The 62,989-nt window shown below is 37.7% G+C and overlaps 4 protein-coding genes and 1 long non-coding RNA gene across 18 annotated transcripts; 3 read left to right on the top strand and 2 right to left on the bottom strand.

Moving 5' to 3' along the window:
- Positions 1-14,036: 14,036 nt before the first annotated feature.
- On the top strand, positions 14,037-17,160 carry LOC138897883 (uncharacterized). Its single transcript, XM_070183904.1, has 5 exons — positions 14,037-14,135; positions 14,358-14,528; positions 15,337-15,662; positions 16,320-16,508; positions 16,707-17,160. Exons 1-5 carry the CDS (start codon positions 14,037-14,039, stop codon positions 17,158-17,160), a joined length of 1,239 nt encoding a protein of 412 aa, XP_070040005.1.
- Positions 17,161-25,609: 8,449 nt separating this feature from the next.
- LOC138897882 (uncharacterized) lies at positions 25,610-28,724 on the top strand. Its single transcript, XM_070183903.1, has 4 exons — positions 25,610-26,297; positions 26,825-27,127; positions 27,783-27,925; positions 28,593-28,724. The coding sequence occupies exons 1-4, from the start codon at positions 25,610-25,612 to the stop codon at positions 28,722-28,724; spliced, it is 1,266 nt and encodes a 421-aa protein (XP_070040004.1).
- A 2,391-nt stretch (positions 28,725-31,115) lies between these two features.
- LOC138897881 (uncharacterized) lies at positions 31,116-31,829 on the bottom strand. Its single transcript, XM_070183902.1, has one exon. It carries the CDS (start codon positions 31,827-31,829, stop codon positions 31,116-31,118), a length of 714 nt encoding a protein of 237 aa, XP_070040003.1.
- Positions 31,830-44,038: 12,209 nt separating this feature from the next.
- Positions 44,039-45,023, bottom strand: LOC104088043 (uncharacterized protein At4g33100). Of its 2 annotated transcripts, none has more exons than XM_009592649.4 (3): positions 44,789-45,023; positions 44,552-44,636; positions 44,039-44,445 (listed from the first exon to the last, which is right to left on the bottom strand). In XM_009592649.4, the coding sequence occupies exons 1-3, from the start codon at positions 44,878-44,880 to the stop codon at positions 44,344-44,346; spliced, it is 279 nt and encodes a 92-aa protein (XP_009590944.1). In that variant the 5' UTR covers positions 44,881-45,023; the 3' UTR covers positions 44,039-44,343. The 2 variants fall into 2 exon arrangements, with proteins under 2 accessions (XP_009590944.1, XP_009590943.1); XM_009592648.4 differs by having other exon boundaries at positions 44,039-44,448; positions 44,789-45,016.
- A 122-nt stretch (positions 45,024-45,145) lies between these two features.
- LOC104088044 (uncharacterized) lies at positions 45,146-53,706 on the top strand. Of its 13 annotated transcripts, XR_011410498.1 has the most exons (5): positions 45,146-45,450; positions 45,616-45,648; positions 46,336-46,430; positions 47,879-48,067; positions 49,609-53,706. It is a non-coding gene; the product is annotated as an uncharacterized lncRNA (long non-coding RNA). The 13 variants fall into 13 exon arrangements; XR_011410505.1 differs by lacking the exon at positions 45,616-45,648; XR_011410503.1 differs by lacking the exon at positions 46,336-46,430.
- Positions 53,707-62,989: the final 9,283 nt, after the last annotated feature.

Here is a 62,989-nt window from a genome sequence, read left to right as displayed (position 1 = left end):
TCTAATTTGGTAAATAAACGGTTAGTCATTCTTGTGAACTCGAGGCTCGCTCTTTGACTTTATGCTTACTTAGAATCTCAAATATCATGTAATGAAGCTTTGAGTTGCCTTGCATTCACTTGAGGGCTGAAATTATGCTGAGTCGAACAGTTCATGCGTTGTGAGTGACTGAGGATTTGTATAAATTATGCATATACTTAACTTGTGATGTCTAGAACTTGCCCGGTTGGTTTCTTAATGCAACTCTCACGTTAATGATTGGGTCATGAAATGATCTTAGGCTCTCTGTGTGATTGCTAGCTAATTTTGACCAAATTGAACTCCCTGGTACATCAATTGCCCTAGTTACTCCCGTTGAGCCTTTAACCTTTTATTTGGCTATCACATTACAAACCTTTACCCTTTTGTGAAATAATTCCCTCTTTTGAACCCATCCCTGATTGAATGGTTATGAATGAGGATAAAATCCTAAGTTGGGGGTGCCAACGTTAAGTGGAAATTGTTAAGGTTGCCTAATGTGTGTAGAAGAAAAACACAAAAGCCTCAAAGTTGTATGCATGAAGATACTCAAGCTCCAAAAAAAAAGGGAGAAGAGAAATAGAGTGGAGTCTTGTGAAAACTGAAGAAATACTTTGAGGTGGTTCTATGTCGGTAAATCGAGGTCAATAAGTGCTATGTGGTAAAGAAGAAAAGTGTATGTAGAGTTTAAGGAGGGTATAGCCACTACATTCCCAAATGATCGTCCAACCCATCCCGAAGCCTACACTACAACCCGTGCTAAGTCTTTGGTGATCTACAACAACTTATTCCTGAGATAGCAGCGAGTTAAAATAAGAGAAAGCATATGGACTAATACTTGTAGCATTTAGCTTTCTTTCTGAGTGCAAGAGTGTTTGATTATATCCCCTGTACATATTTGTGAGTTGGGGATTTTCTTTGCTGTGAGCACTCATGAGTTGCAAGATCTAGCAGAAGTTAGGTTCTTGAAGTAGGATACAAGTGCACTTAGCTATGAGTAGCATTCTGTCATTTTGCTTGAGGCTCGAAGTTTACAAGTTGATTGGTCAAATTGCTAGATGATCATTATCTTCCACGAAGGGTGAATAAAAGAAGTTGCATGCTTGTTAGCTAACAGTCAGCACCATCTACAATCATTGCTGTTTTGTGATCTGTCAAAAATAGAGTAGTGTATGATATGATGCTTTTGTTTTAGCTGCTTGAGGACAAGCAAAAGTCTAAGTTGGGGGTGTTGATGAGTCGTAGATTTTTGGCACTTTTGATACAAATTACATAGATTTTAACTCGTCTTTTAAAGTATTTTTAGTTATTTCTTATCAAGTTTTGGTGTTTTGTAGTGTACCAGACTTGAAGAACCAAGAACACGGAAAAGAAGACAACCCATAGAAGGGCAGAAATGCAGTAGGTCTGCGACCGCAGAAGTGTTGTGCGAGCCGCAAACCAACCGCAGACTGAAGCAGGTGGTCCAGCTCTTGAAGAGAGAAATATGCGGTCCATTATGCGGTTGCAAAACGCTTCTGCGGACCACATAATGACCGCATAAGTGCAAATGAGATTCTGCGAGAGCCCTTTTTACGACGCAATCTGCAGTCGCATAATCAATATGCGGACCGCATAATGGATCTGCGACGGGGAACTGGGAAACTGGGCATGCAATTATGCGGCGACCTTGTAATTCTGCGGACCTCATACACGATCTGCGACCCATTCTGCCGTCGCAGATGCATTATGCAGGGGAAATTTTATCTAAATTTGACCCCGACTTTTGGCTTGTTATAAATAGATTTACTAGGATTTTTGTGGGACATCTTGTCTGAAAAAGAGGCTACTTTTAGAGCATTGAATACACCATTATTTTGGAAGCTTTTGAAGAAAGAATCTTGTATCTTTGTAAGCTTTATGACTTCATTTATTGCTTTGTTCTTGGATTCTAGTATGGGTAGTTAGTTTTAAATACTAAGGTTGTGGACCCTAAATGAGTGTAATGTTAATGGGTGTTTACCATTGAATATATATATATATATATATATATATATATATATATATATATATATATATATATATATATAATGGTCGGTTGATATTTATTCATTTTCTATGCTTCATTTATTGTTAGTGGTTGCAAACATTAACTAATTCCATTTCACTCTATCTTTACTTGGAAAAGTAGGTTAGGGTTTGGTAGAATTGAATATCAAAAACTCAACGCTTTAAACCTTGTTTAATAGAATCACCTAGGAATAAGTGGGTTCTATTTGACATAAATTGGTTATTCTTAATTGCAAATCTTTTATATTTGGGAAAATCATAAAGAGAAAATACTACCCAACTATTGGGTAGTCACTTAGAAACCATTTGCATATCAAAGGACCTTCCATTAGAAATATATCATGTTAACACCGATAGCATTACATTCCATTGATGGGGACACAACCTTGGTTTCCTTAATCAAATTAATTACATTCTTATAACAAAATAGTTTTCTCGTTAGCTCATAATTATAACACTCTCTTTTAAGCTAACGGAGTAGGATTACTACTTAAGTCAAGTTTCACACTATTCAAGTAACCTTTTCTCACCTATTTCCCGTGGGAATCGACCCCAACCTAGTTGGGTTATTATATTTGACATCAACCGTCTTACACCATTTATTTAGGTGTAATTTGAGTGTATCAGTCGACCCGGGCCCACGTCTCAGAATCGGGTAAAAGTCATAAAATATGAACACACATTGACTCACGAGCCCGGTTATGTAATTTATTTTGGAATCCGACCTCAATTTGAGGTCTAAATACCCATTTTACAAAAATCCCTAATTCTATCCAAAACCCTTAATTTCCACCATGAAAACACAAGATTTTTCGTTGAAATCTTAGGAAATGTAGTGAAAGATTGAAAGAAACTAGTTTAGAATCACTTACCAATGATTTGGAGAAGAAGGGTTCATCGCTTCTAGGGTTTCTTTTTTTGAAAATTTGAGAGAATGAACCAAAATCCCGTATAAGTCCCATTTTGATCAGTTGCGGATGTTGCATTTGCGACCTGGGGTTCGCAATTGCGAACCCCCACAAATGCGAAGAATCAATCGCAAATGCAAAGACCTTCACATCTCTGCTTCCATCGCAATTGCGATGACTTGCTCGCAATTGCGATGACTTGTTCGCAATTGCGAACATTGATCTTCCGCATTTACGACCAAATTGATCGCAAATGCGACCAAGCCTGCCCCAGTCCCACTTTGCAAATGCGAAGTATTGTTCGCAAATGCGAACTCTGGCCTCCCCGCAATTGCAGCCCCTTGATCGCAAATGCGAAGTCATGCTGACCTAGGTACTCTTCGCAAATGCGAGCCTGTCACGATTGGGGAATGTTCGCAAATGCAAACACTAATCTCGCAATTGCGAGATCAGACACCAGTCACGAGAAATTGCATAACCAGCTGAGTTTTCTAAGTCCAAACCACTTCGTAGCCTATCCAAAACTCACCCGATCCCTCGGGGTTCCAAACCAAACATACACACAAGTCTAAAAATATCATACGAACTTGCTCGCGCGATCAAATCGCCAAAATAATACCTCAAACTATGAATCGGACACCAAAATCAAATGAATTTTTTAAGAAACTTTAGAATTGCTATATTAACAACCGGACGTCCGAATCACGTCAAACCAACTCCGTTTCACACCAAATTTGACAAATAAGTCATAAATGTAGTATTGGACCTATACCGGGTTTCGGAACCAAAATACGGACCCGATATCAATAAAGTCAAATATTGGTCAAACATTTCAAAGTCATTAAGCCTTTAACTTTCAAATTTCAACAAAATGCAATAACTCGAGCTAGGGACTTCCGAATTAGACTCCGGGCATACGCCCAAGTCCCAAATCGCGATACGGACCCACCAGGACAGTTAAAACACGAATCTGGGTCTCTTTACTCAAAACATTGACCGAAGTCAACTCAAATGGATTTTAAGGAAAAACTTTCATATTTTCTCAGTTTTTAACATAAAAGCTTTTCGGAAATACACTCGGACTGTGAACGCAAATCGAGGAAAGCTAAAATGAGGTATTTAAGGCTTCAAAGCGCAGAATTAGGTTCTAAAACATAAGATGACCTATCAGGTCATCACATTCTCCACCTTTAAAACAACTGTTCGTCCTCGAACATACATAGAAAAGTACTTGGGCTGGTGAAAAGGTGGGGATATCTACTCCGCATGTCCGACTAGGACTCCCAAGTAGCTGGCTCGATGGGCTGACCTCTCCACTGCACTCGGGCTGAAGGATAACTCTCTGACCTCAACTGACGAACCTGCCATGCTAAAATAGCTACCGGCTCCTCCTCGTAAGTCAAATCCTTGTCCAACTAGACAGAGCTAAAATCTAACACATGAGATGGATCACCGTGATACTTCCGGAGCATCGAAATATGGAATACTAGATGAACTCCTGCTAGGCTGGGAGGCAAGGAAAGCTCATAAGCAACCTCCCCAACACATCGCAACACCTCAAATGGGCCGATAAACCTTGGGCTCAGCTCTACTCGAGTACCCAACTCATGCTGTATGGCCCTCCAGAACTGTGATGTAAACTGCGTACCCTGATCAGAGATGATGGATACCGGTACACCATGAAGCTTGACGATCTCACGGATATAAACTCGAGCCAGCTGCTCGGAAGAATAGGTAGTCATCACATGAAGGAAATGAGCTAAATTGGTCAACCTATCCAGAATCACCAAAACTGCATCAAATTTCCGCTGGGTCCGTGGAAGTCCAACCACGAAATCCATAGTGATCCGCTCCCATTTCCACTTCGAAATCTCTAACTTCTGAAACAACCCACCTGGCCGCTGATGCTAATACTTCACATGCTAGCAATTTAGACACCGAGCTATATACTCCATTATGTCCTTCTTCATCCTTCTCCACCAGTAATGTTGCCTCAAGTCTTGGTATATCTTCATGGCACCCGGATGAATGGAGTACCCCGAGCTGTGAGCCTCCTAGAGAATCAACTCACACAATCCATCTACATTGGGCACACATAGCCTGCCCTGTATCCTCAATGTACCATCATCCCAAATAGTGACCTCTTTAGTATCACCGTGATGAACCGTGTCCCTAAGGACAAGCAGATGGGGGTCATCATGCTGACGCTCCCTGATATAATCATAAAGAGAAGACCGAGAGACCACACAAGACAATACTTGACTTGGATCAGAAATATCCAATCTAACAAACTGGCTAGCTAAGGCCTAAACATCCAATGCCAATGGCCTCTCTGTTGCTGGTAGATATACTAAACTTCCCAAACTCTCCGCCCGACGACTCAAAGCATCGGCCACCACATTGGCCTTCCCTGGATAGTACAAAATGGTGATATCATAGTCCTTAAGTAGCTCCAACCACCTGCACTGATGCAAGTTAAAATCCTTTTGCTTGAATAGAGGCTGCAAACTCCGATGATCGGTCTAAATCTCACAAGAGACACCGTACAAATAGTGCCGCCAAATCTTCAAGGCATGAACAATAGCTGCTAACTCCAAGTCATGGACATGATAGTTATTTTCATGCACCTTCTGCTGTCTGGACGCGTAGGCGATCACCCTACCGTCCTGCATCAACACCGCACCGAGACCAATCCGCGACGCATCATAATATATAGTATAAGACCCCGAGCCTGTAGGCAATACAAATACTGGGGCTGTAGTCAATGCTGTCTTGAGCATCTGAAAGCTTTCCTCACACTCCCATGTCCACTTGAACGGAGCACCCCCTCTGGATCAGCCTGGTCATAGGTGCTGCAATAAATGAGAATCCCTCTACAAAACGACGGTAATACCCCGCCAAACCAAGAAAACTCCAGATCTCTGTAGCTGATGACGGTCTAGGTCAACTCTGCACTGCTTCCACCTTCTTCGGATCCAACTTGATCCCATCACTCGATATTACATGACCCAAGAATGCAAATGAGTCTAGCCCGAACTCACACTTTGAAAATTTTGTATATAACTTCTTTTCTCTCAAGTCTGAAGCACAGTCCTCAGGTGTTGCTCATGATCCTCCCGAGTCCGAGAGTACACCGGAATGTCGTCAATAAACATAGTGATGAATGAGTCAAGATAGGACCGGAACACACTGTGCATCAAGTGCATAAAAGCTGCTGGGGCATTGGTCAGCCCAAAAGACATCACAAGGAACTCGTAGTGACCATACTGAGTCCTGAAAGCAGTCTTCGGGATATCTGGCTCCCGAATCTTCAACTGATGATAGCCTGAACATAAGTCAATCTTGGAAAACACTCTAGTACCTTGTAACTGATCAAATAAGTCATCAATACGAGGCAATGGATACCTGTTCTTCACTGTGACTTTGTTCAACTGGCGGTAATCAATACACATCCGCATGGAACCATCATTCTTCTTCACAAATAAGACAGGAGAACCCCAAGGTGGCATACTGGGCCGAATGAAGCCCTTATCAAGCAACTCATGTAACTGCTCCTTCAACTCCTTCAACTCAGGAGGAGCCATACGATATGGAGGAATAGAGATGGGCTGAGTGCCCGGGAACAAATAAATGCCAAAGTCAATATATCTATCGGGCGGCATGCCCGGAAGATCAGCTGGAAACACATCTGGAAAATCCCTCACTACTGGGACTGACTCAACTGTAGGGGCATCAATACTGACATCTCTCACATAATCTAGATACACGTCACACCCCTTCTCAACCATTCGTTGAGATTTAAGAAATGAAATAACTCTGCTGAGAGTATACTCTAAGGTACCTCTCCACTCTAATCGCGGTAATCCTGGCATAGCCAATGTCACGGTCTTAGCGTGACAATCAAGAATAGCATAATGGGGCGACAACCAGTCCATGCCCAAGATAACATCAAAGTCTAAAATACTGAGCAATAATAAATCGGCTATGGTCTCAAAACCACTAAGAGCAATCAAACACGACTAATACACGCGGTCCACAATAAGAGAATCTCCCACAGGAGTAGACACATAAACAGGGAAACTCAAGGAATCACAAGATATGCCCAAATACGAGGTAAAATAAGAGGACACATAGGAATAAGTGGAGCCTGGATCAAATAAAACCGACGCATCTCTATGACAGACCAGAACAATACATGTAATGACAAAGTTAGAAGCAACTGCCTCTGTACGAGCCGGAAGAGCATAATACCTTGCTTGGCCTCCCCCTCTAGGGCGACCTCGACCTCCCCGACCTCCACCTCGAGCTGGCTGAGCAGGTGGGGCGGTAACTGGTGCTGAAATCATAGCCTGAGGACCCGGTGGAGCACGTGGTGGCTGAGAAGTATGTGGAGGCACACCCCTCCTAAGTTTGGGACAATCCCTCACCATATGGCGGGCGTTGCCCGACTCAAAACAAGCTCTCGGAGAGCGTGGCTGCTGTGACTGGCTCGGGCCAGGTCTGCTGAACTGACCTCTAAAAGCACCCCATGCAGGAGGTACACTAAACATTGTCGGTTCATAATAAGGCTCCTAGGGCCTCGAAGGGGCTGAATGAATGGGGCGTATCATATAACCCCTACCACGGCGAACTGCAACTGGGGCACGAGTACCACTATAAGTGCCAGACTCTAGATACCTCTTTGCCTCCCTCTCCTCTCTATCCCGAGCGAGCATGCCCTCCAATCTCTTAGTAATACTCGCAACCTGCTGGTAAGAAATATCCATCTCCAACTCCCGGTCCATGCTAAGCCTAATACTGGGATGGAGTCCCTCGATAAACTGACGAACCCTCTCTCAAACTATGGTAACCAAGGCTGGTGTATATCAGGCCAAATCACTAAAACAAACTGCATACTCTAACACAGTCATAACACCCTGGTGCAGCTGCTCAAACTTCGCGCGCCATGCATCCCTGAGGCTCTGAGGGACATACTCTCTCAAAAATATGTACAAGAATTGAGTCCATGTAAGTGAAGCTACCTCAGCCGGACTACTCAACTCATAAGCATGCCACCACTAATAAGCTGCTCCTCTAAGCTGGAATGTAGTAAAAGAACTCTACTCGACTCTACTACACCCATCGTACGGAGAATATGGTGACACTCCTCCAGAAAACCCTGGGCATCCTGTGACTCCAATCCACTGAAGGTAGGAGGGTGGTACTTCTTGTACCTCTCAAGCCTGAGTTGCTCCACCTTAGAAACTGTTTCCTTAACCTCGGGCTGAACTGGAGCTACCGGCTGCACTGGTATGATCTCTAGATCCTGGTATACCATAACTCACTGCTATGGGGTACCGACGACTGGAGTTTGTGCTCCTCCCCCGGCCTGAGATGTGGCAGGAGCAAGTAGAATCAATCTAGCCCGAGCTAAGGTGCTGAACATGCTCAGAAACTGAGATAGAGTCTCCTGGAGGGCTGGTGCAGCAACATGTACCTTCACATCTCTGTTTCCATCGCAATTGCGATGACTTGTTCGCAATTGCGAACATTGATCTTCCGCATTTGCGACCAAATTGATAGCAAATGCGACCAAGCCTACCCCATCCCCACTTCGCAAATGCGAACTCTGGCCTTCCAATAAATTTGATTGTCCCGGATAAGCAAAGTGTCGAGAATTATGTACTTAAAACGTGTTCTGAATGCTCCTATCACATTATGTTATCTTTTGGGAATGTGTTCAAGATTGATATGTATATTAAAATGCTATGTCTTTGAGTTGTGTTTCAAATAAAGGTTATGATGCCAAATTGTGTGAGAAAACTCAATATGCTTAAGACTCTTAATTGCTCATATGTGTACCTAATGTCTTGATTGGAAATATCTTATTGTTGATAACCTATAAAGATGGTTGGAAGTGAAATAAGTGAATTGGGGATACAAAGTGTAGCCAACGTGCCAAGAGTGAAAGTTATACTTGTGGCCAATGGTGCCCATGAAATGAGATGATGTGAGAAAGTTTATGAAATGAGCTTTGATTCAACTATTCTAAAATTGACTTTGAAAATGGAATTGCCTAAAAGCTTATGAACTCAAGTGATGCCCATATGTCGCTGTTTTAGCCAATGCTATGTTTAGTGAGTTCAATGTGTTTTGCATTCTTACATATTCATGAGTGAAAATTGTGTATTGTCCTTTTTGGGAAAAAGTAATTCAAGAAGAAACAATGTGTTACTTGTTTATGATTTTAACTCGTGCTTCGATTGCCAATCATTTTACTCCATTTCGCGAAAAGAAATCCATTGTGTTTAAAGTCTTCATTACTAATAAATCTAAAGTAGTGATTTTCAGAATATTGTATATGTTGATATTTAGGATGATGATCCATGAAAGAAAAGATATGAAAGTGTAGAATATGAAATATGGCCATTGTGCCATGAAAGAAGAATCATATGTATGGCCAAGAGAGCCAATAAAATAATAATATTGTAAGTGGTTGAAAGTACAGATTAAGTGATATAGGGTGTGAAAGGTTATGAGATGTACGTATTTGTACTTTTGTTTCCAATGTCTTATAAGCCCCTACGTTCTTGCGAGTACAGACTATGATGTTCCTAAATATTCTAAATGCTCTTAATGTTCTATGATCACCCATGGCAAGTACAAGTAAGTGATAATATGAACATGAAATGTGATCATTGCCTAAATGAGAATTTCGAAGCGTTGTATGTCCCAATGGTTTCAACTATAGTTGTATGCTTCTGAAATAATGTATGTAAAATGACTTCGATTGTTAAGTCGCCAAGAGTCATGAACCTAGATAATGACCTCAAGAGGTCAAGGGAGTAGATAATGAGATGTCCTTTGTTAAATGATGATGAACCTTAAGAAAAGGAATTGGGCCCATATGCCATTGAAATCGACTTATTGATTTACCATGCATGCGCTAATGTAATGAGTTGTGTTTCTCCATGATGAGCATGAACGTGAAGTATTCCAATGATAAGAGTAATTACAACGTTAAGTGTAATGACAAACTATGTTGCTTTAAGTTTATATATGGTATTGTGATTGGGAATACACCTCCACCCGCATATATTGGGGTGAGGTGGTAGGACCGCTTTGTGTAGGGATTGTGGTATTGTGGAATACATCTCCACCCGCATATATTGGGGTGAGGCGGTAGGAAAGCTTTATGTGGGGATTGTGGTATTGTGGAATACACCTCCACCCGCATATATTGGGGTGAGGCGGCATGATCGTTTTGTGTTGAGATTGTGGTATTGTGATACACCTACATCCATATATATTGGGGTGAGGTGGCAGGGCCGCTTTGTTTTGTAATTTTGGTATTGTGATACACCTCCATCCGCATATATTGGGGTGAGGCGGTAGGGCCGCTTTGTGTTGGGATTGTGGTATTGTGGAATACATCTCCACCCGCATATATTGGTGTGAGGTAGTAGGACAGCTTTGTGTAGGGATTGTGGTTGATAATCGGCTTAATGTATGCATATTTTGATATATATCGCCTCACATTTTACTCATGTCTCGACGATTTGAGGTGTTTAATATGATTATTTGTGCTAAATTTTGGTATTTCTATGTCTAGGAATCATTCGGATGCAATTTGGGACGAAAAGGCGCAAATTGGAGCAAAATCGGGACAAAATCGCAAAAAGGGAGATTTAAGGACCACAGCCAGCGTGGGGCGCTGGCTGTGGCGCAATTTACAGAAGCCAAAATGTTTGAGCGACAGGGCTAGCGCCCCACGCTGTCTTGGACGCTCAAGACGGAAAGTGTCCTTTTTCGACTAGGACTCGGTTATTTTGACCTTTAGACGCCCCCAACTCATATAAAAGCCAACCTAAACCTATTTTTGAGGGAGAGGACGTGATTTAGAGAAGGGAGGGAGGCGCAAAACACTCGAAAGCAAGGATTTGATCAATTCTTCCATCCCTTTCCTAGTATTCATTGATTTTATGTTTGAAAACATTATTTTTGATGATTGTATGAACATGAGTGGCTAAGAAACCTATTGTTCTAGGGTCATGGGTATACATGAATGTTGATGTTTGAAGTTTAATTTGACGAAGTTGATTTTATCATATTGGGTTATTTATTTAATTCTGTTTTTAATTATTTTGCTGAGTAGCTAACAGTGAAATACTATCTACGAATCTAGAGTTGAACTCGAAAGTGGGAACTCTAGATTGCATATAGAATTAAATAGAGCAAGTTCTTAAACCCGGGCATCGGGGAACGGATTCGCAATTAGGATAGACATATACCTAATTGCCTTGCTCGGTTGCAATATAGGAATTGTAAATGCGTTCTTGTTAATCTTAATTCCATAGACATATAGGTATTAAGTTAGATTAAATAGGCGAGTAAGGACTCGACAGATTCTTATGAGTAATATCAACTCTGTCAATCAACAATCCAGATAAATCAATTAGTTATTTTAAGCTAAGAATGCAACATGATTGTTAGATAACCCGTGACCCTGGAATATTATCTCCTATTGATTGTTATTCAAAACTATTTAAGTGTTGTGGTTGATTTATAATATTTCATTACTTGATAGTTTTTAGGTAGTAAATTAGAAAATTATCTATTTTGTAAGAAATCACTTGAATCGATAAGCTATTTGAGTTTGAATTAGTCAAAAGTTAATCATAAGTCTTCGTGGGAACGATACTTTATTCACTACTCTATTACTTGACGACCACGTATACTTGCGTGAGTGTGTTTGGTCGCAACAAGTTTTTGGCGCCGTTGCCGGGGACTTAGAAATTAGTTACTTGACTGAGTTAAGCTTTTATTAGTTATTTGTTCAAGTGTATAATTTTTAGTTTGCCTTGATTGTGTTAACGCAGGATCTTCTCTTGAATGCGGAGGAGTAGAAGTGCAAACAACCTCCTTCCTTTTGATACTGAAATTGAACGAACACTTCATAGAGTGAGGAGGGAAGTCGAAACAAGAACTAGAATAGAGGGAGAGTTGGACATTGTAGTTCAACCACAGCCAATAGAGATGGCAGGTAATGAAGAGCGTGCGGTGATAGAAGCCGCAAGGCCCAATCTTGCGAATATGACTCAGGCTATTGTGAAGCCTGATATCACGGGGCATTTCGAACTCAAACAGTGCATGGTACAACTGATTCAGTCCACGGGGCAATATGTGGGTCTATCTCATGAAGACCCGCAGAGGCACATTCAGAACTTCTTGGAAATTACGGAAACTTACAATTATCCGAACGTTTCCAAGGACTATGTCAGGCTGACACTATTTCCCTTTTCACTGTTGGGAGAAGCTAAGGAATGGTTGCAAAAGGAGCCCGCGAACTCAATCCACACTTGGGATGATCTAGCAAGGAAATTCTTAATCAAGTTTTTCCCCACTAAGAAGACAAAGTCGCTGAGGAGCCAAATTCTTGGGTTCCAACAACGAGATGGTGAGACACTTCGTCAAGCTTGGGAAAGATACAAGAAGCTACTCAGAGACTGCCCGCATCATTATCAGACTGATGAAGTATTGGGTCACACTTTTGTTGATGGGCTAGATGAGGCATCAAAGATGAATCTTGATTCAGCTTGTGGGGGTAGTTGCATGGCGAGGCCATATAGTGAAATACAACTCTTGCTAAATAACTTCACTACTAATGACCATAATTGGAAAGGAGATGGGGACTCATGAATTGCAATTAAACAGAAGGCAGCCGGGTTGATTGAGCTTGATGACTTCTCAACCATGAAAGCCGATATAGCAAAATTGGCAAATCAGATGAATAGAATGACAATGCAACAAACACAACAAATGCAACATGTACATCAGATGTCTATTTGCTGCGAACTATGTGGTGACAGTCATATGAGTGACATGTTCCCCACGAATCCTGAATCTATATACTATGTGGGGCAACAGAGCAAAGGTCTAATGAATCAGCATGCACAATATGGGAATACTTACAATCCAAATTGGAGGAATCATCCTAACATCTCATGGGGAGGAAATCAAAAGAATCAGAACCAGTATAGGCCCCAAGGAAATTTCAATCAACCTCAGAAACCACCCCTACAAATAGAAGAGAGTACGAATGACTTGATGAAGAAGTTGTTGCTTGATAATCAACAGCTCAGGATCGATTTCAAAAATCTTGAGAGGCAAATGGAGTAGTTAGCAACAAATCAAAACACTAGACCTGCAAGCGCTCTTCCAAGTGATACAGAGAAGAACCCTCAAGTTAATGCAGTTACACTCAGAAACGGGAGGGTACTAGAAGAAGTGCCAAAGAAGAGAAAGGACAAACCTATACCTGAGAGGGAGCTGATCCCTAAGGCAATACACGAGTCAAAGAAAAATGATGCAGGTTCAGAGCCAGTGGAGGCTGCAAGGCCACCACTACCTTTCCCCCAGAGATTGCAGAAAAAGAATGATGATCGCATGTTCAACAAATTTCTCTCTATGTTGAGCTAGGTTCAATTGAATATTCCATTGGTGGATGTACTTTGTGAAATTCCAAAATATGCTAAGTACATAAAAGATATAGTGGTTCACAAGAGGAAATTGACTGAGTTCGACACAGTTGCACTTACTGAGGAGTGCACTTCAAGGGTCCAAAACAAGCTTCCTCAAAAGCTTAAGGATCCTGGCAGATTCACCATCCCTGTGCGAATTGGTAATATTGACGTGGGTCGTGCTCTTTGTGATTTGGGGGCGAGCATAAATCTAATGCCCTTGTCCTTATTTAAGCAATTGGGTCTGGGAGCTCCAAGACCAACCACTGTGATGTTGCAATTAGCTGATAGGTCCATAGCCCACCCTAAAGGAGTGATTGAAGATGTATTGCTGCAAATTGGGAAATTTATCTTCCCAGCTGACTTCATTATTCTAGATTTTGAGGATGATGAATAAGTTCCAATCATATTGGGACGACCTCTCTTGGCTACTGGTGATGCAATAATTAAAGTGAGAGAGGGAAAAATAATTATGAGGGTGGACAACAAGGAAGCAGTTTTTAATGTCTACAAAGCGATCCAACTTCCCCGCCACTATGAGGAGCTCTCTATGATATCTGTTATGGAGGTGGATGAGAAACTTCTTGACACGAGTGTATATCTAGACGATTCTCTAGAAAAAGCACTTATGTTGTTCGATAGCTTGGAGATTGATGATAAGGTTGAGGAGATTATGCATATCCTAGATGCATCTTGTGCTTACATGCAAGGAATACACCCGTTTAAGCCCCTGAATAGGCTAAGTGGATCTCCTCCAAAGCCGTCAATTGAAGAAGCTCCAAAATTGGAGCTTCAACCCCTACCCCCTCACCTTCAATATGCTTATTTGGGTAGTTCTGACATTTTACTTGTTATTATTTCTTCTGACTTGTCTAAATTGCAGGAAGAAAAGTTGTTGAGAGTGCTACGTGAGCACAAGCGAGCAATTGGGTGGACGATGTCTGACATCAAAGGCATTATTCCAGCTTTCTGCATGCATAAAATCCTCATGGAAAACGGACACAAGCAAAGTGTAGAGCAACAACGCCGCCTAAATCCAATCATGAAAGAGGTGGTAAGAAAAGATGTGATTAAGTGGCTTGATGCAGGTATTATATTCCCAATCTCTGATAGCAAATGGGTAAGCCCCGTTTAATGTGTGCCAAAGAAAGGGGGGATGACTGTAGTGGTTAATGAAAATAATGACTTAATTCCTACAAGAACTGTCACTGGATGGAGAATTTGCATAGATTATAGAAAATTGAACAATGCCACCCGAAAGGACCACTTTTCCCTCCCTTTCATTGGCCACATGCTTGATAGGTTAGCTGGCCAGGAATACTACTGTTTCCTAGATGGTTATTCGGCGTATAAACATATTTCTATAGCCCCAGAGGACCAAGAGAAAACCACCTTTACGTGTCCCTATGGCACGTATGCGTTCAAGAGAATGCCCTTTGGTCTCTGTAATGCACCTGTGACTTTTCAAAGGTGTATGATTGCTATTTTTACTGACATGGTTGAAAGATTTGTGGAAGTGTTCATGGATGATTTTTCTGTGTTTGGGTGTTCTTTTGATAATTGTTTAATGAACCTTGATAAAGTGCTTGCTAGGTGTGAAGAGACAAACTTGGTACTCAACTGGGAAAAGTGTCAATTCATGGTACGTGAAGGTATTAGTCTTGGGGCACAAGGTGTCAAAAGATGGTCTACAGGTGGATAAAGCAAAGGTGGAGGCGATTAAAAAATTGCCCCCACCGACATCTATCAAAGGCATTCGCAGTTTCTTGGGCCATGCAAGTTTTTATCGTCGATTCATTAAAAAAATTTCGAAAATTTCTTCTCCATTATGCAGGCTTCTAGAGAAAGATGTCACCTTCAAGTTTGATGATGCATGTCTGAAAGCATTTGAGGAGCTGAAGGGAAGGTTGGTGACTGCACCAATTATCATCGCCCCAGATTGGGGACTGCCATATGAGTTGATGTGTGATGCAAGTGGCATAGCAATCGGAGCTGTTTTGGGGCAAAGAAGGGATAACATATTTCACTCCATTTATTATGCGAGCAAAACTATAAATCCAGCTCAGATGAATTATATAGTTATTGAAAAAGTGTTGCTTGCAGTGGTGTGGGCGTTTGACAAGTTCAGATCTTATCTAGTAGGAACCAAAGTTATCGTCTACACAGATCATTCAGCTATCAGATACTTGTTTGAAAAGAAAGATGCCAAGCCGAGGCTGATTCGTTGGGTCCTCCTCTTGCAAGAATTTGAATTAGAGATCCGAGATTGAAAAGGGACAGAAAATCAAGTGGCTGATCACTTGTCCAGATTAGAAAGTCGGAACCATGTAGCTGAAAGAGGGTCAATCAAAGAAACATTTCCTGATGAGCAGTTATTAGCAGTCACCTCAGGTGAAGCCCCATGGTATGCGGATTATGTGAATTTTATTGCAAGTGGGGTGACACCACTAGAATTAACACCTGATAATAGAAGAAGATTCTTACATGATGTGAGGCTCTACATGTGGGATGAGCCATTCTTATATAGGCAATGCGCAGATCAGTTGGTGCGAATGTGTATTCCTGAGGAAGAGATGAATGCAATATTGCATGGCTGTCATGCTTCGCCATATGGAGGTCATCACGGTGGGGATAGAACCGCCCAAAAAGTGCTACAATCAGGTTTCTATTGGCCAAAATTATTTAAGGATGCACATGCCTTTGTTAAAAAGTGTGACAGATGCCAAAGAACCGGAACTATCATGAGGAAGCACGAAATGCCTTTGCAAAATATTCTGGCAGTAGAGCTGTTTGATGTTTGGGGGATTGATTTCATGGGACCGTTCCTATATTCTAATGGCCACAGGTACATCTTGGTGGTGGTCGACTATGTTTCTAAGTGGGTGGAGGCCATTGCTCTTCCTACTAATGATGCAAAGGTAGTGGTAAGCTTTGTAAAGAAGCACATCTTCACGCGCTTTAGGACTCCAAGAGTGTTAATAAGCGACGGAGGAACTCACTTTTGTAACAAATTGCTGAATAATGTTCTTACAAAGTATGGAGTTAAGCACAAAGTTTCCACTGCCTATCATCCCCAAACGAGTGGTCAAGTAGAAGTTTCAAACAGAGAGGTAAAGCAGATTCTAGAAAAAATAGTAAGTGGAAATAGAAAAGACTGGGCAGGGAAGCTGGATGATGCATTATGGGCATATCGAACTGCATACAAGACTCCCATAGGTACTTCTCCATACAGGTTGGTTTATGGAAAGGCATGCCACTTGCCCGTCGAGCTTGAACATAAAGCTTATTGGGCGATCAAAAAGCTAAACATGGATATGGACTCAACTGGTGAGAATAGGTTGTTGCAACTCAATAAGCTTGATGAATTTCGATTGCACGCTTATGAAAATGCCAAATTATATAAAGAAAAGACAAAGAGGTGGCATGACAAGCACATTCAGCATCGAGAGTTTGAGCCGGGTCAAGAAGTTCTCTTGTTCAATTCAAGGTTGAAGCTATTCCCTGGAAAGCTTAAGTCTCGTTGGGCAGGTCCTTTTGTTGTGGTAAGTGTGAGGCCTCACGGAGCAGTGAAACTGCGTGATACGAGCTCAAGTGGTACCTTCTTGGTAAATGGCCAGAGAATAAAACATTATTGGGGTGGTGACATTGCATGTCACGAGACCTCAGTGGACTTAGCAGATGCTTAAACATGTGTTGAGTCGTGCCGCGACGTTAAATTAGGTGCTCGTTGGGAGGCAACCCAATTTTCACGCTTTCGAAGCATAGTTTTTTCTTTAATAGGCCATAATTTTTTTCTTTGTAGGTTGAAATGGTGTGGAATGTGTGTAATGTATATATTGAGTGCTCGGATAGTCGGGATTGTTTAAAAAAAAAAAAATTGCGAATTGAGCGCTCAGGCCAGCGCCCCACGCTGCCTGGGGCGCACTTTGCAGTAGCTCTGAAGCTTCAGCGCCAGCCCTAGCGTGGGGCGCTGGGCTGGCGGTCCAGGTGAGTAAATTTTTTTTTCTTTTTTCGTTTTCTTTATTTAATTAAAAATATCCTACCCAATTACCCATATACACTCACAACCTAACCCATACCCAATTACCCAAACCCATTCACCCACCTAAATTAAGATAGCTAAAACCCAAAACCCCCCATTCTCTCCAAAAACACACGGTCTCTTCTTCTTCTTCTTCCCCTTTTCTCTCAAGTTCTCATATTCTTCAATATTCCTTGCTCAATTCCATCTCAAGACTCTAAGGTATTTTCTTCTTGTTATCTCTTTTCTTATATTTTGGAAGTTCTTAGAGAATTTGTAGTCTTCTTTCTCCCCCAATCCTCAAACCCCCTAGGTCTCTTAAACATATTTGGATGTTATTGTGGGTGGAATGATTATACACGAAATTGGTGCAAAACTTTGGTTGAGCAGTTGTGTTTGAAGTAGTAAACTATAATTCTCTCTACTTCATGTAAATTTGGGAGGCCCACCTTCTCCCACCATTGTTGAAATAGAAGAGCACAATTGATGCCCACAAAGTGTTTGTCAAAATGCTTAAGAGAGTAAATTTGAACACCGGTGAAGTTTAAGTAGCCGAGTGTAGTTGTATATGAGTTTGGGTGAAGTGTGGGGTGTTGTGGGGGTATTGTATCTTGTTGTAAACTTTTGTAAGTTGTAGTTAGTGTACTAAAATAGTGTAGTAATGTAGACTTTAGCTTTGTTATGCTTGCACTATAGTTAAGTTACGGCCATGTTAGACTAATTGAATTTTATGGCATAGGGAAGTCTAAGTACCTATAGCCTTGTGATGACACATTGGTGCACATTGAATCAATATTATGATTCGATTATACATAGCCTTAGGTTTTAAGTGTGGGGTCATCTTGCCTCTCACGATGACCTTAGGCAACATCTCTTGATTCATTCTCATCTTTGTGTTGGATGAGAATTTCCTTATCATCCACAACACTTAAATAGTTTTGAATAACAATCAATAGGAGATAATATTCCAGGGTCACGGGTTATCTAACAATCATGTTGCATTCTTAGCTTAAAATAACTAATTGATTTATCTGGATTGTTGATTGACAGGGTTGATATTACTCATAAGAATCTGTCGAGTCCTTACTCGCCTATTTAAGCTAACTTAATACCTATATGTCTATGGAATTAAGATTAACAAGAACACATTTACAATTCCTATATTGCAACCGAGCAAGGCAATTAGGTATATGTCTATCCTAATTGCGAATCCGTTCCCCGATGCCCGGGTTTAAGAACTTGCTCTATTTAATTCTATATGCAATCTAGAGTTCCCACTTTCGAGTTTAACTCTAGATTCGTAGATAGTATTTCACTGTTAGCTTCTCAGCAAAATAATTAAAAACAGAATTAAATAAATAACCCAATATGATAAAATCAAATTCGTCAAATTAAACTTCAAACATCAACATTCATGTATACCCATGACCCTAGAACAATAAGTTTCTTAGCCATTCATGTTCATACAATCATAAAAAATAATGTTTTCAAACATAAAATCAATGAATACTAGGAAAGGGATGGAAGAATTGATCAAATCCTTGCTTTCGAGTGTTTTGCGCCTCCCTCCTTTCTCTAAATCACGTCCTCTCCCTCAAAAATAGGTTTAGGTTGGCTTTTATATGAGTTGGGGGCATCTAGGGGTCGAAATAACCGGGCCCGACAAATCTCAGCATGGTAAGAGAGTTATATGCCAACTGGAACGAGAAAAATGACATGTCGTGGGTCAAAGGAAAGGAAATTCCAATGGATAGAAAGCCTTGTGTCATTTTTTGGGAGTTGATAGTCCTAACCCACGAAGGCTTCGAAAGTTCATCAAAAGTCCAAGCTACCAAGCAATCGTCACACACTTTGTGGCGTTGATTCTAATGCAAAATGGACGCGAACTAAGGGAAATATTCACCTTGAAATGCTCCGGTTCGACTTCAACAAAATGGCCAAGGTTTGGCAAAACTTTGTGCAAGATAGATTAATGCCCGTTGAACATAATACTGAGTGCACTCGAGCTCGAGTGTGCGTGATCTACTTTTTGATGACTGGGCGCCCCATAAATGTGGGTGAGCTCATGCTTGGGGAGATGACCCACACCCGTTTTGGAGGAAGGATCAAAAGTTTTTTTTTTTGCAACATCCTGACACAATACATGCTCTCTCGTGGGGTACAAGAGTACCCTGGCTATGATGAGGTAGTGGAGGCACCCACAACATTGTTAGACATCATATCCATGCTAGAGTCCACATCCAAGCTCACCCAAGCTGCTAGGAATGAGAGGGATGAAAATTTCAACAAGTATCTTTACAAATCCATCAATGTTATTATGAGCAAGCTTGGGGTGTCAGATGAGGAGCGCATGCAATTGCGAAGTGATCTCTCCAGTTCTTCCAAGGAGATGTTGGGCATAGCACCAGGCAGTCCCGTTCATCCATTTGAGGATGAAAACACTGACAAAGAATCTGATAATGAGGATGCGGATGATGATGAAGTTATGGGACCAATGGCTTTGGTACCCTTTGGAGATGATGATGAGCCCATTGCCGTAGCTGGTTGGCATCCTGATGAGGCAGACTCCGACTGACAAGGAGTTCTTTCTTTTCACCTTACCTTATTTTCGAATTTATTAAGCATCAGGGACTATGCATTGTTTAAGTGTGGGGTGGAGGGAATACTCCTTGAATTGTATAAACTTTTTAGTGTTATTATTTTTTTTAATCACATTTTAGCTTAGTTTAAGACTAAAATAGTCTAATTAGCTAGATTACAAACAAAAAAAAAATATTTTTTTTTGGGGACTTTTCCCGACGATGGATCTATTGGATAATTTTCTTGAGGGATTAAAGTCCGACTAAAAAATACCAAAAAGATTTTTTTTTGTTTTATTTTTGATAGTTAGGTAGTATCCCTTGGTTTTTCTTTGGACGCCGGTTCTTTTCCAAGGGTGTAGATCGAACCGGGTGTTTTTTTTTTTTTTTTTTGGAGTAGGATAAGGGAGAAAACCGAGATTGCTCTGAGGTACCCGTTGACATGTTTGGTGTTGGCAAGTTAAGTTAGAGCATGCGCTCTGTCGTCCTGCATATATGATTTGAATTGTAATGCCCAAGTAGATTAAGTAGCCTACTCTTTAACGCCTTTTTCTCAGTTGATTGACTTGTATGCCACTAGTGCATTGTTGCTTAAAAATCCTCAATTTGATATGCTTGCTTGACTTGAGAGTCACACAGAACCGTCTTGAGTGAGTCAAGTGTCATGTGTGTGTAAGGATTGTTGATATTCTGTGCTGCCCTGTGTAGTCTAGAACTTGACCCGTGTGTTAATCAACGCAAAATAATTAAGTTGTGCTAGTCTAGGAGATGACATAGGCGTTTCTTGCTTGACCATAAAGGTGCTTGTCACTGACAAATAAAATTCTCCCATTTCTAGCCCCTTTGAGCCTATAGACCGTTTCCTTGGCAACCACATTACAAGCCGTACTCCTAGTTGTTCTTAATTTGAGATTGTTGAACCTTTACCTCCTAAGGCACTTAGTCGCTAAAAGAAGTAAAGGGAGAGATTAGGAAGTGGATTTCGAGTGGAACCATGGAAGGGCCCTTAAGGTGCACTAAAATTGTGAATAAAGGTCACTAGCTTATGAACTTCAATGTATGGAGTGTGTAAAAAAGAAAAAGAGGAAAATTTTTGCAAGAAAGAGCAAACAAAAGTTCAACTAATGTAGAAAGACACACCTCCTAATCCTTCTCACTCGTGCTAGTGAAACCATAGAGGTGCTTGATGGAAAAGAGTGTCATGTTAGTTATGGTGTATGACAAGTGAATGGGTTGAGAAGATATTGCGCTTGAATTGTGAGTGTAGTGTATAAAAGTGCTTAGGAGGGTTAGTCACTATTCCTAAATGTATCCTACACGTCCCTTAGCCTACATTACAACCTTAAAGTCCTAATTGATCCTAGATTTAGCTAGCTTAGATTAGTAGAGGTGTACACTACGGGCAAGCTTATGGTACGACCACGGGATGCACATGAATTCTTTGTGAGAGTGAGTGAATGTTGTTCAATTGTATGATGTCCTTAATTTATGTTCAATGACATACTTAAATTTGTGGACTACTTTGATATTCACTCTTTTGCTTGTGGTGAGGGCACTTGATTTGCTGACGGATTGGTGAAATTGTACACTTTCTTGTGTTGGGTGAGTGCATGTGTTGAGGATGCTTAGTGGTAACGAGTCTTCTCTTGAGGTAAGGTGGTTGTTGAGAGGTTGCTTGAGTTGATTGAGTTGGTTGAAAAACATTGAGTATACTTGGGCTATTTAAAAACGGGAAGAATGTGAAATTTGTGTGTTCATGCTTAATTGCCAACATCGATCATAGTCAAAAGGTAGGTTGTTTGATTGAATTAATTATGAGGTCCTCTTTCATAGTGCTAAGTACGTTTTGGGGGTGCTAATATAGTTCCATTGCTCGAGGACGAACAAAAGTCTAAGTATGGGGTGTTGATAATCGGCTTAATGTATGCATATTTTGATATATATCGCCTCACATTTTACTCATGTCTCGACGATTTGAGATGTTTAATATGATTATTTGTGCTAAATTTTGGTATTTATATGTGTAGGAATCATTCGGATGCAATTTGGGACGAAAAGGCGCGAATTAGAGCAAAATCGGGACAAAATTGCAAAAAGAGAGATTTGAGGGCAGCCAAAATGTTTGAGCGCCAGGGCCAGCGCCCCACGCTGCCCTGGACGCTCAAGACGGAAAGTGTCATTTTTCGACTAGGACTCGGTTATTTCGACCCCTAGACGCCCCCAACTCTTATAAAAGCCAACCTAAACCTATTTGTGAGGAGAGGACGTGATTTAGAGAAAGGAGGGAGGCGCAAAACACTCGAAAGCAAGGATTTGATCAATTCTTCCATCCCTTTCCTAATATTCATTGATTTTATGGTTGAAAATATTATTTTTTATGATTGTATGAACATGAGTGGCTAAGAAACCTATTGTTCTAGGGTCATGGGTATACATGAATGTTGATGTTTGAAGTTTAATTTGACAAAGTTGATTTTATCATATTGGATTATTTATTTAATTATGTTTTTAATTATTTTACTGAGTAGCTAACAGTGAAATACTATCTACGAATCTAGAGTTGAACTCGAAAGTGGGAACTCTAGATTGCATATAGAATTAAATAGAGCAAGTTCTTAAACCCGGGCATCGGGGAACTGATTCGAAATTAGGATAGACATATACCTAATTGCCTTGCTCGGTTGCAATACAGGAATTGTAAATGCGTTCTTGTTAATCTTAATTCCATAGACATATAGGTATTAAGTTAGCTTAAATAGGCGAGTAAGGACTCGACAGATTCTTATGAGTAATATCAACCCTGTCAATCAACAATCCAGATAAATCAATTAGTTATTTTAAGCTAAGAATGCAACATGATTGTTAGATAACCCATGACCCTGGAATATTATCTCCTATTGATTGTTATTCAAAACTATTTAAGTGTTGTGGTTGATTACTAGTATTTCATTACTTGATAGTTTTTAGGTAGTAAATTAGAAAATTATCTATTTTGTAAGAAATCGCTTGAATCGATAAACTATTTGAGTTTGAATTAGTCAAAAGTTAATCATAAGTCTTCGTGAGAATGATACTTTATTCCCTATTCTGTTACTTGACGACCAGATATACTTGCGTGAGTGTGTTTGGTCGCAAAAGTGGTATTATGAAATACACCTCCACCCGCATATATTAGGGTGAGGCGGTAGGACCGCTTTGTGTAGCGATTGTTGTATTATAGAATACACTTCCTGTTACATCTCACGTTTTCGTACGTTAAAGTTTCGTCTTTAGTTAATCTACGTAGACTCGGGGATGATATTATCTTGAGGTTAACGTCTTTATGCTATTTATAACAAGCGATAAGTAAGTGCCGTGAAGGATAAATGGTAAACGAATTAAAGAAAATGAGTTTCGTCGAAGGTGGTCAATTTGGGATATAATACGATCTGAGCCATAATACCCGGTGTTTATGGGCTAGTACCATACAAAGTACCATATGACCATGATAATATGATGTATAAGGTATATTAAAAATAAGTAGTAATTTAACTAATTTGAGACAAATCTTAATTATGTGGGTAATTGGTTAATTATTAGTTTAATGGGATATTAACCATGTAATTAAGGATTTGTGGATAATTTTAGGTGAGGACCACCCTCCCCCCCCCCGGTAGCAAATAGAGTAACACTTAAATGACTCTTGCCTTAGACAAACTAATTAGTAGGCATGGACAACAATCTTAAGGCAATTACACGTAAGAAGTGAAATTATCCTAGTCATCTCTAGCTTATCTTCAATTCATTTTTTGGCAAGGATTATACAGAAAGGAAAAACAAGGAATATAGGTAAGGGAATTTTTGAAGTTCATATGAGACCTCATGCTACTATAGTGACGACAGTCTTAGATTTGTAAAGAAATTCACACGAAATTTCACAGCGTAATAACAACGGGAATTTGCAACTCTAAGGGAGTACAGTGCAATCCTTCTCAAGAATATCATATGGATTTTCCCCTACTCCAGGTATGTTAAGGCTATCTCTTCTTTCTTTTTGGCATGATCTATACGACACAAGAGAAACGAGCAAATGCACAACTTCCATAAATTACTCTATTTGTAGAAATGCTAGAGATGTGTATATTCTTATTTTCCAATAAGTCTTATTATTCCATCGTCTGTTCATGGGTCTCAGAAAATACGTAAGTTGATATAGTCTATTTCATGATATTAATCAGAGGCATAATGGTCTTATGACACTCCGAAGGATTTTATTGATGTACTTATCATGCATTGCATTCATTTACATTGACCCATGATCAGATGGCGTTATATACGTGTATATATGTATAATATATGTATATGGGATATGGGAAAAGGTTACGACGTTATATACGCACCACCACCTGATCAGTTGGTATATGTTGATGATTTTGCCCATAATGGCCGAGATGATATGATGGGATGCCCTCAGAGGCTTGATGATGTTATGTACACCTATACCTATTGATGACACGACATTTACACGCACGTGCATGATATTATAACTGTTTCAGGATTTGCAAAGTTATTTAGACTTACAGGCGAATTTCTTTATTCCATGTTTCATCTATGTCTTTTATGTACTGATTTTCATGCCTTATATACTCAGTACATTATTCGTAATGATGCCCTATTTACCGGGGACTGTGTTTCATGCCCGCAGGTGTAGGTAGGCAAGCTGACGGTCCCCCTTCTTAGGATTCTTGATCAGCGAGAGTTGGCGTGCTCCACTTGATTCGGAGCTGCTTTTGATTTTGGTACGATATGCTTGTATACCTATATGGGTATGACGTGGCCCAGTCCCATCCTTCTACAATTGTATTTTCTATTAGAGGTCCGTAGACAGCTATGTACAGTTGGATAGTATATGGCCTTGTCGGCTTCCAGTTTTGGGTATATAGTTATTTATAGCAGCCTTGTCGGCTCGGCCTACGTATTCTACACGTATATGTACATAAGTCTTTTGGGCAGATTTCCGTCATGTATGTTATTCTCGTAATTCAGCAGATGTTATTCATGTTTATATCTTATACGCATGCTCAGGGGTGTTCGACAGGGAGGACTCGGGCACCCGTCGCGGCCCATCGGTTTGGGTAGTGACAAAAGTGGTATGAGAGCAGTTCTGTCCTAGAGTTGTCTACAGACCGTGTCTAGTAGAGTCTTGTTTATGGGTGTGTTTTGCACCACACTTATAAACAGGAGGCTACTGGACATATAGGATGTTATCCTCTCTTCTTATCTTAGATCGTGCGATATAAGAATTCTTGTTCCTAACGATATGTTATATTTTCAATGATGCCTCCAAAGACTACAACCGTCCAGAAGGGAAAGTCCGTGGCTGGTGAGATTACTAGTCGAGCGCCATGAGTTACCAGGGCTCGGGGAGAGTCTCGTAGTGAGATTCCATCTCAGACTTCATATACCCCGCCCTCTACAGAAGAGCTTTGAGGGGCACCAGCTCCAGCGCCCGCCCCTGTACGTTCAGCTCCTCAGCCAGATGCACCGGGTCAGGAGATGAGAGATGGTATTCAGCTATTAACTCGATTAGTAGTCGCACAAGCTCGACGTCAAGAAGTTGGTATTGGTCATGCAGATAGGTCCGTCAGTGCGAGGGTTCGTGATTTCATTAATTTAGACCTTCCGGTATTCACGGGGGCAGATCCAAATGAGGACCCTCAGGTATTTATTGATAGAATGCAGAGGACGTTGAGGGTAATGAAGGCCACTTTGACTGAGTCAGTTGAGCTAGCTTCCTATAGACTCCAAGATGTCGCAGTTAATTGGTATGAGTCTTGGGAATTGTCCAGAGGTGAGGATGCCCCTCCAGCAGTATGGCAGGAGTTTACAGAAGCTTTTCTTCATCATTATCTGCCACTAGAGCTTAGATGGGCCAGAGTTGATAGGTTCTTGACCCTTCGGCAGGGTAACATGAGTGTTCGAGAATACAGTCTTCAGTTTGATTTATTGGCTAGGTATGCTCCCACTATTGTATCTAAGATGGAGGATCGGGTTCACCGGTTCGTGATGGGGTTAGAGCCACACTTGCTTAACAATTGTATGTCGGTCTCACTTCATCCATATATGGATATTTCTAGTATTCAGGCATACGCTCAGGGTGTAGAGGAGCGTAAGCAGAAGCAGAGGGCCGATCGTGAGCATGATAGGGCCCAGAATAAGAGAGCGAGGTCTTCGGGTCCTTCTGGTGAGTTTTGAGGTGGTCAAAGACCACAATACCTGAGGTATCCATCCCAGCCATCGGCGCACCCCCTCAGTTTGGCGGTAAGAGATTTGATCATTCCATATATTTAGGGCCTGGTCAGAATTTCAGGGCCTCAGTATAGGGGCAAGTCAAGTCAGATGAGGCCGCCCTTGCCACGATGTGATCAGTGTGGTAAGCAGCATGCCGGGCAGTGCCGTATGGGGTTGGGTATTTGTTATACTTGTGGTTATCCGGGCCACGTTATGAGGGATTGTCCGATGAGAGGTGATGCAAGCATAGCTCAGCCAACGGACTCTGTAACTGGTTCGACATCATTAGTACGCCCCCCTGGGAAAGGTTCATAAGCACCAATGAGTCGTGGTAGAGGCAGAGGCGGAGCATTAGCTCGAGTGGTCCTCAGAATTGCATTTATGCATTGGCAGGATGACATGATCAGGAGTCATCGCCTGATGTTGTTACTGGTATATTATCAGTCTTCTCATATGATGTATATGCACTGATTGACCTAGGTTCCACTTTATCATATGTTACTCTGTTGGTTGCTAGTAAGTTTGGAATAAAATTTAAATTGGTTAAACCTTTTGAGGTGTCTACACCTGTTGGGGAATCAGTGATAGCTAAGCGAGTATATAGAGGTTGTATAATAGTATCTCATAGTCGATCTACCGTAGCAGACCTAATCGAGTTAGATATAGTAGAATTTGATGTTATAATGGGTATGGATTGGTTGGCTTCTTGTCATACCAACGTTGATTGTAGATCGAAGATAGTCCGATTTCCATTTCCAAGGGAGCCTGTTTTGGAATGGAAAGGTAATACGACATCGCCGAGAGGTAAATTTATTTCCTATCTCAAGGCAAGGAAGATGATCAGAAAGGGCTATATTTATCACTTAGTTTGGGTTTGGGATGTGGAAGTAGAGTTACCAACCTTTCAGTCCATCCCTGTGGTTAATGAGTTTCCCGATGTTTTTCCCAATGAGCTTCCGGGTCTTCCGAAGGTGCCAAGTGTGTCTCAAAGATAGATTTGAGGTCGGGTACCATCAGGTAAGGGTTAAAGAGAAAGATATTCTGAAGACAACATTCTGGACCAGATACGAGCACTTTGAGTTTTGTGTTATGTCGTTTGTTTTGACCAATGCCCCAGCAGTATTCATGGATTTGATGAACCATGTGTTCAGACCCTTTTTAGATCTGTTCGTAATTATATTTATCGAGGATATGTTGATTTAATTACGTTCAGAGGCTGAGCATGCAGATTATTTGCGTACTATGCTCAGAGTTCTACAAAAAGTGAAGTTGTATGCAAAATTCTCTAAATGTGAATTCTGGTTGAGCTCTGTAGCCTTCCTTGGGCATATCATTTCGAGTGAAGGTATACGGGTTGATACATAAAAGATTGAGGTAGTAAAGACTTGGCCTAGACCCACGACACCGACGGATGTTCGTAACTTTCTCGGTTTGGCAGGTTATTACAGGAGATTTGTTGAGGGATTTTCTTCCCTTTCATCACCTTTGACAAAGTTGACTCAGAAGGGAGCAAAGTTTCAATGGACTGATGCTTGCAAACGGAGTTTCCAGGAATTGAAGGACAAATTGACTTCTGCACCGGTTCTAACGCTCCCAGAAGGGACCGATGGTTATGTTATTTATTGTGATGCTTCGAGCGTTGGATTGGGTTGTGTACTGATGCAACATGGTAAGGTTGTAGCTTATACTTCTAGACAACTAAGAAAGCACGAGAAGAACTACCCGACCCACGATTTAGAGTTAGCCACGATGATTCATGCACTAAAGATGTGGAGGCACTAATTGTATGGCATTTATTTTGATATCTATACGGATCATAAAAGCCTCCAGTATATCTTCAAGCAAAAGGAATTGAATTTACGTCAAAGGAGATGGTTGGAGTTACTTAAAGACTATGATGTTGATATTTTATACCATCCGGGGAAGGCAAACGTAGTAGCCGACGCCCTCAGCCGTAGATCTATGGGTAGCCTGTCATATTTACAGCCAGAAAAGAGGGGAATAGCCCATGAGATTCATCAGCTAGCTAGTCTTGGAGTTCGGTTACTGGACTCAGGTGATATTGGAATTACTATTCAGAATACGACAACATCCTCTTTAGTAACTGAAGTAAAGGAACGCCAGTACGAGGATCCTGTGTTAGTTCATTATAGGGATACCACCCCTCAGAAGGAGAAGACACCGTTTGAAATTATAGAAGATGGGGTCCTCATATATCGAGGACGAGTATGTGTCCCTAATGTTGCAGGGCTACGTCGGCAGAGAAGCTCACTATTCTTGTTATTCTATCCATCCAGGAGTGACAAAGATGTATCATGATATCAGGGAAGTATATTGGTGGGACGGAATGAAAATGGATATAGCGGAGTTTGTTGCTTAGTGTCCTAACTGTCGGCAGGTTAAGATTAAACATCAAAAACCCGGTGGATTATTGCAGGCTATGGAGATTCCAACTTGGAAATGGGAAGTAATCAATATGGATTTCATTGTAGGCTTACCTCGTACCCAACGCAACTTCGATTTGATATGGGTGATTGTTGATAGGCTTACAAAGTCAGTCCATTTTTTGCCCGTTAGGACTACATATTCCGCAGAGGATTATGCAAGGCTTTATATTAAGGAGATAGTACGACTGCATGGTGTCCCTGTATCTATTATCTCAGATAGAGGAGCTCAATTTACAGCTAACTTCTGGAGGTCCTTCCAAAAAGGATTGGGGACTCAGGTAAGTCTTAGTACAACATTTCATCCCCAGACAAATGGACAGGCGGAGCGTACTATTTAGACACTTAAGGATATGTTACGAGCTTGTGTGATAGACTTCAAAGGTAGCTGGGATGATCATCTGCCGCTTATTGAGTTCGCATATAATAATAGCTACCATTCCAGTATTCAGATGGCTCCATACGAAGCTCTTTACGGACGGAAGTGTAGGTCGCCTATAGGGTGGTTCGATGTTGGGGAAACTACGTTAGTAGGACCAGATTTGGTACAACAGGCAATCGAGAAAATTAAGCTTATACAGGAAAGGCTATTAGCAGTTCAAAGCCGTCAGAAGTCTTATGCGGATAATCGATGGCGAGACTTGGAGTTTCAGGTTGACGACTGGGTATTCCTAAAGGTATCACCAATGAAAGGTGTTATGAGGTTCGGTAAGAAAGGAAAACTTAGCCCTCGGTACATTGGACCATATAGGATCACATGCGAGGTAGGCCAAGTAGCATATGAGTTAGACTTGCCTTCAGACTTGGAGTCTGTACATCCAGTCTTTCATGTGTCTATGCTCCGTAAATGTATCGGAGATCCTTCCAGAATCGTGTCAATTGATGATGTTCAGGTCACATAGCAACTATCATATGAAGAAACTTCCATTGCTATATTAGACAGACAGGTTCGGAGATTGAGAACTAAAGACGCAGCTTCGGTGAAAGTACTTTAGAGAAACAACAATGTGGAAGAAATGACTAGGGAGGCCGAGGAAGACATAAAGTCTAGATATCCCTACTTATTTCCTCCTCCAGAGAAGGGTCCGACTGAGACATCACAACCTTAAGGTACGTGTATGGATTCTTGTGTTAGTTATTGTCATTGGTCGTGTGAGGCCATTGTCGTTATTAATTATTGTGGTCCTATGTGGCATTGAATTATTGAGTTTCTACAGGAAGAGTTGGTAGTAGTATTGTTACAAAGGCGACTCTGACAAAGTTATATAGATCCCAGGGAGTTAAACATTCAAGGAAGGATGTTTCTAAGGGGGGAAGTATGTTATATCTCGCGTTTTCGTACGTTAAAGTTACGTCTTCAGTTAATCGACGTAGACTCGGGGATGAGATTATCTTGAGGTTAATGTATTTATGCTATTTATAACAAGCGATAAGTAAGTGCCGTGAAGGATAAAGGGTAAACGAATTAAAGAAAATGAGTTTCGTCGAAGGTGGTTAATTTGGGATATAATATGATCCGAGCCATAATACCCGGTGTTTATGGACTAGTACCATACAAGGTACCATATGACCATGATAGTATGATGTATAAGGTGTATTAAAAATAAGTAGTATTTTAAGTAATTTGAGATAAATCTTAATTATGTGGGTAATTGGTTAATTATTGATTTAATGGAATATTAACCATGTAATTAAGGATTTGTGGATAATTGTAGGTGGGGACAATTCCCCCCCCCCCCCCCAATCCCCCACGTGGCAGCAAATAGAGTAAGACTTAAATGACTCTTGCCTTAGACAAACTAATTAGTAGGCATGGACAACAATCTTAAGGCAATTACACGTAACAAGTGAAATTATCCTAGTCATCTCTAGCTTATCTTCAAAAGATATCAAATTCATTTTTTGGCAAGGATTATACAGAAAGGAAAAACAAGGAATATAGGTAAGGGAATTTTTGAAGTTCATATGAGACCTCATACTACTATAGTGACGACAGTCTTAGATTTGTAAAGAAATTCACACGAAATTTTACAGCGTAATAACAACGGGAATTTGCAACTCTAAGGGAGTACAGTGCAATCCTTCTCAAGAATATCATACGGATTTTTTCCTACTCCAGGTATGTTAAGGCTATCCCTTCTTTCTTTTTGGCATGATCTATACGACACAAGAGAAACGAGCAAATGCACAACTTCCATAAATTACTCTATTCGTAGAATTGCTAGAGATGTGTATATTTTTGTTTTCCCATAAGTCTTATTATTCCATCGTCTGTTCATGGGTCTCAGAAAATACGTAAGTTGATAGAGTCTATTTCATGATATTAATCAGAGGCATAATGGTCTTATGACACTCCGAAGGTAATGCTTGACCCGTTGTCCATTTACTTTGAAAGTTTGAGTCCCGTCCTCCGACTTCATTTCAATAGCGTCATAGGGGGATACATTCACAACTTTGAACGGGCCAGACCATTTAGATTTGAGTTTGCCCAAAAATAACTTGAGTCTTGAGTTGAAAAGTATGACCAAGTCATCGGATTTGAATTCCCGTTTCAAAATCTTCTTGTCATGAACAAACTCCATTCTCTCCTTATACATGGCTGCACTCTCATAGGCATGGAGACGGAATTCTTCCATCTCATTGAGTTGTGTCATTCTTAGGTTAGCAGCTTTGGCCCAATCAAGATTCAACTTTTTCAATGCCCACATGGCTTTGTGTTCAAGCTCCACTGGCAAGTGACACGCCTTACCAAAAACCAACCGGTATGGCGAGGTGCCAATGGGAGTCTTAAATGTTGTGCGATATGCCCACAATGCATCATCTAGCTTCCTTGACCAGTCAGTCTTGTTTGCATTAAAAGTTTTTACTAGGATGTTTTTGATCTCCCTATTGGAAACTTCAACCTGGCCGCTCGACTGAGGATGATAAGGGGTGGCCACCTTGTGCTTGACTCCATACTTTTCGAGCACCCCGGTGAAGGCCTTGTTGCAAAAGTGAGAACCACCATCACTAAGTATGGCCTTGGGGGTACCAAACCGCATAAATATGTTTTTCTTCAAGAAAGCGGCACACTCTTTGCCTCATTATTGGGCAAGGCGATTGCCTCGTCCCATTTGGAGACATAGTCCACAGCTACCAAGATATATGTCATGACATAAGAGCTCATGAAGGGACCCATGAAGTCTATCCCCCACACATCAAAGATCTCAACCTCCATTACAAAGTTCATAGGCATCTCATGTCTGCTAGAAATTGACCCTTGTCTTTGACATTGATCACATGCCTTGACCATTTGATTTGTGTCTTGCTATATCGATGGCCAATAGTAGCCACATTCAAGCACTTTTGCCGTAGTACGGTTTCTAACATGATGGCCCCCAACTAGGGAGTCATGACATGCCTTGAGAATCTGCATTACCTCATCTTCCGTAACACAACGCCGAATGATGTTGTTGGCACAAATACGGAACAGAAAGGGTTCCTCCCAATAGTATTGCCTACACTCGTGCAAGAACTTTTTCTTTTGATAAGTTTCCAATCCCTCGGGAATAAGGTCACTAACTAAGAAGTTAGCGATGTTGGCATACCAAGGGGCGAAGGTGCTAGACAATGCCAATATGTGTTCATCTGGAAAGGCATCGTTAATTTCAAGATCTTCTTTTGGTCTCCCTGCCTCTTCAAGCCTAGATAGGTGATCTGCAACTTTATTCTTTATCCCTTTCCGATCCTTGACTTCAAAGTCAAACTCTTGCAATAAAAGGACTCACCTAATAAATCTTGTTTTAGCATCCTTCTTCTCCATAAGATAGCGAAGAGTAGCATGATCGGTGTAAACTATCACTTTGGACCCCAACAAATAGGCCCAGAATTTTTCAAAACCATAGACAATGGCAAGCAGTTCTTGCTCAGTCACAGTGTAATACATTTGTGCGTCATTGAGTGTCTTTCTAGCATAGTAGACAAGATGAAGGATCTTGTTATGTCGTTGACAAAATATCGCCCCAATAGCTACACCACTGGCGTCACACATGAGTTCAAATGGAAGGGACCAATCAGGTATGACAATAATAGGTGTCGTGGTGAGCTTTGCTTTCAATTCCTCAAAAGCTTTGAGACACTTCTCATCGAATTCAAACTTTGCATCTCTTTCAAGGAGCTTGCACATGGGATTTGTAATTTTTGAGAAGGATAAAACGTCTATAAAACCGGCATGCCCCAAAAAACTTCGAACACCTTTTACTGAAGTGGGAGGAGGAAGCTTGGAAATGATTTCGATCTTTGCCTGATCTAGCTCTATGCCTTGCCTGGAAATTTTGTGGCCCAAAATAATGCCCTCGTCCACCATGAAGTGGCACTTTTCCCAATTTAGCACAAGGTTGGTTTCCTCACATCTTTTGAGCACTTGTCTAAGGTTGTCGAGGCAATTCTCAAAGGAGTCACCAACTACAGAGAAGTCATCTATAAACACCTCTAAGAAATCCTCCACCATGTCTGAGAAGATTGACATCATGCACCGTTGAAAGGTAATCGGGGCATTGCATAGCCCAAATGGCATACGGCTAAAGGCAAAGGTTCCATACGGGCATGTGAATGTTGTCTTTTCTTGATCTTCTAAGGCGATGTTGATTTGGTTATAGACGGAATAACCATCCAAGAAGTAATAGAATGACCTTCTCCTATCAAGCATTTGATCAATAAAAGGCATAGGGAAATGGTCCTTGCAAGTAGCACTGTTGAGCTTCTGGTAGTACATGAAAACTCTCCACCCGGTCACCGTCCTTGTTGGGATGAGCTCATTTTTGTCATTTTGAATCACGGTTATGCCTCTTTTCTTTGGCACACATTACACTGGACTCACCCAAGGGCTATCGGCAGTGGGGTAGACTACCCCGGCATCTAACCATTTTATGATTTCTTTCTTCACCACCTCCTGCATGGAAGGGTTTAACCTTCTCTGATGCTCCACGCTAGGTTTGATCTCTTGCTCCAATTGTATTTTATGCTCACAAATACTAGCGGGAATCTCTCGTATGTCCGCTATTGTCCACCTAATGGCCTGTCTGTGCTCTCTCAGGGTATTCAACAAATGTTCAACCTGCACATCATTCAACAAAGAAGAAACGATCACAGGTAGAGTTTCATTGGAGCCAAGAAATTTATACCTTAAGTGCGGTGGAAGTGGCTTGAACTCAAGTAATGGCGGCTCGATGATTGAACGCTTAGCGAGAGGAGTGACTCTATTCTCTAAGTCAAGAGAAAGTTTCTTTGGTGCATAACTATAGGACCCAAGCCCTTCTAATGCATTTACTGATTCCATGTATCCTTCCATGTCTTCACCATCAAAATTTACCAAAATAGCCGCCAATGCCTCGCCCGGGCATTCTTTTTCCATCTTCACCTCAACTGCATCTTCTACCTCATCAACAATATCAATGACTGAGATACTTTCGTATGCATGTGGAATTCTATACTCTTACTCGCTTGAAAGGTAACCTCATCGTCATTAACTCGGAACGTGATCTCATTTCGTTCCGAATCCATGAGTGCTCTTCCGGTAGCAAGGAATGGTCTCCCCAAGATGATAAGGATTTATTTATCAACAACACAATCAAGGATAACAAAGTCAGCAGGGAGGAGGAACTTCCCCACTTTCACAAGAACATCATCAATAATTTCCACCGGTCTTTTTATTGAACGGTCGGCCATTTACAACCCCATACTTATAGGCCTTGGCATACCAAACCCTTCTTGATTGTAAATAGCAAGAGGCATTAAGTTGATGCTAGCCTCATTATCACAAAGAGCTCGTGCAAAATTGCACAACTCGATAGTTCATGGAATGGTAAAAGCTCCCGGGTCTTCTTTCTTTTGAACGGTGGTTGTTACAATGATGGAGCTAACCCGGTGAGTCACATTCACTACTTCATTCTTGGTGATTTTCTTCTTGGTGATTAAGTCCTTCAAGTACTTAGCAAAATCCTACATCTCTTGAAATGCTTCCACAAATGGAATGTTCACCGATAATTGCTTGAGAATGTCATAGAATTTCTCGAGTTTGCTATCATCAACCCTCCTAGAAAGTCTTTGAGGGAAAAGAGGGGGAGGTATAGGAATTGGTGCTAGAGCTTTTGGTTCCTCCTTTACATTTTCCTTAACCTCTTCACGGTTCACTTCTTGAATTTTCACCTCCTTTGGGAGTCTTTCAGCTTCAACAACAATTGGCACCTCAATTTGTGCCTCAACCTCTTGTTTCGGATCTTCCACTTCGACCACTTTTTCATTCTCTCCTTGAAGTATTTTCCCACTTCCAGTTGTGATTGACATACAATGAGAAGTCGGACCATTCCCATTACCTTTTGGATTTGCTATTGTGTCACTTGGGAGTGTGCCCTTTTGCTTCGAATTCTTCTCTCTTGATAGATATCTCATTTGCATTTCTAACTTTTGTATGGATACGGTGTGAGAACCCACAAGCTCAGTCATGTTCTTCATTGAAGTGTCTGATCTTTCTTGATTTTGCAATACTCTTTCAAGCATGTTCTCCAATTTGAACTCACTTGAAGGACTTTCCTTCCAATGCGAAGAGTTAGAGTGTTGCCCCTTTGGTGGAACATAGGGGTTTGAACTCCTATTTGAATAGTTGTTGTTGTTGTTACTCCAATTACCTTGATTTTAACTACCTTGATCATTTCGCCATTGTTGATGGCCTTGCCCTTGCTAGTTAGACCTCCATTGATTTTGTTGCCCAGGACCTTGGTAGGATTGTATTTGATAACCGCCTTGAGCGTTGTTGACATAATTTGTTTCCTCGTAATCCTCGTTTGACAAGGGTTGCACATCTTCCACAACATTCACTTTTTTTGTTTGGATTTCAGTAAACATCTTGTTCAACACATTGATGTTGGTAGCAAGCCCGGCAATTACTTGATCTCTTTCTTGGTTCTCCTTAATCATGTTATTTAAGGAAGGAGTACCATATGCAATTCCATCTGTAGTGTCTTCCGAGTGCCAAGCTTGGTTATGTTTTGCCATCTTGTCAAGAATTTATGTGACCCTTGCAAATGTTTTATCCATAAAGGATCCTTCAACTGCATTTTTGGCTATGGATTGATTCAAAGGATCCAAGCCCATGTAAAACTTCTCCAACAAGATATTGTCCAGAAAACCATGATTCGGCGATCTCACTAAATATAACTTGAATTGATCCCATGCCTCATGTATATGTTCTCCCGGTAGTTGCTTGAAGAAGAAAATTTTATCCCGGTGCTATGACTTCTTGCTTTGCGGGAACCATTTAGCTAGGAAAGCTCGAACGAGTTCGGGCCAAGTATGAATGGAATTAGGTGGTAGATTTTGGATCTATTTCCTTGCCTCTCCGGTTAGTGAGTACTTGAATACCCTCAGCCTTAGGGCATCATCTGAAACGTGATTCTGCTTGTGCATCGCACACACACCCAAGAAATTTCTGAGATGTTTGTGTCTGATCATCGTCGGTGGAATTTATGTAAAACCCCTCTGCTTTGAGCATTAGGACTAGACTGTGTTCCACCTTGAAGGTGGCAGCATCAACTATTGGAGGGACAATGGCATTTGTATCCTCAATATAGTCATCTATATCCGCAAAAGGGTTCTCTTCCTCTAACTCGGCCATGTTTACCTAGTAACACCAAGGAAAGCAAGTAAAGTGTGATGGAGTAGAAGAAGACGTTAATTAAAGCACACACTAATTAGTAATTTCAAAACTGTATTCCCCGGCAACGGCGCCAAAATTTGATACGCTCAAATTACACTTAAATAAATAGTGTAAGGCGATCGATATCAAATATAATAACCCAACTAGGTTGGGGTCGAATCCCACAAGAAATAGGTAAGAAAAGGTTACTTGAATAGTGTGAATCTTGACTTAAGTCGTAATCCTACTCTGTTAGCTTAAAAGAGAGTGTTATAATTATGAGCTATCGAGAAAACTATTTTGTTATGAGAATGTAATTAATTTGATTAAGAAAACCAGGGTTGTGTCCCCATCAATGGAATGTAATGCTATCGGTGTTAATATGATATATTTCTAATGGAAGATCCTTTGATATGCAAATGGTTTCTAAGTGACTACCCAATATTTCTCAATTGTTGGGTAGTATTTTCTCTTTATGATTTTTCCAAATATAAAAGAGTTGCAATTAAGAATAACCAATTTATGCCAAATATAACCCACTTATTCCTAGGCGATTCTATTAAACAAGGTTTAAAGCCTTGAGTTTTTGATATTCAATTCTACCAAACCCTAACCCACTTTTCCAAGTAAAGATAGAGTGAAATGGAATTAGTTAATGTTTGCAACCACTAACAATAAATGAAGCATAAGAAATGAATAAATATCAACCAACCATTATATATATATTCAATGGTAAAGACCCATTAACATTACACCAATTTAGGGTCCACAACCTTAGTATTTAAAACTAGCTACTCATACTAGAATCCAAGAATAAATCAATAAATGAAGTCATAAAGCTTACAAAGATACAAGATTCTTTCTTCAAAATCTTCCAAAATAATGGTGTATTCAATGCTCTAAAAGTAGCCTCTTTTTCAGACAAGATATCCCATAAAAACCCTAGTAAATCTATTTATAATGGGCCAAAAGTCGGGTTCAAATTTAGACAAAAATGCCCCTGCAAAACACATCTGCGACCGCAGAATGGGTCGTAGATCGTGTATGCGGGCCGCAGAATTACAAGGTTGCTGCATAATTGCATGCCCAGTTCCCCGTCGTAGATCCATTATGCGGTCCGCATATTGATTATGCGACCGTAGATTGCGTCGCAATAAGGGCTCTCGCAGAATCTCATTTGCACTTATGCGGTCCGCAGAAGCATTATACGACCGCATAATGGACCGTATATTTCTCTCTTCAAGAGTTGGACCACCTGCTTCAGTCTGCGGTTGGTTTGCGGCTCGCACAACACTTCTGCGATCGCAGACCTGCCGCATTTCTGCCCTTATGTGGGTTTTTGTCTTCTTTTCCCTGTTCTTGGTTCTTCAAGTCTGGTACACTGCAAAATACCAAAACTTGATAATAAATAACTAAAAATGCTTTAAAAGACAAGTTAAAGTCTAGGTAATTAGTATCAAAAGTGCCAAAATTCTACGGCACATCATCGACTTTGTGAGGCGATTTTCTAATTTTTTGTTTTAGTTTTGATTTCATTAACTAGATTAATTTCTTATAGTTGTATTTATGGTATGTAATTGATTTTGGCTAGCTTTGGACCATTCAGAGTTGGATATTCATGGAAAAGGCATTGTTACCGGTTTATTGAGCTTGGTTCGAGGTAAGTGACTTGCCTAACCTTGTGTGAGGGAAGTCCCCTTAGGATTTGGTACTGTTGTAATATGTGAGCGTCATGTACGTGAGGTGACGAGTACGTACACGAGCTATTTATTGTAAAACCTGATTTATTTTACTGAGTAGCAACCTGTTTTTACTTTAATTTGAGTTATACCGTTTAAATGAGTATTAGTTTATTTTCATTCTTAATTGAACTATTCCAATATGTATAGTTATCCGATTTAGTCTAATATCGCATGTCTACGTGCTTTAACTGCTTATTTGAACTCTGTGAAGCATGCCTAATTGATTTCCTGCTTTTCCTTGTTCTTTATCAGTATAACTGTAGAAATCTTGCTGTTAACTGTTGTATTTATCGGTTTGAGATGTTTGTTTTACTTTTGAGACTACGAGGCGGTTCCTCAGTAGTTCTCCCTGCATATTTACTTTTGAGACTACGAGGCGATTTCTCGGGAGTTCTCCATGCACATTCACTTTTGAGACTACGAGGCGATACCTCGAGAGTTCTCCCTGTATATTTATTTTGGGACTACGAGATAGTATCTCGGGAGATCCCCTGCTGCTTACCCTTGTATGTTGTATTATTGCCTTTTTGTATTTTCTTATATTAAATTCTAGTCTCTTATTATACTGTATATTCTTCTGCCTTATTTATTATTTACTAGTGGGCCTGACCTCACCTCGTCACTACTCGACCGAGGTTAGGCTTGGCACTTACTGGGTACCGTTGTGGTGTATTCATGCTACTCTTCTGCACATGTTTTCATTTGCAGATCCAGGTTCATCATACCAGCCTCGCTATTAGTTGTGCATTTGCTGCTGTTCTGGAGATTTCAAGGTACATCTGCTCACGCCTGCACACCTAGGAGTCCCCATCTATTCTCCCCTATGTCAAACACTTCATGTATTCCTTTTTATTAGACTCTGGTGTATAAAGATGTTATTTTCCTTTTGTAGCTTGTGACTTACGATGTTTCGGGTTATGGGAAGACTGTGTATTTATAGAGTATTGGTTATTGTACATGTCGAGTGGCATTGTTACTAATTATTCAGTTATCCACTGCTGTTAGTTGTCAAGTTTTACTTTCGTTTTGTTATTTTTCGCAATTTGTTAGGCTTACCTAGTCGTAGAGATTGGGTGTCGTCACGACGTTATACAAAGGGAGTTTGGGTCGTGACACTTACTGGGTACGCGTTGATTTACGTACTCATGTTGCACTTATTCAGCAAGTATATATATGTTTCTGGTGGTCTTCTAGGCGTTGAGGCACGACATTTGCGGGACTTTGCGGAGAACTGCATTCCATGTTACGATCCGCAGCATACAGGGTCCCCATCAGAGTTATTTATATTATTTTGTCTAGCTTGTATTCCAGACAGATGTTGTATTTTATTATATTTCCTAGTTAATGCGCATGCACTTGTGACACCGGGTTTTGAGGATTCCTACTGGTTGTTCGTTATTGTGGCTCACGTAATTATTATCATCTTACCCTATAATTTCTATTTTATACTATTTAATTAATGGAGATTATGATTTCGAAAGTAATAAAAGGAGATCAATCACCGTTGGTTTGCCTGACGGCAGCGTTAGGCGTCATCACGACGTTTAGTGGATTTTGGGTCATGACAAGTCATGTACGTATAATACATTATTAACTTGGATCTTGTTGTAAAAAAAATTACTTACTAATGTAAAAGTTTAAGTAGTTAGATTTAAAGTTCTAAAATATTTCTACTATTAAAAACTTAAAATATTGAGATAAAACATTGACAACTTGAAAAGGAAATTTATTACATTCTTAATATCGCGAAAATAATGAAGAATTTATTATTAATTGAAAAAGCCAAAAAATGAGTTCTCTGATGGTAAGCACCCTTCACTTCCAACCAAGAAGTTGTGAGTTCGAGTCACCCCAAGAGCAAGGTGGGGAATTCTTGGAGGTAAGGATGCCGAGGGTCATTTGGAAACAGCCTCTCTACCCCAGGGTAGGAGTAAGGTCTGCGTACACACTACCCTCCCCAGACCCCACTAGTGGGATTATACTGGGTTGTTATTGTTGTTGTTGTTGTTGTTGTTGAAAAAGCCAAAAAATGAATAAAAGAAAATAACTAGTTTTTAATACTCCCAATTTAAACTTTTTGACAGAGGTGAAAGTTTTCTAGTGGTTAAAAAGGGCATCTCCCGGAGAACCAAAAGTTAATTGTAATTTGAAAATTTGAAGTTAAAAAACTTGAAAACTTAGAAATAAGATTTTATGCATTCTTAAGTCATTCTACAAAATAATGAAAGTATTGTATTAGTTAAAAAGACTTGTGAAATGGTATGTACAACTTACCTAAAGTGATCGTTAAAGGCAGAATGACCTTTTATTAAATTTAAAGAATTTTCCACCGTTTTAACAACTTGGAGAGTTGGAAAGAGAATTTATTGTACTACTAATATTATCACAAGAAAATAGTTAGTGTTAAAAATTAATTGTTACTTTTTAGCAAGATGGTACTACTTCTTATGATAAATAATAGTCCTACCGCCTAAGTCGGAGAATTAAAAATTAACTGTAACTTGAGAAATTGAATTAAATTTTTATTGCATTTCTAATGCCATCATACAAGAAAATAGTTTTGTACTAAATAAAACGGCCAAATGATACAATAAATATTCAAGTTTTTAATGGATGTTCATAATTGCAATTTTATTCAACATGTACAATTTCTCTCAAAAAATTTAATTCTGAAAATAATTTTAACCGTTATTATCAAATTGATTCTTACGTTTTAAGAAACATTTAAGGTTAAGACAATTTTTTTTTTTAAATTCCCATGCCTCTTTTTTCTTAGAATTTGTTTTTAGTCACCACTAATTACAAAGTAGGCAGTCTTCTCTCTTTATTTAAAAAAGAATATATATATATATATATATATATATATATATATATATATATATATATATATATATATATATGTGTGTGTGTGTGTGTGTATATGTGTGTGTCATAAAATCCACAAATAATAATTTTTGGGGCCTAAAGTAATTGCTTTATTAGAGGATTCGGTATGGTGGGATAAATTAGACCTGCATTTTTTAGTATTGAGGTTAAATTCCTGTTCCCAGGGGACAATGTCGTCTGACTTCTCTCCAATTGGTTTCTATAGATGGTTGTAATGAAATTAGCAATGGAATGCTAGAGTGATGTCCGTCTCTCGAGCATTTGACAATGGGTCGTTTCGAGCTTCCTACGTCTTCCAACTTTTTCTTAGACTTTAGACAAGGAGAATTATATAAAGCTTGATCAATATATTAACAATAGAATGATATGGTTTGCAAGTTTGAATATTTTCATAAAAAACATGATTATTGGAGCCGAGGGTCTATAGCAAACAGCCTTTTGCACAAGGTAGGGGTAAGGTTTACGTATACACTACCCTCTCCAGACCACTTGTTGATGTTATTGTTGATTATTAATGGATTTCAACTTACCATAATATCCTCGTTACTTAGATTTCCATTAATGAAATATATTCCTTTTCAGCGAAGAGTGGCTTCAGAAAATGGATCAGAACATAACTTCCATAAAACCAATAATGGGACCAACTTAAGTGGACTACCTACTGGAGAACATCTTTCATTGCAATTGCTGAACTGTTTGACTACTACAAATTGGAGAAGAATGAATAGTTTCGTATTTCCTCTTGAATATGCACTAAGCACAACAACATTGACGACATGAGCAATATAAAACATATCAGTCTAAAAATGGGCTTCAGCAAATGCAAAGATGAAGAAGTTAATCATAACAACACTTATGAATGACTAGTTTTTGAATAGCTTTTGGATAAAAGTTGTTGAATTGTAATTTGATCCTTCCTTTTGGTGTATGAGTTTTAACACATCAGAACCAAATGTACAAAAGAAAATAAGATAAAAATAAAAATGAGGAAGAGAAAATCCTCAAAGAAAAAACTAAACTCATCCTAGGGAATTGCAATTGAAACATATTCTCAATACTAAATCCAATTACACCAAAGAAAAAACAGAACTTTTGAAACCTAAACGACAGACTCAGGTCACTCAACAATAGTAGAACTCAATTAGCCCCCGACCACCACCACGGAAAATCAAGAAAAAGAGCCAAAAAGATCCCATTTCAAAAGATTGAAGAAAAACAAACTTCATTTTAATCCTTTCGTACAAATAAACTATCCTCAGTTCTTTATGATAGCAAAACTAACTGGATCAAGATTAGAACAGATTCAGTAAGAAACTATCCGAGAGCCCAGAAGAAAAAACATAGAAGAGGAGAGAAGACTGTTTGCAGCGGAAAGTGGATACAGGGAGAGGAACAAGAGACCTTTGAAGGGGAGGAACATGACTTTGTACAGCTTAGGACTTGATTCCTATTATCGCTCGAGTTTTGGAGCACCCACGAAGTCCCTGTGGGTATAGATGATCAGGTAAAGAACCATATTTTCATGTAGGTTCTCTACATTTTGGTACTCTTCTCGTACACAGGGTTTGTCCCACCATATCAATAATACTAGATTAAAAAAAAATTATAAAAAATTATAAAAAAGAAGAAGAAGATAGGACAGGTACATTCTCACTGGCGTTGTCTTTGCTATCAAAATTAGAATCTCATTAATGAAGTTTACAGTTCACAGATTACATTTTCGTAATTAGCCAGGGTTGCCACAATATTGGGCATGATATCTAAAGCCATTAATCGTTTTTAGAAAAGTTTTAGTGGCATCTGAAAGGAAAAGAAATGCAGAAAGAAAAAAGACTCTAGCTGACATTCCCAATCTAAGACAAATGGGCACGTGAGCCAAGAGAGCAAAGCATTGCTTTTCAAATTCATATTCCTACAAATTCTAGCATTCCTGAAGCAGATTCAGCAAGGTAAATCTACCTCAGTTTCAGCAACTTAAATTAGTTGCCTAATCTACAATATTTTCAGTGCAAACTCATTAACAAAAACTGCATCTACATCATTCAGCACTACGTTGAACAAGTACTAAGCTCAAGAATCTGCTTACCTAAAAAATTTACTAAACTCAAGAATTAAAATGATTGTACAGATAAGCTGAGTAAATATTAGAACAAGGATTACTGAGAGGACTATTGCTAAAGGGGTAACGTCAGATTGAAACCAGTATCTCATTGACTCAAGACCCATACACTATGGACAGACCTATTGTAATCATAGAATACCAGCTAAATTTTATCCCTACCTCTCGGCTCCAAGTATCCGATTCTGTCCATTATCAAATGCTGTGTCCCACAACTATAGGCAACTGTGCAGAGAAAGGTTTTTGACTAAGGAACATTACCCACATCAAGTGTAATATGAACTGGAATCAGGAAGGAAGGGAGGCCCTCCACCTAATGGTTAATCAACAATGGAGATAAAGCGGCACACAACTGTTACCCCTGGGAAAGAAGGATTAGGGTGTGGAGTAAAAGGAAAATTACCAAATTAAGGGAAAAAGAGCATAAGGAATCAGGAACTGTTCCAACCAAATAATATGGATCTTAGACTAACCACAACAGGATCATACAATCTAAAGCAAGTCATGATATGTCATTCCATTTCTAAGAAAGTAGACAGCCAAATGTGGGATGAACAACAGACAATAAACATCATTTTCAAGTCTCCCTTTTCCTTTTCCAGTAAGACACAAAGCTTAACAAAGAAACTGCAAAAAATGCAAGCTATTTGCCCTCCTTTAAATATCACCAAGAAATACTAGATCTCATGTTCAATATCCAAGCTATCTTCATTTAAGATTATCGTTTTTCCTCTCAGATCAGACACGATTCTGGTGGAATCATATCCAACTGGTATAATAGTCAAAACAACTTCAAATGAGAACACTTTACACATCACAAAACACGAGTGATTAACCAAGATCATAGGTCTTTGATAATCCTTAGCTTAAAATTCAATCAAGTGTTGAAATATCCAGTAGAGCAATGCAATTGCTAGACAATCTTTCAGTGCTATGCAGCTGCTTGCCTAGTACTACTCGAACTTTTACATGTAATAACTCTATAACAGGAAGGCCTTCCAATCACGTGAAATGCAAGTACCTTCTCCTCGATTAGTTATGTGTCACCTCGTCTAGCATCAAATACAATTACAAAACAGTTTAATTAAGCTCCACAAAAAATTCACCTTATGAATTGTCTATTCAAGCTACACTTGTTACTTGGGAGCACCAGTGGAGCTCTTAGAATCATTTTGATGAGCACCACCCACAATTCCATCAGCTTCCAAGAATCTACTTAAATGCTTATCATCCAGATGCTGCTGAAAAAAATTAATAAAAGCAAAAGTTCAAAAAGAAAAAAAAAACATATACATAAGAAACAAAGAAACTGAATTGAGCTTAGAATTCAAAGAAAGAGCATACAGATAAACAATCTCTATATTTCTGCCATTCTAAAACACACTCCTCTTTATCCCACTCACCCTTCAAGAATTTGTCAGAATACCACCTACACAAAAAAAACCAAGTTTTAGGTGAAATCCTTATATCCACATACTCAAGAATCTAAAGGAACTCTTTCTAACTTTTTTCTTTCTTTGGACTCACAATAAAAATTAGGAAAAAGGGGTAAAGATTATATCATAAAGTCTGAATTTTGACCTGTTGAAACAATTATGGTAAGCCTCTCTGAGTTGAGCACAAGGGGAAGTAGACAAACGAGAAGCATTTTTCTTGTCTTTCAAGATTCCCATGTTTATGGCATAATAATACTACAAATCCATGAATCTGAACTGAAACCAAGCAGTTAAATTAAATGTTGATTCCAGAAATACTTGTAGCAATTTAGCAATTCTTCCCATTGTCTTTGCTTCAACGACCAAATAAGGGAGGGAGTTTTGGGCCGTCACGGGTAATTGGATTGTTTGTGGATCCTTTATCTTGGTATGGCCCACGATGAAGCCCAATATTGGTTATAGCTAAACCGTAAAATTTTCATATGGCGCACACCTATTAGATTTGTACCCACTTAAAAAAATTTAATTGATACCTAATACTCCTATTTGGGTAACTTCATATAAATGCACTTTTCTCTTATTCTTTGCTGCTACTTTATTTTTCTCTGTGTTTAGGATTCCTTCTTCTTCTTTTGTTGCAAAACAGATTTGTTACCCATTCCTTGACAAAAGCTTCTTCCATGTCTACTCTCCTCCAAACTCTCTCCACTAGGCAACAATGGAGGCTAAAAACACAGATTTTTCTGAAGTGGTTCTCTACTATTGTCGATGATGAACCGATTGTGGTTGTCCATTAACTGAAGCTCGGTATGCCATCTCCATCCTTTTTCTGTTCTTATCTCTCTCAAATTCTCCGCACACTTTTTTTATTTCACTGTTATGTTTTTCTTAGCCGCCCTTCCTGTAATATTTTCTTTGCTCATGTGGCTTCATTTCTGATTTTACTTCAATATTTCACGCTTTTGTTTCCAGTTTGTCTCGCTTCTGCGGTATTTTTGACTTTTGGTAAGTCTCCCCTTCTTTCTTTAGTTGATATACTAGCTTATCGGTAGTGAATTTGAGTGGGTATGTTTTAATTTTTAAATATATGTTTGAGTGGGTTTCTCATTTTCACATGTTTGGAAATACTTATGTATGTGCATGTTTGGGTTACATTATTATTTTTTATTTTGGTTGAGTCAGATGGTATTCTACGAGTGTATAGTTCTATTGAAGAAGGTTTCTACTAGGTACTCTTGCTCTCTTTGGTCTGTTTGGTTCCAGTGATTTCCATGAGCTTGTAAATTTATGATTTCATTCTTCTCAGAGATTACTGATTTAGTTGTTTTCATTTAGCTATTGAAGTTCTCTATGTGCTTCTGCTTTGCTCTCTTATTACACCTTTTTTGGCTTTTAATTTCGCTCTGTATGATTTTGAACATTTGATGGACACAGATCTGATTTTTTTTATTTTCATTCATATTTTCGTGCCTGAGCCGAGGATATGTTGGAAACAGCCTCTCTATCCTCACAAGGTAGGGGTAAGGTCTGCGTACACACTATCCTCCCCAAATCTCACGGTGTGGGATAATACTGGGTATGTTGTTGTTGTTGTTGTTGTCATATTTTCGTGTTGTACTCTTAGCATGTATGTGATTATTTGATCACACGTGTCTATGATATTTTTTTACATGGATACGCACATTATTACAGTATAGGGAACACTAAGTGCCATCAAGACAAAAATAGTAATGGGGAGGAGAAGAACTTTAATGTAGCCAAAATTATTTGACAGTATGCCTGAATATGTAAGTCTCAATCCTTCAACTATAAATCCTGAATTCTAAAACTGTGAAATGTGGTGATTTCCTTTTGTTTGTTTTATGTTGGTATGCCAATTGTTGATTTATAACAAACTTTAGTTTATTCTTTGTCTCTGTTATACAAATATAGTTTTCCCTCTTTACTGTCGTTATACAAATGTAGTTTCCCCTCTTTACTGTCTTCAATTGGATAATGCTGCGAGCTTTGCTGAGATTTTTACTTGGATTTGGAATTTTCAAGTTGAAACTTAAGATCTTTATTTAACTTTTGCGGTCCAACTTTCATAGGAATGCTTTATTGATCTGACAAAGATAGTGATTCTCCTTTAATTTTCTTCCTATATTCTTCCGAGGACTCAGGTTCATGCTTTTTTTAGTCTCTCTTTTTTTCAGGTGGGTGTTAGAGTTCACAAAGCTCTATTTTAAAATAGGTTCCTGTCAATTGGTTAATGTTTGAATCTACTGGGCTATCTTGGAATTTATAGTAGTCATATCTAACAATTTTAGGTCAGTTTAGAAGTTCAATTGAAATTGAGAAAAATGGTGATTATCTGAGGCAAGAAATTAATCTTCCTGTTATGGTAAAAAATATTTGCACTCTATCACCTATTTTATCTAATGCAACAGCTAAGTCCAGCCACCTCTTATCGATCTTGTTTTAATGTTGCTCTGCTATGTTCGCCTCAATAAAGTAAGGATTCATGTCACATAATTCTAGGAATGATAAGTAGGCGAATCCCTCAAAGAACTTCCATGTGTTATAAAATTGCAAACTATAAATTTATCTTCGGATATGTCATTTGGTTGTCTGCCATTTTATTTTGATTACACCAAATATGTATTTCAATGACTAAGGTAAGTTTTAATTAAGACGGGCATTTGAACAAAGCAATTTCCTGCAGCATTAATTGTGTGGAACAAAAGCAAGGCTCTCTTAACTACTAAAGAAATAATGTCTTATTTTTTGGAACTATAAGTTATCAATTTAAGATTTTCTTTCACTTTAGATCTCAACAATGCTATTTTAGCGTCGATTGAAGAGGAAATGACTTATTCTGCTCAAATGATCTATTTTCTCCTAAGTAATGAGATTACCTAACGTTAACCTTTCAATTTAGATGCCTAAAATTTATATCTTAGTCTCATTTGAAGAGGAAGACTTATTGTACTAGAATAGAAGGACATCAGTTTCTTCCCAAAATTTTACATATTCCTAATTGCTCAAAATTATGATTTATCCTATCTTGAAAAGGACATAATTGGAAGAAATGGTACCTTCTTTTCAGTGCAAAATTTGATTCTACGTGCATACATCTTGTTCTAGGCTTCACTGTGGTCATTTTTGGTACCTATAGTTTATGGGATATCAATACTACTGGGATTCATTAACCCATCATCATCATGTTTTGCTGATAGTGTTAGCTTTCTCATAGGACATTTAAACAGAAGAAACTCACTTTTGTGTGGAGAATGCAGCTGAGAAAGACTCAACTTTAGTCATTTATATGGACATGTCAACTCTTACTTTTCGTGCCTCAGAGTTGATCCATCATGAGTTGCTGCATAATACATCAGCTATTGTCATCCAATGAATTGACCAAACATCAACAAATACACAGCACGTAAATAGAACAACTTCTCATTCTCACATTTGTTGATTAGATGTCTACACTGCTGCCTTTATGTGCTACATTTAGGACCACAATAATTTATTTTAACAATTGCAAAGATGAGAATGATATATGCAATTCTTCCGGCAAATCTATGTGCTGGCATTTATAGCTTTATTATTGCTGCATTTAGGTGTATCTTGTACCATCTAGATGCTTTAGGAATTTTTGGCCTTAATTTGTGGAATAAAACTTAAGATATCTGATAGTTTCTTTTCTGAAAATTATAAATTATTTCATTACTCGGCACCTCTTCAATTTTGTTGTTGGTGTCCGAGTCAGGCTTGTATCTCTTCATTTGGTAACTTTATCTAAGCTAGCGTTTGGCCATAAATTCCCAAATTTATTCTGAAAAATCTGATTTGGGTGAAGTTTGGTTTGAAGATGAAAATGTGTTTGGACATCTGTTTTGGGTGAAGTTTGGTTTGGAAAAACATGAAACATGACTTATACCCACAAGTTCTAAAAACTATCACAAATACCCAACAGTACCATTATCAATAACATTCATTATATTATAGCAAACCATAGTCCTGAACATAAATAAATTTGATACAAAATTATCATTTTTATAATGAACTACATGATACACTATCAGATGACCGAGAAGATGAAGCAACATCGTTACAAAATAATAAATGGTGGGCTCTTTTATAAAATACAAAAGTTTAGGATAATTTTTAAAAAATATAATAGTGATATTTTGGCCCAAAACCAGCTATTTTGGGACTTGGGATTTGGCCAAAATGTAGGCAAAATCTATGGCCAAACATGTGTTTGCCAGATAAAACCCAAGTTTATTTTGGCAAAATCTATGGTCAAACGGGTCCTAAGTATCGTTGGTGCTCCTAATTTGGATTTCTCTGTTCCAGTAATTAATTATGATTTTATTTCATTTATTCCTGATGTGCTTATCAAGGTTATATATTGTTGGAAGCTTATATGTTCCTTGTTCTTTTGTATTCTCATGAGTAGCATTGAAATGCGATATATAGAAACAGATGGCTCCGGTAGTAAATTATTACTCAAGAAGTAAACATAAAGAGGATCATGCCAAAAAGAATCTTGCTTTGGCAGTTCTATTTAGATGGATAAATTGCCTAGATTGCATCTTATTTCATAAGAAATTAGAATCTATTGCAATTGTAGGCATCTATCTACCCTCTCTGAAGAGGTAAAAAATAGTAGTAGTTCCCCTTCATTTGTTTATTGTACTAATAAAAATATAAAAGGAAAATAAAAAATTCAATTTATTAATGTGCTATGGATATTGGTGATATCTCATATTTCAAATTTAGACATGTAAATGAGCAACATAATAGATAGTCTGCAGCTTTTATCGCATTGCAGTAAGATTAGTGGTTAATTTTTCAACTATGGCTTACTGATCTATAGTAGCTATCAGCATTGTTACTCGAATTTAATTTGGACTTGTATAATTTCTGTATAAGCTACCTTGGTGAATTCTAATGTGATTTTCTTTGTTAGGGCAGAACTGAAGAATCAGAGAACCGAAGAGATGATGCTTTAAGGAAATTGCATGAAAGAGACTGGACAACATCTATTGCAAACAATTGCACATGTCTATTTTGACTGAAACTTCTTTCGTTGACGATGTTTTATAATGTAACTTCTTTTGATTCTTGGGCACAAATACGAGGGAGCCAACATTTTTCAGTAGTGCAAAGTCGTTGCAATACAGGATATGACAGTCGTCAATCAGGATATGTAAGTCTATTTGTTTATGGCGTAAAGTGTAAACAAGAGTAGAACACATGTGTTTCTTTGATATGTTATCATGGATTCCTGTAGTGACTCTATTGGGCCCGTGCATAGCACGGACAGCATCATCTATCTAGTAACTATATAATAAGTGCAACTTCATTCGGACGACGAAGGGTATCTCTTGTTAATTTAACTTTAAATATGGGTATTATGGTAAATCCGCCTCTCTTAACTTTCCAAGACATGGTAACGTGTACAATTGTAGCGATACCCGCGTCACTTTACTTCTCAAACGATCTTTTGCCTTTTCATAGCACTTTCGTGAACAAAGACTTGGTTTCATTTCTCACTCTCTCTGCTGCTATTTTCGATGTTCTTCTTCCTCATCTGTTTTTGCTCAGTTTCTTATTTTCTTGGTTTTTAATCTTCTGGTTTCCTTTTGTTTTATTATTGTGTGTAATTTGCTTCTCTTATTCTTTTTTCAATTTTCAGATTCAGATGTCTCATAACATTTTCTTCATATGGTTTAAATTTATGTATTTATCCAACTTTCTCTCTTCATTTTTTCTTTGCCTTCTCTATTTGAATCTGTCTCCATTTGTTTCTTACTTGATTTTTCATTTTTCCTCTAAGACCATATGGATGTAATTTGGTGCAACTTCTAAGATTTGATGCATGTGTTTGCAGGTAATTGAATTTCTTCATGTTTTTTGAAGGTTTCAGTCTGTTCTTCAAATAAAGTAAAATCTCAGCCTTAATCATCCCTATAATGTTAATGGATATCAGTCTAGGTGTTTTAAATTTTCAGATAACGTCATATTGGTTCTTGGCTCTGCGTTCTGTGTAGTACGTATCACTGTTGTACGGTAAAGCAAAGCTTATTTTTTAACTGCCAGTAGACTGAAAGAAAGATATCAAAACAGAGGATGATCTTCTAACATAACTTTACAGCATCTGTCTAATGTTACGGCATTTGAGAAGTTTGGATCTTTTTTCTTTTTTGAGCTTATTTTGGAACAAAATTGAGGGGATATTTTCTTTCCTATTTCTGTGAGTTGATTGAAAAAGCACTGAACTAGAGTTATTCCGTTGATTTGTCTATATTTTCTGGATTAATGTGCTCCTATGACTCATGTTCTGAAGATTGATTCTTATTGGACTTTGGAGGTATGCCTTTTCTATTAGGTCCTTCGAGCACTTAACATTGTTGGTAAGCTCGGTCATTGTCTAATTTTGTTTATACAATAGTAATTCTAGATATATGAAGCTCAGAAAGCAGATGAGCAGTCATAGTGTTGATTAACATGATAGACTAACAGTCAAGTATATTCATAGAGTATAATAGGTGTGGATCTTATATGTGCAAAATTTTGCGTGATTATTGTAGCACCTCAGTCATTTATTTTTAAAAACTAGGTTAAAGTATTGACTCACTTATTCCTGCTTATCTTCTTCTGCTTTTCACTGGAGCAGGAAGAAGAGGAGAGAGGGTAAATTTATTAAGTGAAAACTTCAGCTGCTCACTAATTGGCAAAAAGGAAAGAAAAGCAAGTCAATATTCTTGTACTAATCATATTGGCAATTGATATTTCGTTTCCATGATCTAAGCTGCCTGACCATCTTTCTATAAAACTCTTCTTGTTTACAAGCCGGTTTGACTAGATTTTTATTACCTAAAAAATTTATTGAAAAGTATCGTACGTCGTTTTATTAATTTATATCATCATATACATTCATAAGGTTCTTTTACCTTGTAATGTTGATTGAATTAGGGGCTGCTGTAACCATACTTTTGAGTGACGCATTTTATTGCTTCTTATTCACATATTTGGATGTTCTTATTTTGGACAGTGGATGATACCAGCGTTCCTACCGAGGCTGCAATACATATTCTGGTATTTTTTTCCATCGGCATGTTTATGATTGTGAATGGCATTTGTCATGTAAGTCTACCAATAGAACCTTTCCTCTCCCTCTATTCTCAATAAATATTGCATTGTTAATTTCTCTTTTATAATGATTTTGCTTTTGCGAATGGAAATGCTTCAACTACTTTTTGGGTGTTATATTTTTTATCTTAGACAGAAAGCAGTATTACAAAGTTCACTTGCTTAGTGAAATATGTTCGTCTTGTGGTGAGCACCCTCCACTTCCAACCAAGAGGTTGTGAGTTCGAGTCACCCCAAGAGCAAGGTGGGGAGTTCTTGGAGGGAGGGAGCCGAGGGTCTATCGGAAACAGCCTCTCTACCCTAGGGTAGGGGTAAGGTCTGCGTACAAACTACCCTCCCCAGACCCCACTAGTGGGATTATACTGGGTTGTTGTTGTTGTTGTTGTTGTATTTAAAGTGAATAAACTGATTTTGTCATTTTAACCTTTTCTGGTCTTGAGCAGATAGTTTTAGTTATATAATTTAACTCAAAACTTTGAAGGGAAAAGAAACTCAATGCGACACTCTATACTTGGGTGAAAAATTAACTCTTTATTAGCTTGATTAAAAGGAAGAATAACAACAGAATAACTGGTGCATTATGAGTTTGAGATCACATCATGTGATCAAAGAAACATTTTTTTTCTATTCTGGTGTTAGTACAAGAACTCAATGAGGAACATCTCATTATAACATCATAATGCAGAGAATGCTCTAACATACAAAATGCAACTCTTAAATCATTTTAGTTGGGAAAAAAAATCATTTTAGTGAATGTTCAACAATTTATGTTTTAAAAGATATCTAAATTTTTCTGTGTGGGGAAAGGAAGACAATGAAAAAAGCCACGGCAAGTAATGTCTCTAATATTGCATCATTCGCTTAGAGTTCAATCCTTCCTTTTCTACGCTTACCCTCTTTTTGTTTCTTTTATGTGCTTATATTGTTCTGTGCAGGCCCTGATTTTACTATTTTTTTTTTGTAGCATCAATTCTATTGCAAAAAAATTAAAGGTTGGGACTTATACAGCTGAATGCTATGTCCAGACTAATCAAAGAAGAAGTTAAAAGGGAAGCTTGCTCTTAGAATTATATAAATGTTAAATGTAATGTTAGAAAAGTATCCAAGTGAGAAAAACATCAGTAGACAGATACTTACCATCGCTCAGAAAGATGAGCGAAAATCCAACCTAAGAATCTACTAATGGCATCTCTTCGAGCGCTAATTAAAAGTCGAGTAGTGGAATGGGAAATGTTACTGCATTTATCTGACCTTAGTAGATATTATATCTATAATTAGCATAAGAGAAACACAGACTCTTGAAAAAGTAAAATAACATTAAACTACTGGCACATGTAGAGTGCTTATTTTCTGTGAGAGTATCAAAATCACTTTTTATTGTTTGTGATAATGTTTTGTCCAAAAAATTGCAGGATGCATCTAAGAATGTGCTTCGGCTAAGTGCACTAGTTCTTGCTTTTTATTTGATGCGGATTCTATAAACTCTTTTCAAGAATTTACCTTGATATCAATGCATCAATTCTCGTCGTTCAATTTTTTCCCGAGTGCAATTATTCCATTAAGATTTGGAAGAGAAAAGTGAGAAACTTATCCAGCGGCTGACTGGAGAATATTCTTGTTTGATGAGGCTAGGCTTGATATCAAGAATTGATGAAGGAAACCAAGAGGCTCAGACAGTATTTCAAAACACATGGCTTTCTATCCTTCCTCATCGGTTGACTTAACTCGAGATAATGAAGATTTAGAATATTTTGCTGTAAGATTGTTTTGTGATGCTTGAAATAGCTGATTTCAGGTAGTTGCTAATTATTTCAATATGAGCACAGTTTGAGAATATTGCAAATACTTTCCCCGTGGTGTAGTATCATGGTAAAAATTATTTTCCCATTCATTATGATGATGTTGCTTGCTGCTCAACCTAGACTTTCCTTGGAATTTGGTTCTCTGGGAATAGTTATGTATATATTTAATCATAAAGTTTGTGGGCGACAGCCGATAGCCGGCGGTGACTTTAAACTTTTGGAAAAGTTAATTTATTTTTATGTTTCCAGCTTCCTTGTTTGTCAAGGACATGCTTTCGTGGTGTTGAACCTTTGTTGTGTTCATGTAGCTATGTTTGGCAATGCTTTTCAAGGATATTAGATAGTATGTCTTCAAGTGGTACAAACAATGTTTAGTCTTTATAATATTTGAAAGTTATGTTTTATATTTGAGCTCATTTGGAGTAGATTTTGATGTTGGATTGTTGAAATTCGAAGAATAAGTTCATGTTTTAGAACTTAAGATTTAAAATCTGAAATTATATTAAAGAGATTGAATTACTTAATATTTGAATTTCTAAAGTTGCATTTGAAAGATAGAGGAACCTTAGATTTGATTTTTAAAGTTGCATTTGAAATATAGAGGAATCTTAGATTTGATTTCTGAAATTGCATTGAAGATATTGAACTACTTGATTCGAATTCCCGAAGTTGAATTTGAAAGATACAAAAATTCAAGATTTACTTTCTGAAACTAGCATGGTATAACTTTAATAGTGGTCCCAAAAGCATGGCAAAACCTAGGGTGATTTGCACAAATAGAATTATTTCCACCGCCGTTTAGATTTTGTCCTTATTCAAGGAAGTTGAACAAAAATAACCTTGAACCTTGAAGTATAACTTTGATATACAAGTCTTGTCGAATTAACAAACTTGCTGTGTTTATAAGTTACCAAAAAAACTTATTTAAAAACTTGTTGTAGGAAATTTCTTGAAAAATGGAGCTAAGTTGAACCATCCACAAAAATAAAGGAATAAAATGCGTACAGCTTATGAATTACTGTCTATTATCTTTGTCTATATTTTATTTTTTTTGGTCATATTATCTTTGTCTATATGACTCTCTAGTAGTGTAGTAGATATGAAAAAGAAAAAAACTTTACTTAGAGACAAAGGCATAAATCACAATAGGGAAGAATTTCACCAATTAATCAGAGAATTTACTTTGCCTGTTTGTGTTAGATATAACTAGTATTAGCACCCCGCGCGGATGCGCGGACACTAACCATGTTAAATATTTGAGCTATTTGGATTATATGTAAATAATCTTAATATTTAAACTTTCTCGATAAATATAAATAATCATTGGATATTAATTAAGAAACATTACATACAAATAATTAAACATTTCTCAAATCTCCTAGTTATAATTCAATTTATTTATTTTTTGGTACCATTTTCGCTGGTGTCATTGGATCCAAAAAATATTCAGGAAGCAAAATAATAACTCATATTTATGGAAAAACAATCAAAGGTTGAAACTATGAAGGACTCTTTGGATACGACTTGATACTTTTACTACTGCTTCAACTCTTATTTGGTGTGTTGATATTATTCAAAAAATATTTTATTTTAAAATTTTAGTTTTTAAAACTTTATTTTTCAATAATAATTATTTTTATAATAATGTAAGTGAAAATAGCATCCTTAATTCAAAACTCATTTTAGTCGGCTATCCAAAATTTAAAAAATTCGTTAGCCAGTGATTTTTTTTTAAAGTATGACTTCATTTTGATATTTGACATTAACCATGTTAAATATTTGAGTTATTTGAATTATATGTAAATAACCTTAAAATTTAAACCTTCTAAATAATTATAGATAATCGTTAGATATTAATTAAGAAATACTACATGAAAAAGGGCTAATATTTTCTAATCTAGTAGTGATAATTTTATTTTTGCATCATTCTTATTGATGTCGTTGGAACCTAAATATAGTCACAAAGCGAAATAATAACTCGTATTTATGAGCTATGGCAAAAGCACAGAGGTTGGCACAATATGAACGCCTCTTTGGTTACTACATGACTCTTTTACTACGACTTGAATTCTTATTTGGTATGCTATTATGTTTAAAAAAATATTTCTATTTTGAAATTTCAATTTCTAAAACATTATATATATTTCAATAATGATTATCTTCATAATGATGCAAGTGAAGATATTATCCTTAATTTAAAATCCACTTTAATCAGCTATCTAAAAATTTAAATGATTCTTTGACCGATGAAACGTTATTTCAGTATGACTCCATTTTGAGTTTATCGATATCTCTAGCCACAGATTTTTAATTTTGAATACCCTACATATAAAAAAAATTTGTTCTTTGAATCATTAAATGTTAGATTAATTGATTGCTATTATATATTATTGCATATATTATCTTAAAATTGCCAAGTAGTTTTTTCTTGACACTATACTTGGCCTAATCTCAATGTAAACTACTTAAATTGCATTTAAATTTTAATTCGAATATCATATCAGTTTGTTGGTAATAGTGGTTTTTTAAAAAACGACACACAATGTAAATAAAAAAAAATTCTAATATATCCTTATCTTATAATCCATGTATTTGAGTTGAAAAAAATATTTGAAATCGATGAGATCGACTTCCAAATTTTTTACACTCAACAAATATGAAACATAAGAAGAAATTCGTTGTCGTCTCTTATTTATGATTTTTAGATTTTTCATACAATGTTTTATATTTATTTTCTTTTATCTTATTTTTATGTCTTTGGTTGAAATTCTGTCATATTTTTCTTTTGGCTTTATTTTATCAACCTAAACAGGTGCTCACCCAATCACTTAAATTAAAAAATTGAGGATGTGTAATTTATATATAATTCATATATAACATGTGTATAATCGTGTGTTATCGGTATATCATCTATGTATATTAACTATAAAAAGTAAACAATAAATCTGGCCGGATATTTATGTAATAATCCATAAGATTTTTATTTCTTTATTTTATCCATGATATGACTTCTATTATAATTATTTTAAAAACTCTCTACTAAAATTTGTTTCTTTATTTTATCCATGATATGACTTCTATTATAATTATTTTAAAAATTCTCTACTAAAATTTAAGAATATCTTATATTTTATTTTAAAAATTATATTATAATTAAAAAAATAATCTCATTTCAAAATAATTTGTTTACATTTTAAAAATAACTATTCCACGTCATACCAATATTGTTTTTAAATATATTTTTTGTTACGCTTGAAAATCGCTATATAGAAACTATCAATTATAGAAACATTTCTTAAACAATTTAGATAAGAGTTTGTCCTAATCTTGTTAGTCTATAGTAGATTTTGTCATAAAGTCTATTTAAATTTTATTAAAAAAGCGCCAAATGGCTTTTTCTCAATATGCCACTTGGCTTAACGTTATGCTTCATTACCCTCCTTTTAATATAATATAGAAGATATAGATTATAGTTTTTAATTAATTTTTTGCCTCCATATTTCCAGATAATATAGAAGAAAATCTATGAGTAGATTAATATATAGATATAGATATAGATATTGATACAGCTATAAATATATTTAATATAATATAGATATTTCTAGCTAATATAGAAGAAAATCTATGAGTAGATTTATATATATATATATATATATTAGATTTGTCTAAGATCTATTTAGATTATGTATAAGATTCATTAAACTACTTCTATTAATTATGTTTTCATTTATAATTTCTAATTATTAATGTTGTCCTAAAATTGCCAAGTGGCTTCATTTTAGCTTGCCACTTGGCTTAACCACAATCCATACTACCCTCCTTTTAATATAATATAGATTGATTGAAAGTCAGTGCAAGGTAATAACTAAGTTAAAGTTTTTTTTTCAATTTATTTTGAGCAACGTAATATTAGTAATTAACTACTAATACCTCCTTTCCAGTTTGTATATGAGCAGTGCTACAGCCACCTCTATTTAGGTTTAAGAAACAACGCCTTCTTTTAAAAAATAGTTTTATATGAAGACAGAAAATTATACTCCTATTCCCTAGTGAATCATTATGTTACCCTTTTTTTTTTCCTTGTCCTTCTATTTTTATGATATATTTGTACCTTTTCTTAAAAATTAATTTTTTTAAAAATTGATGAAATGTTCTAGAATTGTTATTGATCTTTTGTTTGGTGAATTAAAGGATGTTTTTGAATTATAATTTCACTATAATAGGAGCTCTCAAGTGATTTATTAAACTAGTCGAAGCAATATCCCAAAACAAAATAGAGGTAGCAGTGACTTACCCTAAAATTCATTGCTAGTCTTATTGATTTTGTGAAATGTATATATTAAAAAACTATTAGAAAGGGAACAAAAACAAACAAGCATCTTAAAAATTGCGACTCAATAGAAAAAGATGTTGAAATTAAGTGCTTGTTTAGATCTAACACATGGACACTACTGATTAGCATAATTAAATGAAGATATGATTCGTAACTATAGAAGACGTGCAAGAATAATGTCAACCTTTAAAAAAAGGAAAGAGAGAATTTGCATTATTTTTTTCAATGGTTCTTAATGTAAAACATTATTCTCGTACTAGATGAAAAGCCTAGTGTGAAGAGACAAGGAAGAAATAATTTGAATTGTTCTCTTCCTATGATTCTTAAACTAAAAGCCTAATAAGATTCGGCACTCTTTTATTAAAGTAAAAAATTATGCTTTCATGTGAGGTATGCACATCAAATTTTCATAACAATAAAGTTATTCTTTACTTGCTAAAAGTCTCGATCTCCCTTGAAAGCTAAGTTACCCACGTATCCTAGGCCACAAAGTGACAGCTACTAATATTTTTAAGTTGCCAAATACGATGAGGAAAAAAGTGGAAAATTATCATCTTTATATTTATGGAAAATACATATGAAAGTAAATGCAGACACATAATATATATTTCAACTCTCTAGGATGTTAGCTTTATTCATCGTTTTTAAAATAAAATAAAAAATAAAAATTCACTCGGTCAATACGAAATTACTGAATTGCAATCAGTAGTCGCTACGATTCATAAATTAGAACTTTTACCCAAATAAAACATGATACTTTAGTAACTTAAAAGCTTTAAACTTTATAGGTTATCTTACTTGGGAAGGACTTCCCTGTGATGCGTTCAAAGGAGTCTATGGAATGCTAGGGTAACAGTGAATACCACGTCAAGGCTCCCTTCGTGAGGGTTTCTCCAAATTTATTTAGCAACACAGATTCAATTTCGTGAGGAGCTAAATCATTTTTCTTTACCGCCGTTGTGTAGGTGGTAATATGCTCCTAGGGGTCTGAAGTTGCGTCATACTTTGGCACATCAGGCATTTTGAACCGCTTCGGAATTAACTCTAGTGTCGCACTTGGCTTGTATGGCAATTGAGTATACTTTTTCGAGTCCGGACCTTTCAGCACTGGTGGTGCGCTCGGGATCTGGTCCATGCGGGCGTTCACTTCCCTCATAAATCGTAAAAGTTTATTCTTGAAAGGATCATTCTCGTTGTTGAGGCCGGATCCGCTCCCCCCTGCCCCATCGGAGTCAATTTCACCCCTGGGAGTGTTGTTGTCAACCCTCTGCGTTGTTTGATTCGCGGGAACCCCGGGAGGAATCGAAACTCGTTTGTTTGCATTAGTTGAAGCTCCCGACAGTGCCTGTTTCAACTCTGTCATAACCTTGTCATGTCGCGTGAGGTGGCCTAGAATGATCGCATGTTGCTCTTGCAAGACCCTTACCGCGTCAACAACATGTTCCTCATCAATATCATCGGGAGTTGTCTCTCGAACATCTCGAGGATATTATCAGTCATGCACCGGTGTAGCGTCATTTCCCTCATTATGGGTGTCACTGATTGAGTCCTCGAAATGAGGTTGATCCCCTTGAATCTCGGGGTTGTGCATGTTGTTAACAGTGTTATCTGCCATTTCTTATAATTTTTCTAAGACAAAATAAATAAAACGCGTTAGTAAAAAAGAAAAGATTAGTTTAAATACACAGTTATCTAGGCCTTACGGTGGGCGCCAAACTGTTTATCCGTAAAACGATACAGTTGGATTTATACGTGATTTCTAGACAAATGAATTAATTTGATCTTGAAATAATAAAATAATCGAAGAATTATGCAATACTTAACCTTATGATATAGACGAAACAGTAGAAGCAACAGTTCCAGAAACAGGGTTTCCGGGCACAACAACAACGAAATCAAAAAGTAAGAAGATAAGATTGTATTGAGCTTTGTATAGAATGTAGCGTAAGTTTGCCAGAAAATTTGTGTCCTTTCCAATAAAAACTGAGCTCACTATTTATAGCTATGAAGGAGATCCTAGGATCGTGCCCTTCTTTAATGTTAATTATGAGGGACATTGATGAAGAAGTAACGGTGAACATAAATGCCAAATTTTCTGTAACGGGTAATTGCTCTTAATGCCATGGAATATTCTCTATTAAATGTTACCGCACGAAGAGCATTTATCATATCTTTATGAGCATTATTCTTTCTGGTGACAAACGAAACAGTTGCCTTCGGTATTTGGCCAATCCTGTCTTGGGTTTCACGTGTCCCTTTTTTGGACGGCCACGTGTCATAGCATATTTTACCCTATATAGAGCCTAGTGTGAAGAGACAAGGAAGAAAGAATTTGAATTGTTCTCTTGCTATGATTCTTAAACTAAAAGCCTAATAAGATTCGGTACTCTTTTATTAAAATAATCATGCTTTCATGTGAAGTATTGATGGTAGGCTATAATCTCGTATTTTAGTCATTTATTGCACTCTAATTTACTGTACTTTAATTGAGTTTGATCTTTAATCGCTAGTGTTTTGCACTTATTATGTGTTTTATGCCTTGTATGAGTGATTCCGAGTGATGTAGATGTTATAGAGTTAATTCGAGTAATTTGGAGCTTTGAAGTATGAGTAAAAGCTCAAGGAATTAAGCCGGGATCGTGTTCGGGGGTCGAGGATCACTGTTAGACGTCAAAATTCAAGGAAGAATCAATTGCTGAAAAAATACACTAGTGTGACGCACTGTGCGATGTAGCAGTGTAAATTTATGTCAGAAATTGGCAAAGTTCAGAGGCTACCCAGGTGCGCGAGCGCGCACTGGGCGCGCAAGTGAGGCAAAACAATGTCCAAAGTGCGCGGCCATATGCGCGAGCACACTCCTAGGTGCGCGGCTGCGCACGTCCGACGCCGGAAAATGTCTTATTTCGCATAGGAAAAGATGTGTTCGTTTGGGCCCAACCCTAATTGGTATATATACATGGAAAAATAGTATTTTATGGATTTTGGACACATCTAAGACCTAAGCAGGCTAAGGAGGAGTGAGAGAAGAAGAAGCACAAGGAATTTGTCATTCCATCCTCACTCAAGACAGGAGTTTGGATCGTTGTATGTTTTTCTTTATTTTAACCATATTTGTGATGAATTTCTCCATATCCATGGAATAGTTCTATTTAGGGTTTGATAGATTTGGTGAATTGATATTTGTTTGTGGATTATAACTCTAGTTTTTATGTATTGAATCGTTTTGGATTATTTAATTGTTGCATCTATATTCACATGTTCATGTAATCAAGAGAGGTATAACTTGTGATATTATTGCATTATCTTGTAGGTTGAGTTCATTAATTCTTCTTAGTAATCGAAAGAGGCTAGTTGAATTATTGTTTAACCCTAATTAGGAGGATAATCGAGAGAGATTCTCCTAAACACCAATCCACTACGAATTTTTGCATATCTTCACTGAGCTTAAATTGGTTCATATTGTGAGGTTGACACTTAATCGAGAGAGGAGTTTCTACTAAATGTTTGAACTAATAAGAGACTCACTTGAACATTAGAAGTGAATTAACTAGAGTTACATCCCACACATTTATCTTGCACCTATCCAATCAATCCTTATTTTTCCCCATTGATATTTTTTTTGCTTACTTTTGTTCGTTTGTCATTAGTCAATAATCATAGATTCTTAGTTAATTGTAGTTTTTAATCACATAATTCTTAATCGTTGATCATCTTGGATAGCAACCAAGCTATAAACTACGAAAATACTGTTTAACTCTAATCCATGTGGATACGATATTATATTATACTATATTCGACTAGCGAGCATATTTAAGTGTGTGTTTAGCGCTCGTCATGTATACACATCAATTTTTTGTAATAATAATAAAGTTATTCTTTACTTGCTATAAGTTTCGATCTCTTTTGAAAGCTAAGTTAGCCATGTATCCTAGGCCACAAAGTGACAGCTACTAATATTTTTAAGTTGCCAAATATGGTGAGGATAAAAGTTAAATTATCATCTTTATATTTGTAGAAAATACATTTTAAAGTAATTGCAGACACATAATATTTCAACTCTCTAGGATGTTAGCTTTATTCATCGTTTTAAAACTAAAAATGCATCCGGTCAATACGAAATTACTGAATTGCAATCAGTAGTCGCTAGGATTCATAAATTAGAACTTTTACCCAAATAAAATATGATACTTTAGTAACTTAAAAGCTTTAAACTTTGTAGGTTATCTTAGTTGTGAAAGGAATTCCCTATGATGCGTTTATCTTGAAGTAATAATGTAAACAGTATCTACTATCTAGTTGGCAGATTACCTATATATTACCAAAATAAATGCTAAATTCAGACATAACTAATTGTATAAGCTCTCACTATTTATTACGGAGTAGGAATAAGATTTTTTGAATCCTAGCAGATTTACGCATTCTATTACGTAAAACACATACAAATAAATCGTTATATATGATTGTTTACCCGAAAAACGGATATAGTTGAATTTATATGCAGTTTTAAAGATACGCGGTATAAATTGGTACAAATTGGGAAAGATAAATAAGTATGTAATGAAATTAGTTATAAAAGAGATGGATGCAAACAAGATGAACCAGTTAACCTAAGCCTTCAAATTTAATCACCTCCAAATTGGGTGAAGAACGACTGATAGAGGAAACAATATGACCAAAAATACCAAAAACCAAGATAAATAGTATTAGTGTTGTTCTTTGTATATATTAGAATGAATGTGTATCTGAATCTGTGAATGAATAAAAATTGAGTCCCTTAATCAATGATAACCTACTCTTAATATAGTAGAGGAATCCTACTTTGGATATAATTAAAAATATATAGTGGGGATCCCATGATAAATAATTAATTGATTTTTCCTTGATTTCCGCTGAGATCATCTCCCCAAATGCGGCCATAATGGCTATTTTGTTCCTTGGCCCGAGCCCGAACTCGGCCGCTCTCGATCGTGATCGGCTTTTATTCGCTCGATCTTGGTCTTGGCCGATTTCGGTCTCGATTGGTCTCTATTTGCTCGACCTCTATCTGGGCTTGATAGCGATCTTG

This window comes from Nicotiana tomentosiformis, chromosome 8 (genome assembly GCF_000390325.3).
Source record: "Nicotiana tomentosiformis chromosome 8, ASM39032v3, whole genome shotgun sequence".
In the NCBI taxonomy this organism is placed as follows: Eukaryota; Viridiplantae; Streptophyta; class Magnoliopsida; order Solanales; family Solanaceae; genus Nicotiana; species Nicotiana tomentosiformis.
This window is presented reverse-complemented; position numbering and strand designations above follow the sequence as displayed.

Coding starts and splice junctions, on each gene's coding strand:
- LOC138897883 (XM_070183904.1), top strand. CDS start 14,037: ATGGAGGTGGATGAGAAACTTCTTGACACGAGTGTATATCTAGACGAT. Junction 14,529..15,336: donor ATCCAATCATGAAAGAGGTG/GTAAGAAAAGAT, acceptor GTCACCTTCAAG/TTTGATGATGCATGTCTGAA. Junction 16,509..16,706: donor CTGAATAATGTTCTTACAAA/GTATGGAGTTAA, acceptor TTCTCCATACAG/GTTGGTTTATGGAAAGGCAT.
- LOC138897882 (XM_070183903.1), top strand. CDS start 25,610: ATGAGAGATGGTATTCAGCTATTAACTCGATTAGTAGTCGCACAAGCT. Junction 26,298..26,824: donor GAGGTCTTCGGGTCCTTCTG/GTGAGTTTTGAG, acceptor TGATTGACCTAG/GTTCCACTTTATCATATGTT. Junction 27,128..27,782: donor GCCTGTTTTGGAATGGAAAG/GTAATACGACAT, acceptor TCGGTTTGGCAG/GTTATTACAGGAGATTTGTT.
- LOC138897881 (XM_070183902.1), bottom strand. CDS start 31,829: ATGCGGTTTGGTACCCCCAAGGCCATACTTAGTGATGGTGGTTCTCAC.
- LOC104088043 (XM_009592648.4), bottom strand. CDS start 44,880: ATGGGAATCTTGAAAGACAAGAAAAATGCTTCTCGTTTGTCTACTTCC. Junction 44,637..44,788: donor TACCATAATTGTTTCAACAG/GTCAAAATTCAG, acceptor TTTTTTGTGTAG/GTGGTATTCTGACAAATTCT. Junction 44,449..44,551: donor AATATAGAGATTGTTTATCT/GTATGCTCTTTC, acceptor AATTTTTTTCAG/CAGCATCTGGATGATAAGCA.